The sequence below is a fragment of the Barbus barbus genome (genome assembly GCF_936440315.1).
Source record: "Barbus barbus genome assembly, chromosome: 22".
Taxonomy (NCBI): domain Eukaryota; kingdom Metazoa; phylum Chordata; class Actinopteri; order Cypriniformes; family Cyprinidae; genus Barbus; species Barbus barbus.
Genome location: NC_136750.1, coordinates 12,561,227 through 12,633,315, shown reverse-complemented (window position 1 = coordinate 12,633,315; position 72,089 = coordinate 12,561,227). Strand labels below are relative to the sequence as shown.

Genomic DNA, 72,089 nt, shown 5'->3' with positions numbered 1-72,089 from the left:
CACCCCCGGGGGTCCCCTCTCGCTCCCAACGAATTGCCTCACTACGAACTTCAAGCAACGTACTATTGGGGCTACGTCGAACTAACTGTTTTAACTCGCGTCTAAGTGTATTATCACTCACATTTTCAACAAACTGATCTCGTAATAGGGCACCAGCATTAGACATTTCATGTGGCGCCTGTTCTTTAACTTTCTCCCATAGGCTCAGCAGGGCCAGGGAGAATTCCACAAGGGTCTCCCCTTCCTGCTGCCGCCTAGAGAAGAACAGTTCTTGTAATGCAACATACGATCGCGTACAACCGTACAATTCACGCAATGCTATAATAATTTGATCTGGGTCTCGCCGCTCTACCCCTGAACGATAACGAAGCTCTTCACGCGCCTCACCCTCTAGATGATCGATTAACCTGTTAGCCTTCACCAGAGCGACCTCGCACTGAACGCTCTTTGTTTGCATGTGTCATTGTTTTCTAATAGAATAAATGAAACGGGACAAAGTTAATCTTGACAAACTATATATCATTCTGAGGGTCTAAGCCTCAAGCATCGACGACAGATCGCTGTTTTTCGATGGAAAGCTTATAAGGAATGAGTGGCACAAATTTGCTACATTTGTGTAAGCAGTACACATCCAAACACGCAGAGTAAAAAAGCCGTACGTACCTTTATCATTGTAATAACGAGCCACAAACGCGTCCACTGCTGAAATCCCAGTTTAGTTAGAGAGGTAAGGGTCCACAGAAAAACATCCCAGCGAGCACTTTTAGTCCAGCGAAACAATAACGTTGTAATAAGGATGAATATTCCTTTGTTTACGTTTCATTTCTTCAGAGAGTTATTGTTCGCGTCCGTTATGGAATAAATTACGCTCAAAAACAGCGTCTTGGTGGTAAAAAAACAAAACGATGTTGTAGAATACGGTCTTACAAACATAATGAGACCGTCTACGGAAAAAAAAGTCTCAGAAAAGCGGAATATAGATTATTTGAATTTGGCGCTCCCTCCTGCCGGCAGTGACGCTTCTGTGACGCACGCTGTCATCTGAGCGGGGCATAACTTAGCGATCTGCTTTATCCATAAAAAAATGTTTTTTTTTTCTTCTACATTTTTTATATGCGTGTGTGTGTATTGTGTGGGGAATGTGGCCGTGTCTGCATGATTATAATATGTATGGACGCACATCAGCGTGTTTATTAGCGACTCTATGACGGCTATCATTGTGATTCATTGATCAGCTATTATTGATTATATGGCCCATCTGTTTGATTATAATCTGAATGGAAGCACATCAGCGTGTGTTTACTGACTCTATGACCATGTCTGGCAATATCACTTCACGTCTGGCAGTGATATTTATCATTGTAATAACGAATAACGAAGAATACTTCAGTATACATACTATATACAAAGCATTTTTTTTCTATTTTTTTTCCTTTTTTATTACTCAAATAATTATTTTTGTATTTTTTAGTGCTCAAATAAATCTGTCTATTATTTTATAATTGAAAAACTATGCAGGAACATGTATAATGACTAAAATAGCTTGTATAATTCTGTAATCCATTTGGTGGTTATTTTTCCTCAAACAGGGGGGTGGGGGGGACTATAAATAGTTTCAGAAAAAATATTGCAGGAATCTCATTTTTCATGGTATCTTCTTCAAATTTGAAATATGAACTGATGAGACACATGGCTTTCGATCCATTACTTTTCTGGATTGCTCCAGGACTTATTTCATGTATTTGTATATGAAATAAAAAAACATTCAGTGTGGAAAAATATTTTTCAAGGCACGTCAGTGTCTATAACTTTTTATCTTTTTGAGCATTATCAACTCTGGATGATAGATAGTAAAGCCCAGAGTCTCTTCTTTCCAAAGATACCTAATTTGTTTGTGTAAGCACACTTTGTCACAAACTGTTACCATTTTAATTCAGGTAGGTTATTTTCACCTGCGAGGCCCTAAATGGGGTTGAAGGTTAACAGGTTAAAAAGAAGGCTTGGTCAACTGTAGACATATGGCGTGCCCTCATACAAGAACGTGCCTCCTCTACCCATTCATTAACATCAATGCCAGTCCTGCCATTAAATTTTGGGCACTTACGATCCCTTGGAATAAACACAAATCGCTCGGGTAGGCCGGTATCAGGGAATGAGGGACTAACTGCTGGAGGAGGAGTCGCAGCAATAGGTGGATCAACCCCAGGAGCTAGAAGCACAGCCGGTGGCCCCTGACGCAATTGCTCATTATCGGTCTGCAGCTGGGCCACCAACGCCCGAAGCTCCTGCAATTCATCCTCCATACTACAGTTTTTCTCTTTTTTTTTGTGTTACCTGAAAGGGCCAAAGCGAAGAAAGTGGCTATACCGCCCGAGCACTACTGGCCGCACAGGGTCGCCGTTGTCCTATTCCTACTCCAAAAAAAGAATAAAAAAGAAACACACCCTTCACACAACCAACGACAGCAAAAATAACAGAACAAACAATATACAATTCACATCTCTGTCCTACGCCAGTGCAAGATCCTGCAGACTACGCCACAATGTGGCATGAGAAAAACCCAGTTAATGGCCACGAAGGCCTAACTATTTAGAATAGAATAACTGCAGTTTTAAGAAAACCGACTACGCCACTCTGACACCACGCAGAGAATTATTAATACACTTTATCTTAAGGCACGCACGTCAGTTGCACCAGTAAGGAACAGAGACATGAAGATCATACAACAATAGTTCTTTATTACTAAAAATCACACAGGTACGAACTGAGCGTACAAGGCAAAACTCGCCACAGCATCTAACCATAAAATACACGTTATGATATCAGAGGAGAAATACAGTCATTCAAAAAGTCAGTCACCACAAAATGAACATACACTAACACATTACATTGAAAGGCTTATCAGCTGAGGGCTAACGAACAAGGAGCCCAACCACACACTTCAGAGTAAACTTATCACTCACACACAAAATCCGTGCGTCTCCCGGCACACAGCACCCAGTGTTCAACCCACCACCAGCACGCGAAGGAAACACGGGAGGATTCCTGGCTGAAGCCCCCAGCATCTAGCAGAAAGTTTACAATTGCTCACACACACCAAATCAAGAAAAATCACAATTAGAATGAATCAAGGCTAAAGCAAGTCAGTATAAACAAATAATAATAATAATAATAATAAACAAAAGGAAACTTGACTGAAAACTATTACTCCCACGAACACATAACCTCCAAACAAAGAAAAACAAAAACTACTAACAGAGTCATTCAACGCACATATAACAAACCACACTTACAAATCAGACTAAATCAAACAAACACAATAAAATAGGCTGTAGGACAACGGCGATTCCTCGCATTAACTACTAACAAAAGGCAGAGGGGAAAGACCTCGAACACCCGACGATAAAATTGAGTCACTCGGAACAAACCGTTTTAGATCGCTTGGTCTCGTTTTGATCCTACAGCAACACATTAACTGGTTTGCGTATACCTGAAACGAGCCGACGATAGAATCAAACACTCCATATCACTTTTAGATCACTTGGTCTCGTTTTGATCCTGCAGCATTGCATAAGCTCATTTACATATGCCTGAAATACACGAACGAAATCGCCATTTCAGGAGCACACGAAAACCAGTGTACAGCCGCAGTCAAATCACCCGCACGTTGGAAGCAAGTGGGAACCCCCGGATCAATCGGAGATGACGTATGTCACGACAGGAATGGGAATACACTATTTATAGTCAGATCGGAAGTGATGCGACAGAAGGAAATTTGTCGGCGGCAAGCTGTAATGAATTTAATAATTAATCTTAATAACCATGGGAGGAGAGCATCCGGTCACACACAGTAGGGTATGTAAATGTTTGAACAGGGTCATTTTTATAAATTCAACTATTTTCTCTTTTGAACTAATATATATATATATATATATATATATATATATATATATATATCTTATTCAGGTCAGTACTAAAAAAAATGCATGCTTTTTGTATGATCCCGCTTATTTTGGAAAAAATAATCAACATCTTGCAGATTCTGAAAGGTGTATAAAGTTTTGACCTCAACTGCATCTTCCTAACCCATTTATAAACATGCAGTTATTTCAGCCAAGTTCTCATGAAAATAATAATAAAAAAACAATCAATAAATAGTATATCTGTCATTTCCCTATATTTGTGGAACGTATAACAAAGGTAATGTAAAAAAATAAAATTAAATAAAAAAAATAACAAAGGTCATGTGCAGCGTACGCCCAATAGCGGCAGCGGAGGGGCGGGGCATCTATCCCAGCATCCTTTGATCCAGACTGAGGACATTTGGCGGTTTTTTTCCCGGCTAGCAGCGGTTTCTATGGTGAGTAACGTATGTCTCTAATTTGATTATCTATCAAGTAAAGTTATTTTAATAAGCACTTCTTTTGAAATGCTATTTTTCCGATAATGAAGGAAACGTTGAAGTTAATGAAGGTAATGTTGTGACCACACTTTGCGAAACCAAAGTCAGCGTTAAGTTATCAACATTATCTCGTGAGAATTCGCGTCTATTTTTCGTGTATAAAATGTATATTTAACGTTACTTGCGTTTGTATAGACACTGAAACTTTTTAACAGCAAGTTAAACTAATTCTGTCGTCTGGACAAAATGTAAATTATTTATGTCTGAACAACTTAACCGTCTTACAAATACATCCATATGAATATGCAATCGTGGCATTAACATGTATTATATTGTATTTTTCATACCAAGTCATGTTTCTAACTGTGTTTAATAAGTGAAGTTTGCTCATTTAACGTTACATTCAATGATAATATTTCTGTTCTCTGAGATTTCTGCTGATAACTCGTTTCGAGTCCAGTTCAACAAGACTAGATATAGTCTGTTTATAAACACTTACAATTAATGCCATTTTCTGCATTAGTTTAATCATTGCATGTAACTTATTTAGTTTGCCGTACGTGGGACACCAAAGGCCTTCTCTCTGATATGCTGTGACTGACAATTGAACACACACCAAAACGCAAAATAATTTCAAAAGTAATTAATTGTAATGCAAATCTTATAAAACTGCGTGTATTTGAAGCATGTTCCTAGCAGGCCGTTAGCATATAAACCCGCGCTGATGATGATGAGCTGCACATTCAGAAATAACTTAAAGAATCTTAACATGCAAAGCAGTCAAATCAATTCTCCAAAAAAAACAAAGAACATGTCTTGCTACGGTTCATTTTAGTAATAGTGTGATTGCACTTGTCTGTCTGTCGTGTTTTTATTTATAGCCTACTGTACATATTTTAAGAAAATATGGCTTTAAAGGTAGGACTGGGATTTGCGGCTCAAAATAAATGTTGGTCTATAATGCATTTCTTATTTTTTATATTCGCTGTAAAATGGGTAAGTTTAGGTTTGGGGGTTGGTTAAGGGGTCTACAAATCTAAATGTTATGTTTTAACACATTAAAACACATTTTGAAAATGTATGTTTTGTTCTTGGAACCGTTACTAGCTAATACCTATGTATGAACAATGAGATTGATCTTAAACAAAAGATGCTGGATCAGAATTTTGTTTCTTTTTTAGTCATTTTTCCTATAATGTAAGCCTTTTACAGTTGTCTTTTTTGTGCCCGTTTTGTCCCCTTTGATTAGCAATGAATGCAATGTTCTAACAAAGTCTATACTATTCCCTTTGCTGTGCTTCCCAGACTCTGCCTTGTACACTGCCCTCATGCAAGCTGTGATGGCATCTCAGAAGGTAGGCTTGACTTGCAAAATTACAGCAGCATATTGCTGACAGGCTAGAAAAATGGTGTTATAACAAGAGCTTTTTACATTAATAGGAGGATATTGATTTATAACTGTTGTGTTAAATCCAAGCATGAAGTATTGAAATAATCAAATTGTGTAGCCTATATTGTGTATTTAAGGATTAGTTCACCCCAGAATTCCTGATAATTTATTCACCCCATGTCAGTTTTCCTTTAAAATAAAAGCTCTTCTGCTGTTTCTGTTAAAATAAAAGCTAAATTTAGATGTTCAATTACTATTTGGAGCATTGGTATCGCTAGATGAGGGCTGTATGAACTAATTTTTGTGGAAACCTGAAATTCGGCTAAAATCGAAAATTTGTTCACTTTTTTTTTTTTTTTTTTTGCCTGTAGCTCAAAATTATATTCACAAACACGCTGTCTTATCCTTAATTAATAGGAGAATATGAGATGCCATCGAAACAAAGGAAAAAAATGTCCACACCCTCTCAAAACCCACTACCAAGTCTCCCTAAGCCTCTGAGTTGTAAGTAACAGATTTCACTTTTGGTGTAATTTCTTGTGTTGTGTTGATGCATTGATGGTTTGTGCGATGTCAATTAGTGAACAGGCCAAAAAAAACAAGTGCAGTGCCAGCTGGTGTGAACATAGCTTTCCAGGCTTTGTGTACAATACAAACAGGGGCCCGTTGTATAAACTGCTTAGACTAGTCTTAAAAACTAGTCATCTAATTTGATTTCTTCAAGACTGGTCATAACTGGACTCAAATGAAGGTGTAGAACCATGTCAAGGACGATCCGAAGAAATGGGCAGCACCTGAGTTAAATATATGAGTGTCACAGCAAAGGGTCTGAATACTTAGGACCATGTGATATTTCAGTTTTTCTTTTTTAATAAATCTCCAAAAATGTCAACAATTCTGTGTTTTTCTGTCAATATGGGGTGCTGTGTGTACATTAATGAGGAAAAAAAATGAACTTAAATGATTTTAGCAAATGGCTGCAATATAACAAAGAGTGATTTAAGGGGGTCTGAATACTTTCCGTACCCACTGTATATATATATATATATATATATATATATATTAATATTTTGTATTATCTCTAGAATAACATAACTGTTTGATTTATCCCTTCACTTATTTACTTAGTACATACAGTGGTGCTGGAAAGTTTGTGAACCCTTCAACTTTTCTAAATTTCTGCATAAACCTACCTAAAACATTATTAATTAAAAAAATTTTTTAATTCAAGATTAGATTCAACTTTATTGCCATTGTGCAGACTACAAGTACATGGCCAATGAAATGCAGTTAGCATTCAACCAGAAGTGCAAATAACAAAGTATATAATATATATAAAAAATTAATTATGTGTATATTAAGCTTTATGACATATAGTACAAGTTATGAGGTAGAAGGGTAGAGACCAGCTCAATGCAAATGACTGTAAATACAACATAAGGTGCAAAGGAAGTATAAACAGAATGTGCATTACACAGTGAGTATAAATAGAAGGCGCATTATACAGTGAGGAATGAAAATAGCATGTTTAATATATGGCCAGTGACCATAACAGTGCAATTTCTTTGTATGCTTGTTTGTTTTAAAGTACACAAAGAAAATCCAACCAAACAAAGGAGACAGAAATACTTTCTCATTATTTATTGAGAAACAAAATTCAGTGTTACATATCTGGCAAAACTATGTGAATCTTTGCTTTCAGTATCTGATGTGACCGCCAATAACTGCAGCTTAACTTTTCTTGTAACTGCTGATCAGTCCTGCACAACAACTTCTAGCCCATTTCTCATAAAGAACCACTTTAACTCTGTGATGTTGGTGGTTTTCCTCCTATGAACTGCTTGCTAAGGTCTTTCCACTGCATTTTAATTGGATTTAGGTCTGGACTCTGAAGTTGCAATTCCAAAACATTAACTTTGTTCTTCTTTAATCAGTAGAGCTACTTGTGTGCTTGGGTCATTGTCTTGCTGCATGATCCATTTTCTCTTGAAACTCAGTTCTTGGAAAAATGTCCTGACATTTTCCTTTATAATTTGAATTGTTCCATCAATGATAGCAAGTTGTCCTTGCCCGGATGCAGCAAAACAGGCCCAAGCCATGATACTACCATCACCATGTTTCACAGGTGGGATAAGATTCTTATGCTGGAATGCAGTGTTTTTTCTTTTCCAAACATAATGCTTCTCATTTAAACCAGATAGTCCTCTTTTGGTGTTATCCGTCCACACAGCATTTCTCCAATATCACTCTGGTTTGTCCACATGATCTTTAGCAAACTGCAGACCAACAATTTTCTTTTTGGAGAGCAGAGGTGGCAACACTTTATTTTAAGGTGTCACGTTACATGTACTTACTATTATAATAACAATAAATTATGCATAATTGCATGCAAGTAACTCTAAACCAACCCTAATCCTAACCTGAACCATATAGTAAGTACATGTAGTTAATTAATATTACTCAGTACTTAAACGTATAATTACACTGTAACAAGGACACCTTAAAATAAAGTGTAACCACAGTGGCTTTCTTCTTGCAACTCTGCCATGCACATCATGGTTGTTCAGTGTTCGCTTGATGGTGTACTCATAAACTGTAACATTAGCCAGTGTGAGAAAGGCCTTTAGTTGTTTGTAAGTTACCCTGGGGTCCTTTGCAACCTCACAGACTATTATACCTCTTGCTTTCGGACTGATCTTTGTTGGTTGACCACTCCTGTGGAGGGTCTTGGTCTTGGTATATTCAGTGGTCTTGAATATACTCCATTTGTACACAATCTGTCTGACTGGATTTGGGAAGTCCAAACTGATTAGAGATGGTTTTATAACCTTTTTCAGCCTAATGAGCAACATCAACTCTTTTTCTGAGGTCCTTAAGGATCTCTTTTGTTCATGCCATGATTCACTTCTACAAACTTGATCAGACTTTGATGGATCCCTGTTCTTTTAGTAAAACAGGGCAGACACTGACGCCTTTTAGTCATCACATTGTTTGAAAACACCTCTGAACAGATGGACTAATTTCACCTTCAAATTAACTACTAATTGTAGACATTCACATACTTTTGCCAGTCACAGATATGTAAAATTAGATAAATTCTTTGAATGAATAAATGAGAAAGCATATATTTTCATTGCATTTCTCTGATTGGATTCTCTTTGTCAACTTTCCGGACTTTTTTGGTTTTACTTGAAAATTGTTAAGCCCAAGATCCCTGACCTCTGCCTTTATGAAAGACAAGATCTACCTATTGAAGAATTGATAGAAAAAGACATCCCAGATTGAGGCCTTTGATTTAGTATGTTACTTAGTGATGTACTGATCATAGCTGATTCAAAATCACAATTTATTTTAAATTTTTTTTTTTACCTAACAAATTGGCTGATTCTGACACAGATTTTTTTTTAAAGAAAATGTATTGGCTATTTAATTATAACAAACAAACAAAATGCCTGTAGCCATTTGAAATTAGAGGCAACCACTGCATTTTAATAATGATCCAAACAAAGATGATACACACGTTGCAAAAGCAGTTGTTTTTCATTTGAATGTGATTGTATAATTTCAGGATTTAAAACAAAAACAGAATGGTCTGACTTTAGGTTTTAAGTATTTTATTTATTTAATTTTTTGCTACATAAAGCATATCTGCATGAAACAAAAACAGCAGGCCTGAATGAGGCTCAAATTCACTCTCTAACAGCAGATAGCACTTATGAACCACCCATGATATAGCATTTCCTTGGTTACTGCTGTAAACAAAGCAGAGAAATGTAATGCCTTTTTGTACTTATTTTACTATTATTTTGGGATCTACTGGGACAGTGATAAAGATCTATCGACAGGTCGATCCACAGGTTGGTGACCACTGTTCTAAAGGGTTTGCAGACTTTCAAGCACCACTGTATATACCTAAGTGTAATTAAAAGCCATTAAAAAGTAATTGAAGTGATTGGTAAATATTGTTATTTATGCTTTTTTTTCAGGCAGCAGAACAACAACTTGGGGCACCTCCTGAAGATGGAGACAGTGATCAAAAATACACGCGCATACATACACACACACACACACACACACATTGTATATAATTAATGTAAATTGTTATACTGTTACTGTTTACCGTTGTTTTGACAAATGTAGATGCTATGGAAGTTTTCATGGCAATAAAGCCAGTTTGAATTCAATTGAATTGATTGAGCTTTCTCTGCCCCCTCTCTCTCTCACCCACCCTTCCTATGCATGACCACATGTAATATTATGTTTTGTTCACAATGCAGATGAATGACGAATTCCTGCTTTGTTTGTTTATCTTTGAATATGTTAAGCGTGAAGACACAGTGCTTATGCCCAATTAGGTTTTGATGACCAAGAACCAGTGTGAAAGATGTGTTGCAGTAACATTATAGTTTGATCCCCTAAAGTTTCCTGTGATGTTACTAAAGTTTCTGAAAATATTCAGTAAATGTGATGGAAATGCCTAAAAAGGACCAAAAAGTAACATTCTAGGTTGGTCCCCCAAAGGTCTTGAAAACATGGACTGTAGTGTAGAGACCTAGAGGTAATGTCCTATAGTACTGGTCCACTAAACGGCCCGAGAACGTCTTGAATGCTCTCTGAAGGTCCACCAAAAAACATCCCCCAACCCTTTAAAGAGCTCCACATTGTGACCTTCTCAGAACGTTCTGGGGACGTTACTAGACAACGTCCTTGACACCAGCGGGGACGTTCTGGGAACATCAGATTTCCAAATAAAATATGGTCCCCTAAACGTTCTGGGAACGTCCTGAATGTTCTGTGAAGGTCCTCCAAATAACGTCCCCCAACCCTTTAAAGAACTCAACATCGTGACCATCTCAGAACGTTCTGGGGACGTTACTAGACAACGTCCTTGACACCAGCGGGGACGTTCTGAGGACGTTCTGGGAACATCAGATTTCCAAATAAAATATGGTCCCCTAAACGTTCTGGGAACGTCCTGAATGTTCTGTGAAGGTCCTCCAAATAACGTCCCCCAACCCTTTAAAGAACTCAACATCGTGACCATCTCAGAACGTTCTGGGGACGTTACTAGACAACGTCCTTGACACCAGCGGGGACGTTCTGAGGACGTTCTGGGAACGTAAAATTTCTAGCGGGGTATATATATATATATATATATATATATATATATATACACTAATCAATAACACACACAATAATGAATACACTTGTGATGGACACTGCAATGTCAGAACAGTGATTACCGCTCCTTCTCAGACAGTCACACACATTCTACAACTCTAATGGCACCATCAAATGGTTTAAAACAAAATGGCGCCGCTGATGGCAGCTATTGTGCGTTGCTCCTCAGTGTTTGTATTGTTTTTGTTTGTTTTTCCTGTTTTTTGTTTTTCAAATAAGATCAGCTTTACCAGGGATGATCTGCTGAACATTCGGCAGAACACACCACAAAATCTTCTACCGGTTTTTGATTTTTCGGACGTTTTGCTGGACATTGTAGTTGGCAGAGCCGTAGCTCTGGTCAAACGCTACAGGAGGCGCAGACGGGGAAAGAGAGCCGGCGCGCTCGTGAAACTTCGTCAGCGCGGATTTAGAACGGCGTTACCTAGCATCCATCTGGCGAATCTCCGCTCTCTACCCAACAAAACGGACGAACTCCTTCTGCTCTCCCGGACAAACAAGGACTTTTCTAACTCTGCTGCTCTGTGTTTCACGGAAACCTGGTTGAATGGCGACATACCGGACAGCGCGATTCATCTGCCTAATTACCAGCTGATCAGAGCAGATCGGGACACAGAATCAACGGGGAAATCGCGCGGTGGCGGGACATGCTTTTACATCAATGAGAGGTGGTGTACAGATGTAACTGTGTTAAAGAAGATGTGCTGTTCAGATCTAGAAACGCTCTTCATTAACTGCAAGCCGTTCTATTCGCCGCGGGAGTTCTGCTCGTGAGTGTTTACATTCCACCGCAAGCGCACGTGAGCACAGCTCTACAGAAACTTGCTGATCTGATCACAGAGAGTGAACAACAACACCCGGACTCTGTTTTAATCATTCTCGGGGACTTTAATAAAGCAAATCTCTCCCGTGAACTGCCAAAATACAGACAGCACATCACATGCCCCACCAGAGACAGTAATATATTGGATCACTGTTACACAACAATAAAGGACGCATATCACTCGGTTCCACGAGCAGCTTTAGGACTCTCTGATCACTGTTTGGTTCATCTTATTCCATCCTACAGGCAGAAACTTAAGTCTACGAAGCCTGTATTAAGATCTGTTAAAAGATGGACTAACGAAACAGAGCGGGATTTACAAGCCTGTTTCGACCTGACTGATTGGACTGTTTTTGAAGCTGCGGCAAATGACCTGGACGAGCTCACAGAGACTGTAACATCTTATATCAGTTTCTGTGAGGACATGTGCATTCCTACCAGGACTCATCTATTCTACAACAATGACAAACCATGGTTCACTGCCAAACTCAGACAGCTCCGTCAGGCCAAAGAAGATGCTCACAGAAAGGGGGATAAAGTATTGTACAAACAGGCCAAATACACACTGGAAAAGGAGATCAGAGTGGCAAAGAGGAATTATTCTGACAAGCTCAGGAACAAATTCTCTTCCAGTGATCCGGCTTCAGTGTGGTTAGGATTGAAGGACATCACCAGCTACAAAACACCACCCCCCAGCACTCTGGAGAATCAACACCTGGCACACGACTTAAACGAGTTCTTTTGTCGTTTTGAACGATCACCCCACACCCACCCAGAACACCCCTCCACACAACCATTCACACCTCCAGCAACCCCTCTCTCCCCCACACCTACAATTCAAATCAGCGAAGATGATGTGTGCCAGGTCTTCAGGAAGAACAAAAGAAAAAAAAGCACCTGGTCCAGATGGTGTGTCACCAGCCTGCCTAAAAATCTGTGCTTATCAGCTGGCCCCCATCTTCACACAGATCTTCAATAGATCACTGGAGCTGTGTGAAGTCCCCTCATGCTTCAAACACTCCACCATCATCCCCGTCCCAAAGAAACACAAAATTACTGGACTTAATGACTACAGACCTGTGGCCCTAATGTCTGTAGCCATGAAATCATTCGAAAGACTGGTTCTGGCTCATCTGAAGGACATCACTGGACCCTTACTGGACCCCCTGCAGTTTGCCTACAGAGCAAACATGTCTGTGGATGATGCAGTCAGCATGGGACTGCATTTCATCCTGCAGCATCTGGACAGACCAGGGACTTGTTTGTGGACTTCAGCTCTGCTTTTAACACCATTATCCCGGAAACCCTTCAAAATAAACTAACTCAGCTCTCCGTCCCCACCTCCGTCTGCCAGTGGATCAACAGCTTCCTGACAGACAGACAGCAGTTAGTAAAGCTTGGCAAATTCACATCCAGCACTCGAACCATCAGCACTGGAGCTCCTCAGGGCTGCGTACTCTCCCCACTGCTCTTCTCCCTCTACACCAATGACTGCATATCTAAAGACCCCTCTGTCAAGCTCCTGAAGTTCGCAGATGACACCACACTGATCGGCCTCATCCAGGACGGTGACGAGTCTGCTTACAGACAGGAGGTTAAGGAGCTGGCTGTCTGGTGCAGTCTCAACAACCTGGAGCTTAACACGCTCAAAACTGTGGAGATGATCGTGGACTTCAGGAGAAACCCCCCTGCTCTCCCCCCACTCACCATCATGAACAGCACTGTGACTGCAGTGGAGTCATTCAGATTCCTGGGCACCACCATCTCTCAGGACCTGAAGTGGGATATTCACATTGACTCCATTGTCAGGAAGGCCCAGCAGAGGTTGTACTTTCTTCGCCAGCTGAGGAAGTTCAACCTGCCACAGGACTTACTGAAACAGTTCTACTCTGCCATCATTGAATCCATCCTCTGCACCTCAATAACTGTCTGGTTCAGCTCAGCTACCAAATCTGACCTCAGAAGACTACGGAGGGTAGTCCGGACTGCTGAGCGAATCATTGGTACAACCCTCCCCACTCTCCAAGAACTGTACTTATCCAGAGTGAGCAAAAAGGCTGGTAAAATCAATCTGGACCCCTCACATCCAGCACACTCCCTCTTTGAACTGTTACCATCTGGTCGACGCTACAGAGCTCTGAGCACCAGAACGACCAGACACAGGAACAGTTTCTTCCCTCAGTCAATACATCTCATGAACACTCAATAAATAAACGTAGAACACACAACTAATACATTATCCATTCACCACACTCACTTATTTTATTTTTATTTTTCTAATTTCTAATTTGCACATACTTGACCTGTACATACATAGTCGCCTATATTATATATTATATATTGTGTATTTTTTATTTTTATTTTTTTATTTATTTATTTTTTTTTTGCTGCTTTGTACATTGGTTATTGGCTATTTCCTGTTATTTTGTTTCATTACCTGTGTCCTGTCCTGTTACTGTCTTTCTGTTGCACTGTGGAGCTTCTGTCACTACAACAAATTCCTTGTATGTGTAAACATACTTGGCCAATAAAGCTCATTCTGATTCTGATTCTGATCAAAATAAGAATAACATAACAAAATAAGAGGGATCATAAACATTCCATGCTATTTTTATTTAGTACCGTACTGAATAAGCAATTTTAGATATTTACATATACTGAATTTAGAAAAATTTCACTGAATTAAACTTTATAAAAATGAAAATGTATCATTTATAAAAATGTTCAAAAGTTTACATACACTTGATTCTTAATACTGTGTCATTACCTGGATGACTCTGTTTTTTTGTTTTGTGATATTTTTTCATGAGTCCCTTGATTGTCCTGGGCTGCAGGTTCTACAGGTTTTGGGAAATGCAGCCCGGAGCAGATCAACTGCCTGCTATTCTTCAGAAAAATCCTCCAAGTCCTGCAAATTCTTTGGTTTTCCAGCATCTTTTGCATATTTGGCCCCTGTCCAACAATGACTTATGATTTTGAGATCCATCTTTTTCACTCTGAGGAAAACTGAAGGATTCATACAAAACTATTATAAAAGGTGAAAACATTCACTTATGCTCCAGAAGGAAACAATACATTAGGAGCTGGTGGTGTAAACTTCTGAACAGGATGATAATGAAGAGTAAATTATATTTGTTCTTTTAGTACTGCCCTTCAGAAGCTACATAAAATACTTATTTTTTTAATACTTTTCAGACAAACCAATAGTTTACCCTGATCATCCAATTCAAATAGCGCACACCCTGCGTCTCTTAATGCACTGTGTTGGTTTCTTGAGCATCAGTAAATTTGTTTACCTTTTGTGATAGTTATGTATGAGTCCCTCAATTGTCCTCAGTGTGAAGAGATGGATCTGAAATCCTACAGTCACTGCTGGAAAGGATTCAAATCTGCAAAAGATGCTGGAAAACGTACTAGGTTACGTATGTAACCCAGGTTCCCTGAAGGGAACGAGAGCTGCGTCCGAAAACGCCATGGGAACTCCTTCAGCGTGAACATGCTCTGAATATCACCTGTCATCAGTCAAAAACGGGCGAGGCGTCACGGGCGGGGTGACGTCACGACCAGGAAGTATATAAGCACGTGCGGCGGAGCCCGCGTCAGCTCCAAGTCATGAAGCAAGCGCTGGCAGGGATGCCGGAAGTGTGGCACGAGACACAGCTCTCGTTCCCTTCAGGGAACCTGGGTTACATACGTAACCTAGTACGTTCCCTTCCAGGAACGTCGAGCTGCGTCCGAAAACGCCATGGGAACACTATACCAACGCCGCCAGACTGACAAGTCCCTGCCTGGTGTCAGGACAAGAGGACGGATGAGCCTGGAGTGGCTCTGATGTCGAGGTTATAGGACCTGGCGAATGTCAGGGGCGTGGACCACCCAGCAGCGTTGCAGATGTCCTGAATCGGGACACCTGCCCATAAGGCCTTGGAGGCCGCCACACCTCGGGTCGAGTGCGCTCTGACTCCCAGCGGCGGGGGACGCACAGAGGCCTCGTACGCCAGATTAATGGCATCCACTATCCACCTACTAAGAGTGGGCTTCGAAGCAGAAAGACCCCTCTTAGGCAGACCAAAGCACACGAGCAATTGGTCCGACTTTCTCCACAGGGCAGCTCTGTGGATGTACGCCCCCAGTGCTCGCACTGGGCACATACAATTGTGCCTTTCCTGGTCTGGTTCCCCGAAGGGAGGAGGACAGAAGGCCTGAAGCACGACAGGCCATGGTGCGACCTTTGGGACCTTCGGTACATACCCCGCACGGGGGTAGAGAAAGACTTTTGCCGAACCGGGCGCAAAGTCAATACACGAAGGGGCCACAGACAGGGCCTGAAGGTCCCCCACTCTCCTCAGAGAAGTGATGGCCAACAAGAACGCAGTCTTAAGGGTGAGGAGTCTGTCCGAGATCTCCTCAATAGGCTCAAAGCGTGCCACGCACAGAGCCTCCAGCACCACAGCCAGGTCCCACGTGGGGACACGTAATCATACCGGCGGCCTCAGCCTCAGTGCACCGCGGAGGAAACGTGTAACTAGGGGGTGTCTACCCACTGTCTGGTGACTACTAGGGGCGTGGTATGACGAAATAGCTGCCATGTAGACCTTAATAGTGGAGTGGGTTAACCCTGCGGAGAAACGGGCCTGCAGGAACTCCAGAACTGCGCGAATCGGGCAGTTGACTGGGTCGAACTGGCGGTCCCCGCACCAAGAAGTGAAGAGTTTCCACTTCAAGGCGTACAGTTTCCTCGTGGAGGGAGCTCTGAATTGAAGGATGCTCTCGACAACCTCGGTTGACAGACCGGAAGCTATGAGTTGCGCCCCCTCAGGGGCCATACCCACAGCTTCCATAACTCCGGGTGAGGGTGCACTATGGTGCCCATGGCCTGTGAGAGGAGATCTCTCCTGATCGGCACCGGCCACGGGGTGCCGTCGAGGAGAGAAATCAGGTCCAAGAACCATACTTGGCCCGGCCAGATCAGTGCTACTAACAGTAGGCTGACCTCGTCCCGGCGCACTCTCGCCAGAACTCCTGGGAGCAGAGCAATCGGGGGGAAGGCGTACAGATGAAGCCTTGGCCAGGTCTGTACCATAGCGTCCAGTCCCAGAGGAGCTAGAGAGAACCAGAGGGGACATTGTGCTGACTCTCGAGTCGCAAAGAGGTCCACCTGTGCCTGGCCGAAAACCTTCCAGATCTGCTTCACCACCCCGGGGTGAAGCATCCATTCCCCGGGCCTCGGCCCCTATCTCAACAGGACGTCTGCTCCCACATTGAGATACCCAGGAATGTGCTCTCAAGGATAGGAGCTTGCCCTGGGACCACACAAGGATCTGGTGTGCCAGCTTGTACAAGGGGCATGACCGCAGACCTCCTTGGCGGTTGATGTAAGAGACCACTGCCGTGCTGTCGGTGCGGACCAGCACATGGTGACCTCTCAGGTCTGGGAGGAAGTGCTTCAGTGCACGGAACACAGCTAGGATCTCTAGCCAGTTGATATGCCACGTCAGGTGGCGACCACTCCACAGACCGCGGGCAGGGTGGCCACTCATGACCGCACCCCAACCGGTGAGGGAAGCGTCCGTCGCAAGCGAAACGCGGCGACAAGGAGCTCCCAGCACCGGGCCCTGAGACAAGAACCAAGGTTTCCTCCACATGTCTAAGGCACGGACACAACGGCGTGACACTTTGACAGCGTGGAACGGGCTTCCCCTCAGCGAGACCCCCTTGGTCTTGAGCCACCACTGTAGGGGCCTCATGTAAAGCAGGCCGAACAAAATCATGTTGGACGCAGCTGCCATGAGCCCAAGCAGCCTCTGAAACTGCTTGACAGTGAATGGCTGGCCTTCTCGTACTCTCTTGACTGCCGTGAGGATCGACTTGATCCGAGCAGGGGATAACTGCGCCTGCATCGTGGTTGAATCCCACACCACGCCTAGATAAGTGGTTCTCTGAGCTGGAGAAAACACACTTTTCCTGGCATTTAGTCTTAACCCCAAGTTTTTCATGTGGGCGAGGACGACATCTCGATGCCGAACTGCCAACCGCTCTGATTGAGCGAGGATCAACCAATCGTCGATATAATTCAGTATGCGGATGCCCTGCAGTCGCAACGGGACCAGAGCTGCATCCACACACTTGGTGAAAGTGCGGGGTGAGAGTGCTAGGCCAAAGGGAAGAACCCGATATTGGTATGCTTTGCCCCCGAAAGCGAACCTCAGGAACTCCCAGTGAGAGGGAAGGATGGAGACATGGAAATAGGCATCTTTGTGACAAACCAGTCCTAGGACCTGATTTGAGACACGACCTGCCTGACCGTGAGCATTTTGAACTTCAGCTTTCTGGCTGAGCGGTTCAACAAACGCAAGTCCAGTATGGGCCTCAGCCCCCCATCCTTCTTTGGAACAATGAAGTACCGGCTGTAGAAGCCGGTGTGAACCTCATGAGGAGGAACCAACTCGATGGCTTCCTTCCTCAGCAAAGTATGGACTTCCTGTTCCAAAACCAGAGCCTGCTCGGGGCGGACCGTAGTCACAACAACCCCGCTGAACGGCAGAGGTGGCCCATCGAACTGGATGGAATAGCCATTCTCTACCATGCTCAGGACCCAAGGAGACACATCCGGCAGCCGTTGCCAGGCTGCTAGATGATCTACTAAGGGAATCAGTCTCTCGAGACTGACCTCTGGTGTCAGAGAAGCGGCCAGACCGCTGCCTCGATGCGGCGCACCGAAGGGAGACGCACGATCTGGTGGCTGAGGTGAGTGTCTCAGGCCCGCTGAAATCACAGGCGGAAAAACCTGAGAAAAATACTCGCTGGGACACACTGCGCCCTAGAACAACGGCAGGGTTGGTAGACAGGTCCCCGGAGGGCACCGAGGGGAGAAGGTCACCGAGTACCGCGGTGTAAGCCGCTCCACCCCAGTAGGGGTCGCCCTCCGTAGTCCTGGGGCTTGCCCATCAGGATTTCTTCGTCGAGGACCTCTTGGCCGACAAGACAGCCCTAAGATCTGCCTTCGGCCGCGAGGTCCCCGGTGCAGAGCGCTGCGGCTCTCGGCTCCGCCGCGGGGGAGCACGAGAGGCAACGCTCTGCTTCTGCGCTGCCCTGTGTGAGGAGCTGGTATGCGGAGGAGGCTGCTCCCGCCCAGCAGCCTCCAGAGTTAGAGAGCGGCGGGGGAGGAACCGCTGGAACGCCTCCGCCTGCTTGAGAGTCTCCTGAAACCTGTCGACGACGGAGCTCACTGCGTCGCCGAACAGGCCAGAAGGCTGAAGCGGGGCGTCCAGAAGGCAGACCCTGTACTTTTCCTTAATATCGGACAGGGTCAGCCATAAGTGCCTCTCCGTTGCTGCCATGGAGCGGCTGATAGCGCGGGCCGACTCCTTGGTGGCACGGAGGGCAAGATCAGCGGTCCTCCTGAGCTCAGAGATATCTTCAGCTCTAAAATCCCCGCCCTCATCTAACTCCTTCAGCAGTTCGGCCTGCAACACTGCCATAGTGTGCAGACACGCACCGGCCTGACCTGCTGCCGCATACCCCCTGCCCACTAAGGATGATGTGGTGCGCAGAGGCTTAGTGGGCAGAGTAGGAGCCTTCAGAGACGATGCCGCGGAAGGAGACAGATAGCTCACGAGCGTCTGTTCGATCCGGGGCACCGCCTTGTACCCGCACACATCCAGTTCCCTCACATTACCGTAGTAATCAGACGCGGGAACGAATGGGCGGGCCGAATAGGATCTAACCCACGATCTCGACACCTCGGTGCGGAGATCGGGGAAGAACGGAAGGCTCCTGCGTAGAGGTGGCGGCCGCGAGCGTAGAAAACGCTCATCCAACAGGCTAAAATGCGGAACAGATGTCTGCTCGGGGGGCCAACTGATGTCAAGCTTGGCCACAGCCCGAGTAACCACCTCTAACAACTCCTCATACCGGGGCGAGGGAGGCGGCGAAACCTCGTCAACACTCGTCACGTCGACCTCCTTGGAGGAAGAGAGACGAAGCGTTGAGTCCTCATCTCGGGGGGAAGGAACCGCTTCCCAGAGAGACGGGACACCAGATCTGGCGGATACGGGAGGAGATAGGGACATGCCCGTCTCACTCTCGCCAGCCAGATCAGCCTGCGAGCCCCAAGAGTGCAGCCGCCGCTCTGCCTCGGCAAAAGCGGGACCAGCACCGTGTGGGGTGCTCACAAAGGCTCCCTTCTCAAAGAGAGCCCTCCGGGTGCGAAGTGTATGCAGCGTGAGCCGCTCGCAATGCAGGCAATCGGCTCCCTCGAGAGCCGATGCCGCATGCTCCGCACCCAGGCAGACCACGCACAGATTGTGTGTGTCCCCACTCGTGATGTAGCGAGGGCAGGGACTAACACACAACCTGAAGCGCGATCTGGGATCGCCCAACGTCTTGGCATTTGCTTTAGGCATCTTTTCTGGACAGACAACACCAAATAAGACTTACAAGATACAAAACGTACTGACAACATACAGAGCGCTTGCTGAATGACAGAAAGCTGATGCGGGCTCCGCCGCACGTGCTTATATATTTCCTGGTCGTGACGTCACCCCGCCCATGACGCCTCGCCCGTTTTTGACTGATGACAGGTTATATTCAGAGTGTGGTCACGCTGAAGGCGTTCCCATGCCGTTTTCGGACGCAGCTCGAAGTTCCTGGAAGGGAACCTGAGAATGTGCAGGACCTTGAGGATTTTTCTGAAGAAAAGCGAGCAGTTGAACTGCTCAGGAGAAACAAAAGGACTCATGAAACACTGTCACAAAACAAACATAAACCACTATTCCTTTTTTCTTTTTAAATCAGCTATAATTCTGACTTGCAGACCAAATATAAACATTTGATAAATGAAATAGCTTCATCAGGCCAGTCCTAAATAATAATAATAAATAAATACAAAAATAATTTTGTTTAATAACATTATGCATATTCTGCAATGTGATGTAAACTTTTGACCACAACCATATGTATGTGTGAAACAGTGAGTGCAGCAGGCTAATTTCAGTGAAATATCAATACCCCTATCATCCTCTGCCATGTCCTTTCTATTTATTTTGTGGAAACTGTCACTGGTGGTTCTGTCACATTTTCACAGTCCTTCAGATGAATGGTTGGGTCAAAACGACAAAAACGGACGTACTCAAGAAGACTTGTCCGGAGTTTTACGTCACCCGCGTTCTCTCGCTATAATGGTAGCTAGCAAACAACAGCAACGTGTAGCGTTAGTTTTATTAATTACATGCCTTGATGTTAAAAAACCCCCGAAAAAGACGACGTGTGTGGAGCAAGTCATGGCTGGGCAAAAGAGGACTTTATGGACTTCCAGTTCTACAGAGCGAACTTGAGGTAATTTTGTTATTCAAGTTTAAACATCCTGCCTCTTAATAAATAAACTTTAAGTAAACTTTACTTTGTACATATATTGTTTTTACAAATAAACGAAGTTGAAGTTTGAAGTTGTCGCGCTAATTGCGTTATCAAGTTCAGTGCTCATATTGGTTCTTGTTTTGACGGTCATCGTAGGAGATGTCACACTGCAGGAAAGTGTCTGAAATCTTCTGACACTGCCAGAATTTAATCGGAGGAAAAAATTGATCGCAACGGCCATTAATCGGCTGTCGGTGAACATGTCAAACCAGCGATCTAGACAACCGATTTTAGCCTAGGATTATAGAAATCTTTTAGGATTTTCTAAATTTGTCTCAGACGAACAAATCGTGGCCAAAATCGCACAGTGTGAGCCGGGCTTCAGGTGAATCAAATGTCAGCTGCAGTGCTTGGAGCCTCTGAAAACCGTTCAGGAAAATGTCTCTGCAGATTTGTCAATGGGAATATGATAACAACTAAAGCACGCTACCTAAACTAACATTAATTAATAACCACTCGGCTGGAACTGCTATTCTAGTTAATCGGTTTAATTAGATCAACCGGAACCGGGAACACTCCCCATAACACACAATGTACTCGTTACATCGTAAGAAGAATGGCATCTGCGCTAATATTTGTCTGTTTCTTTCTTATTCTGTTTCTCAGTCCGTGTCCGGATCAGATGGTGGATCGGGAGATGATGTCTCCCTGATCGTCGGCGGAGGCCGGGACACCTGGATGAACCTCGGGGACATATTGTTACAGGGGTGACGAGACGTGAGACGTGCGGATCCATTTGCAAAGCTTTATTATAGGACATGGTCATACAGGCAGGGTCGGGATACAGCAAGTATGGCAAAGGCAAGAGACAAGAGTAATCCTTGGGCAAGCGTGGGTCGATGATCGGCGTACAATATCCAGACAGGGCAAGGCAGAGAGAATAAACCAGGAACACGAGCAGGAATCAGAACACAGGAAAACGAACTAGGAAACCAGGAAAACGCTTTGTAGTGTAGACAGGCTAGCAGTACTCGGCGGTGAGCAAGAGCAAGTCCCAGGCTTAAATAGTGAGTGATAGTGATGAGAAATGGTAATCAGGTGTGGGCGAGATAGTGAACAGCTGTGCGTGTCGTCAGTGCAATGGATTGTGGGAAATGGAGTCCAGTGTGTTGTGAGTGAAAAAGTCAATGTGGTGAACGGGTGACCTCTAGTGGTGGTCCCCCCCCCCAAGGAGCGGCTTCCAGACGCTCCTATATAGTCCAGGAGGGCGGTGGAGCGGAGGCGGAACAGGGGGAGGGAACGGAGGGCCAGGTCCGTGAGGAAGTGGGAAGACCGGGGACTGAGGCAGAACCGGCGGAGCAGACGGGACCGGAGCCCACCAGGGCGGAGCAGGCGAGACCAGAGCCCTCCAGGGCGGCGCAGGCGAGACCAGAGCCCACCAGGGCGGCGCAGAAGACCACCACGGCGGGGCAGATGACCAGACCGGAGCAGAGGACCGCCACGGCGGAGCAGATGACCACCAGACCTGAGCAGAAGACCACCATGGCAGGGCAGAGGACCACCACAGGGAGGCAGACAGGGCAGGAACCCATGACAGAGACTGGAATCTGGGGAGAACAAGGACAGAGAACACAGAGAGAGCAGAGACAGACAACACAGAGAGTCCTTGTTGCAGGGCAGGACGGGACCAGAGTGCACCTGGGCAAAGCAGGAGACCCCCAGAACCAGACAGCTGACCACCACCGCTGAGCAGACAAAGCCGGAGCCCACCAGTGTGGCGTAGACTGGGTAGAGAATCTCCACGGTAGAATGGACTGGTCAGGAAGCCAGGGCAGGATCAGGGATCTGGGGAGAGCAGAGACAGACACCACAGGAAGAACAGAGACAGACAACACAGAGAGAATCTTCATGGTCTCAGGAGCTGGGACCAGGCAGGTCAAGAGCTCGTAAACTGTCTCCATGGCTGTGGCAGGACAGGAGGAGGATATGCAGACAGCCTCCATTGCCGTGACTGGGCATGATGAGGATTTACAGACGGCCTCCTTGGCCGTGACAGGACAGGGCATCAGTTCACAGACGGCCTCTTTGGCCATAACAGGACAGGGCGTGAGTTCACAGACGGCCTCCATGGTCGTGACAGGGCAGAGCAAGGATTTGCAGACGGCCTCTTTAGCCATGACAGGATAGGACATGAGTTCACAGATGGCCTCTTTGGGGCGCTCTGGAGGAGCGGGCACTTGAGGGCGCTCTGGAGGAACGGGCACTTGAGGGCACTCTGGAGGAGCGGGCACTTGAGGGCGCTCTGGAGGAGCGGGCACTTGGGGATCGGGAACGGCACTCCTGGCCGTGACTGGAGAACAGGATTCTCGGGAATCTGGATCAGCACTCCTGGCCGTGACTGGAGAACAGGATTCTCGGGGATCGGGATCGGCACTCCTGGCCGTGACATGAGAACTGGATTCTCGGGATACGGAATCGGCACTCCTGGCCGTGGCTTGAGAACTGGATTCTCGAGATACGGGTGTAGGTGCCACCACTTCGAGAGGTTCTGCAGCCGAAGCCTCCACCTCTGGTGGCATTGGTACAGATTCGTGGACGGGAGAGGCCTCAGGAACACAGTGTGCAGCCCACACACTCAAAATGGTGACCGCCATAACAGGAAGCACTGAGGTCAGGGGAACAGTCTCGGTAACAGCCTCTGGCAGTTCGGCGGAGGCGTGAAGAGACTCTGGCTGAGGAGCTGAGGCGTGAAGAGACGTGGTGTGACTCTGGCTGGAGCACTGAGACGTGGTGTGACTCTGGCTGGAGCACTGAGACGTGGTGTGACTCTGGCTGGAGCACTGAGACGTGGTGTTGGCTCTTTGACGGAGGCTGGGACTCGACTTGGCTCTTTGACGGAGGCTGGGACTCGACTTGGCTCTTTGACGGAGGCTGGGACTCGACTTGGCTCTTTGACGGAGGCTGGGACTCGACTTGGCTCTTTGACGGAGGCTGGGACTCGACTTGGCTCTTTGACGGAGGCTGTGAACACACAATTGGGTGCGGTGTCTCGTTCCTCCGTGACACCCACAGTAAAAGAAGAGCCCACACACATCAAAGTATAGTCCATGAAATTACTTAATGATGAACGAGGAGCCTTGTGAATTACTTTTGTCTTTAGTGGCCGGTTAAGGCCATCACAAAAAAAATCTATTAACAGACAATCCGGTAGATTTGAGCCACTAGCCAAAGCCAAATATTCAGCGATGTAACGCTCTAGGGATCGTGTGCCCTGCTTAAGGGCCAATAATAAGAAAGCTACATCCATACCTGACCGATGTTTGTCGGGAAAGCTGCTGGATCCTTGTTGCGCCGAGTATTCTGTTACAGGGGTGACGAGACGTGAGACGTGCGGATCCATTTGCAAAGCTTTATTATAGGACATGGTCATACAGGCAGGGTCGGGAGACAGCAAACAGGTATGGCAAAGGCAAGAGACAAGAGTAATCCTTGGGCAAGCATGGGTCGACGATCGGCGTACAATATCCAGACAGGGCAAGGCAGAGAGAATAAACCAGGAACACGAGCAGGAATCAGAACACAGGAAACCGAACTAGGAAACCAGGAAACCGCTTTGTAGTGTAGACAGGCTAACAGTACTCGGCGGTGAGCAAGAGCAAGTCCCAGGCTTAAATAGTGAGTGGTAGTGATGAGAAATGGTAATCAGGTGTGGGCGAGATAGTGAACAGCTGTGCGTGTCGTCAGTGCAATGGATTGTGGGAAATGGAGTCCAGTGTGTTGTGAGTGAAAAAGTCAATGTGGTGAACGGGTGACCTCTAGTGGTGGTTGACCGGGAGGGCATGAACCAGATTCGTGACACATATCCCCAGTGAAGACCTCGACTTAAATGCAATAAAAAGAAAAAGAAAAAGAAAAGAAAATAACTAAAAATATAATAAAATACCTAACTACATAATACTATTCTTGTTAGAAATTGCAACAATATAAAATAGAAATAAACACATTTATACATTTAAATTCTTAATTAAAACAATAAGTAAACAATACATAAACAATTATCTCCTGGCCAGAGGAGAACTGGCCCCCCAAATGAGCCTGGTTTCTCCCAATGTTTTTTTTTTCTCCATTCTGTCACAGAGGGAGTTTTGGTTCCTTAACGCTGTCGCCTCTGGCTTGCTCAGTTGGGGACACTTAATTTCTAGTGATTATCGTCAATTTGATTTAGCAGATACTATTTAAACTAAACTGATCTAGACAATGACATCTCTGAACTCAATAATGAAATGCCTTAACTGAAAATTGAGTGTTTAATCATTATACATTACTGACATTCTATCCTCTAATTTGATACTGTTAAGTGCTTTGACACCATCTGTATTGTTAAAAGCGCTATATAAATAAAGGTGACTTGACTTGACTTGCTTCAAAGCAGCAGAACTCACCTTCATACAGGAGTATGTTCAGGTAAATATTATCTTTATTTTGATATGTACTTAAGTTAACTGTTGATCATGCTGTAATGATCCATGTATCTGCCTGAACATAAAGGCAGCCACATACCTCTAACTGAGCTTACTAGTGTAGTAGATTTTTCTCCCAGGTTGTTAACTGAATGTTAAACTACTACTACTTATTAGAATGATGATGATTATGAATAAGAAATTATTATTATTATCATGTTTGAGCAAGTGGTATTTACTCCTTGCGTTTTCTGTGCATCTTTAAGGTTATGGCGCCCCTGGCCAAAGGCCCTTGACGTAGTACAATCTGACAAAATGGCCTATGCAGGAGTGTTGGTGCCAACAATCTCAATTCGTCTCGATAAAATGGAGCAGATGAAGCATGAGGCAAACATACATCACTGTAACCCACTGATAGATGCCATCATCAATGGTGTGAAGCAGAGGTTTGGATACATTTTTCAAGATGCAAGGTTGCTCATAGCATCTGCAGCACATCCTATGTTCAGATTGATATACATCCCCAGTGGAAAGAAGGCTGATGTTGTGTCAAACCTGAAAGCAGAACTAAACCTGCTTTAAACTCGGTATCCAGATGATCACATGAAGACAGATGGCGAGCACCGAACTGATGATGACGATGAAGTAACTGGATATTTCCCATCACTCAGAACAAAAACAGTTCTGAATAAAGTGGACAGCTACTTTCAATCTACTGAAACCAACCTTGTCAATGCATTCCAAAACCTGCCTATGATGAAGAAGATCTCCCTGAAGTACAACACAGGAGTTCCTGCTAGTGCAGCTTGTGAACAACTCTTTAGTGTAGGAAAAGACATTTTCCGACCAAAGAGAAACCGTCTTTCTGATGCAAATTTTGAAAAGCTGCTATTGTGTCACGTGAATAACCACCTCTTGTTAAAAGAATCAGGGTCGAGCCTGGCCACCTCTTGATATATATATATATATATATATATATAGATATCTTTCACACACACACACACTTATATAAAATTTTATTTAGAGGATATGTTGTTTTTTTTGCCATGTTGGTACCGTTTGGAGTAGTTTTTAATTCTTTTGCTACTGTGGTTTGACCTGTGGTTTGAGCTGCGTTGAGTTACACATACGTACACATTCAGACAGCATTACACACACTCTCGTCACCTTTTGTTCCCTATCAGTCGGTCACTCCGAGTCACGTCGGTGACCGACGAATTGGGATCTCGCTTAGAGAGACCAATCCCCTACGAGAGTATCTAAACAAGCCAATGGATATTGGCATGTGATTATTGCATCCAGCTGCCGCTAATCACAGTGTGAGTATAAGTAGGCAGCGGGTGCAGCGCATATTCAGCTTTTCGCTTCGGAGCCGAGCGTTCGTCGTTCTGCTCCTGACCAACCTACAGTGTCTGCAAGTCAGTGCGCTCTTCGAGGCATTCTTGTGCTGGTGGTATGGCGCGTCAGCGGCGGTGGTTCTTCCTGTGTCGAGTGGATTGCACACATCAGGTTGCACTACCCCCTGATTGTGTTGCAAGCGGCCATCTCCCCTGTGCGCTTCAGCACACTGAAAGAGTGATTTCTCTAAAAGAGCATTCACGGGTGCGTCTTTTTTGAAGACGATGTTGCATCTGACAAACTTGACGTTACGTCTTTGTAAAGACGAGTTGGGTCTTGCTACAGACAACGTGTCACCCGTGCGTTTCTGGATGTGGTCGTTACCTGGCGCCAGGTGATGGTCATGATCGCTACCTCACGTGCCTGGGCAGTAAGCATGCTGAGGTGGCGTTCATGGATGAGATATCTTCTCATGGGAAGATGATCATCTCGGAGTTGCGGGCCAGGCTCTGTTACCTCGACAAAGGGACGGAGCTCTGTTGTCTCTGCCTTGATCTGGTTCTCGTTCTGGCTGCAGACAGATGGGGACCACTTCAGGTGGTGGCATGGTGGTCTGAGTATTACAGTGGTGGCAAACCCTCCAGGGAACCAACCCTCCAGGGACCATCGCTCCTCTTGCGCTCTGAAACCAGTTGAGCTGTCAGTGGAACGTGCTGGGCCCTCTACAAGGGGTGCACCAGCAGTTACCCTGGTGCTCCTCCTGACGACCAGACGTCGACTGCTGCATCGGAGGGTGAGCCGTAGATTTCTGGGCAAGAAGATTCGGCTGTGCTTCTGCTCCGGCAGTAGCAGTGCCTGAGTCGGATCCAGAAATCACGGCTATGCTTTCCCGGGCCACTGAGAGGGTAGGGCTCGAGTGGAGATCCCACCGTGTCCCGAGCCCTCGAGGTTGGACGACTGGTTTCTCGCGGTAGCTTGCGCTGGTTCTCAGCACTCTGCCCCAGTGCCTCTCTTCCCGGAGGTGCATGGGGAGCTTACCAGGTCGTGGACGGCAGCTTTTACTGCCAGAAACCGCCCTGTTAACTCCTCCCCCTCACCACCCTCGGTGGTGGCGCAGCAAGGGGGTATACAGGGGTCCCCCCGGTGGAGCGGTCGGTTGCGATGCAGTTGTGTCCTAATACCGTCTCCACCCGACGGGGCAAACCGTGCCTCCTCTTCCGGGCCTGTAGGTACTCGTCTGGCCTGTCCGGCGGTGCTTATGTGGCCTGTGGAGAAGCTGCCTCCACCTTTCGCTACTGCGTTACTGCAGGTTCCTCAGGCTAAAAGCACTGAGGGACATGCACGGGGGTGGTTACGATCTGGAAGCTCTGAGAGCTTGGTACCGCTTCTGGCCTCGCGCTACGAGCGATGAAGGTGGCGCGGTCTCTGGGTCGTGCGATGTCCACACTGGTGGTCCAGGACGTTCACCCCTGCCTGTGTCTGGTCGACATGGGGACGCCGACAAAGTATCAGTTCATCAAGGGCCCTGTGTCCCAGACTGGCCTCTTCGGCAACGCAGTCAAGAACATGGCCCAGCAGTTCTCGGCTGCTCACGAGCAGGCTGAGGCGATCCGACACGTCCTGCCCCGGCGGTTCGAGAGCGTCATCAAAGGCCCTACTCACGCACCCTCTACCAAACCTCGGAACCAGGTAAGCGTGCTCCGCACACTCAGGCCCCTTTGGGCCGCCACGGGCCGTGTTCCTGTGTTCCACCTCGCTGCCCCACCGCGGGTACGTTGGTGGTCCCGCTGGTCCGCTTGTACGGTGTCTGGGTGCCTGCGCTACCCAACCCGTCTTGCTGGCTCCAGTGGACCATCTGACTCGGCTATGCGGTTCAGTTCCCTTCCAAGTTCAGGGGCATCCACCTCACAGCAGTGAAGGCAGCTGATGCTCATATCTCGTGTGGAGAGATCGCTGTCCTACTGGCGAAGGACACGATGGAGCCAGTCCCTCCAGCCGATATGAAGACAGGGCTTGCAACCCTTACTTCATTGTGCCCAAGAAAGCGGTGGGTTACGACCAATCTTGGATCTGCGCGTCTTGTACCGAGCCCTTCACAGGCTTTCGTTCAAGATGCTCACGCAGAAACGCATCTTCGGGTGCGTCCATCCCCGAGATTGGTTTGCAGCGATCGACCTGAAGGACGCATACTTCCATGTGTCGATCCTTCCGCACCACAGGCCATTCCTGCGGTTTGCGTTCGAAGGACGGGCATATCAGCACAAGGTCCTGCCCTTCGGGCTGTCCCTGTCGCCCCGTGTCTTCACGAGAGTTGCGGAGGCAGCCCTAGTTCCCATGAGAGAACAGGGCGTTCGTATTCTCAACTACCTCGACCACTGGCTCATACTGGCTCGGTCTCAGGACCAGTTGTGCGAACACAGGGATTTGGTGCTCTCACACCACAGCCAGTTGGGCCTTCGGGCTGGGCGACCCCTAACACGTTCGCTAGGTTCTATAGCCTTCGTGTGGAACCGGTTTCCTACTGTGTTCTCACCTCCAATGGGTAGAAGCACTGAGAGGCCCCGGTTTCGGGTCGGCTTGCTAAAACTGCTCCAGAGAGTCCGTACTGTAGACCCTGTCGAGTTCCTCCATCCCCTCGGCAGTAAGACGTGTCGGAGCGTCTGACGCCAGGCCCTCACTCGTTGAATCCATGAGAACCGGTAGAGGGCTGGGTTCCATATGAAAGACCTAGTTGGATCCCATATGTGTATAGTCCACGGTATAGCCTGAGAGCCCGTGTTTCCCCGGCAGGTCTTCTGCCAATCTCCATGAGGTACAATTTCCTCTAATTTTCCATATGCGCCTAAGGTTGATCATATGCGTAATTGCTCCGAACCTCCTGCGGGAAGGGCGAGCTTCCGTAACGTCCGGTTCCAACTAGGTACGTTTTTCCCAGTGTTATCCAGTCTTACTGAGTGGGTAGTGCCATGGTAACAGTAGTTGGTCTTCTGTGGTAGCCCTGACCTGCGCCAAAAAATAGGGGCTCAGGAGGCTTCCACAGGACACTGGAAGGGGCAGTATCCGTGGCCCTTTGGTAGGGGATTCCAATTCGTCGGTCACCGACGTGACTCGGAGTGACCGACTGATAGGGAGCGTCTCGGTTACGTATGTAACCCTTGTTCCCTGAAGAAGGGAATGGAGACGTCACGTCCCGTCGCCACGGCTGCTGTACCACCGCTGAGCGGCCGGGTCACCGGCTCGGCTCCTCAGCAAAAACCTGAATATGCGCTGCACCTGCTGCCTACTTATATTCACACTGTGATTAGAGGCAGCTGGATGCAATAATCGCATGCCAATATCCATTGGCTTGTTTAGATACTCTCGTAGGGGATTGGTCTCTCTAAGCAAGATCCCAATTCGTCGGTCACCGACGTGATGTCTCAGTTCCCTTCTTCAGGGAACGAGGGTTACATACATAACCGAGACGTTATTTGTTATTATGTTTGTTTTTGTTGCCAAATTGGTTTACAACAGTTGTTAAATAAATAATTGAACAATTATGCCTGCCTATCTGTATGAATGACAATTTTTTGATCACTGAGATAGCATTGACTTGAAGTTGGTTCAATATAAAAAAATGAATTAAAAAAATAGCTTAGATGTAGTAAACTACTTTTACCATGCTGCTGTAGCTTAGCTTGCTACATTTCCCAGAGCTGTAGCTTTAGTGTAACTGCTAGCTTAGCTCACTACATTTTCCAAGTAGCTTGCCCAACACTGACTGTATATATATACATATATATAATTAATGACTAAATAAATAAATGTTATGAAAAATGTTATAGAATATTATGCAATTGAACTGACTACAGCATTTACTAGAGTCGATAAGATTTGTGGGAGTAGAATTTACATTTTCTCATCCCAGACATTTTAGAGCAAAAAAAAAAGAAAAAAAAAGAAAAACAATCAAATTCGAGCACCTTCATCTTCAGACCACTAAATATCTCTTCTTCCATAATGAAACATGAGGGCAAAGAGCAAAATAGAGTTATGGATTTAATATGCCCCAAAGGACATTTGAAGATATGACAAAAGGCAGACACAATAAAAGGCAGCACTGTTTTGCCTCAGAGGATCTTGTCCCACATACATACTGGAATGGCAAAGAGGAATGTGTCAATGCAGGTACTGCTGCTCATTGTACATGGCATCTTAGTGCCAGCTTCAGCACAAGTCTGCAGTCTGCTTGGTCAGCCTGCCTTCCCTTCACTTTCTGCAGAAAGAGATATCAACATTGGGGCGATTTTCTCAATCCACAGAAATGCTCTGCTAAAAATGCATAATTATACTTCCAAACCAGATCCAACAACATGCGCCAGGTCAGTATGATGATACTGATGAAAAAAAAAAAAAAAAGTTGTTAAATATAACTCTCTGATGATTATTTGCAGAATGTAATACAGTTGATGCTTTTATTCACCACAGCTTAAACTTGCGTGAGTTTAAATTTGCTCAGACGCTGATTTTTGCCATTGAGGAGATTAATAACAGCACAAAATTGTTGCCTGGTATTTCTTTGGGCTATAAGATATATGATTCATGCCGCTCTTTCACTCAAACAATCCTCTCAGGCATGGCTTTGATGAACGGTTATGAAGACACTTTGAGTGATACATCTTGCTTTAGACCACCAGCTGTTCATGCCATTGTTGGAGATTCAGCATCCTCATCCACCATTGGCTTGGCATCTGTAGTTGGTCCATTCAGCTTACCTGTTGTAAGAACTTACTTATCTGCTGTTGGTTAGTGTAATCAGAATATATTTGGAACTTATATTAAAAAAATATATGCGTCAGATCAAATGTTTAAAATTTAAAGCAACTGTTGTAAATACAAAGCAATGTACTGAACTGTGTATAACTGTGAAAAGTAGCATACTTATAAAGTGGTATAAGAACTGAAAAGTATTTTTTGATAAACTATGTGGTTAACTATTATATACTGCTTCTTTATATTGCAGATCAGTCATTTTGCCACATGTGCATGCCTGAGTGACAGAAAAAGATATCCATCCTTCTTCAGAACAATATCCAGTGATTATTACCAAAGCAGAGCACTGGCTCAGCTTGTCAAGCACTTTGGCTGGACCTGGGTTGGGACCGTCAGGAGTCGCAATGACTATGGTAATAATGGAATTGCAGCATTTGAGGAGGCTGCAAAAGAAGAGGGGGTCTGTATTGAATACTCGGAGGCCATATTAAACAATGATCCACAAGAGCAGATTCTGAAGACACTGGAGGTGATCAAAAAGGGCACCGCCAGGGTTGTGCTTGCTTTTATTGCATTAGGAGATTTTCTCCCCTTCCTGAAAGTAATTTTGCAACACAATATCACAGATATACAGTGGGTTGGCAGTGAATCCTGGATCACTTCTCGAACTCTTGCAGAAACAAAGGAATACAGTTTCCTTTCTGGAGCTGTGGGTTTTGCTGTAGCAAATGCCAAAATTATGGGCCTGCGAGAGTTCCTAGTGAATGTGCACCCTGATCAAGAACGAAAAAATGAACTTTTAAAAGAATTTTGGGAGATCGTTTTTCAGTGCTCTTTCAGGTACAGTGGCAGTAATGGCTGTACTGGTTCAGAGAGACTTGCAGAGCTGCAAAACGAATATACTGATGTATCAGAGCTACGGATTGTAAATAAGGTGTACACTGCAGTGTATGCCGTCGCATATACACTACATAATTTATTAAAAGACTTCAGATCCTCCACCAACAGCAGTAAAATAGGATGGCCTATACCACAAAGGGTAAATGAGGAGCACATAGTTTTATACTGAAACTACTTAATATAGGAATAATGTACCTGATGTTTCTTCTTAGGTGTTGAAGTATATGAGGGATGTGAGATTCACTGTTAAAACAGGTGAAGAAATCTTTTTTGATGAAAGTGGTGATCCAGTAGCACGATATGACCTTGTTAACTGGCAGCTTGCTGAGGATGGAAGTCTGCAGTTTGAGCATGTGGGCCTGTATGACAGCTCACTGCCTTCAGAACGTCTTAAAGTCAATCAGGAAAACATACTATGGGCAGAGAAAAGTAGACAGGTACATTAATATTATATAATTAATTATTAATATCAAATAACTTCTTGAATCATGCAATGCACCGTGACTGAAGAACAGTTATTTGAATATGTGTAAAAGCAATGATAAAAGTTATTAAGATGGGGTTATTAAGTTATTTTACCAATTCAAACCATCATCACTGTGAGGTTTTATAAGACAACTTATTTTCTTATAGTTGCCTGTGTCCTTGTGCAGTGAGACCTGCCCCCCCGGCACTAGGAAGGCTGTGCAAAAAGGTCGACCTGTCTGCTGTTATGACTGCATTCCATGTGCAGACGGAGAAATCAGTAATGGCACAGGTAAAATAGTAAATGCGGGATAACTCTCATGAAATTATGTTATAGTTAAGTGTAATACTGTCCTCTTTGTCAAGTGAATTTACAAAGCACCTTGCATTCACTAATGTTTCTTTTTTATATATTGTAATAATTTCTACACAGATTCAAGTGACTGTTTTCCTTGTGATTTGGAGTACTGGTCGAATGAAAGGAAAGACAGATGTGTATTAAAAGTGGTTGAATTCCTGTCCTATACAGAAATCATGGGGATGGTGTTCTGTATTTTCTCCTTCATTGGGGTGTTATTAACAGCAATGGTATATTTTCTGTTTTATCTTCATAAAGAAACATCTATTGTAAGAGCCAACAACTCAGAGCTGAGCTTCCTGTTGCTCTTCTCGCTCTCACTATGTTTTCTCTGTTCACTCACTTTCATTGGTCGGCCCACTGAGTGGTCTTGTATGTTGCGTCACACAACGTTTGGGATCACTTTTGTCCTCTGTATCTCCTGTGTTCTTGGGAAAACAATAGTTGTGTTAATGGCCTTCAAGGCTACACTTCCAGGAAGTAATGTCATGAAATGGTTTGGGCCTGTACAACAACGACTCAGTGTTGTTTCCTTAACATTAATACAGGTGATTATCTGTGTGCTTTGGTTAACAATATCCCCGCCCTTTCCATATATGAATTTAAGCTATTATAGAGAAAAGATCATCCTTGAATGTAACTTAGGTTCAGCTCTTGGTTTCTGGGCTGTTCTGGGATATACTGGCCTGCTATCAAGCATGTGTTTTGTTTTAGCTTTTCTTGCTCGGAAGCTCCCTGATAACTTCAATGAAGCCAAATTCATCACATTCAGTATGCTTATATTCTGTGCTGTCTGGCTCACATTTATCCCAGCTTATGTCAGTTCTCCTGGAAAATTTACTGTAGCTGTGCAGATATTTGCTATATTAGCATCAAGTTTTGGTTTACTATTTTGCATATTTGCTCCAAAATGTTACATCATTTTGCTAAAACCAGAAAAAAACACAAAGAAACAAATGATGAGGAAATAGTCATCTACAGCTCTTTAAGCTTAGTGCAGCAAAGAAAAAAAAAGCCTTTTGCTTTCTGAGAACTGGACTTGAGGAAAACAACATATGATATCTGAAAGTAAATAAACAGAATACCCTTAAACAGAATACTCTTAAGCAAAATCACAGGCTTTGTGCTTTTGCATACTAAGAATGGCTTTCATAAAAACTGGAAAGGGTTCAACATTGCTGTATAAACTCACAGAAATAATATATTTCTGATGTCAGAACTGATAGGTTCCCATGTTATCATGAATACTGAATGGCAGTGCTACTGTCAAGTCTTTCTGACTCTTCTGGGTCAGGACTCTCAATGTCCATCTCCATGAAAGCCATATTCTTGACCTGCATTGTTTAATTCCTAATCAAAACTAAATGGGGGGTATTTACTTAACAAGAAATGGAAATTTGTTGATGCCAATAGCCTCATGGGCAGCGCCGACATACAGTATAGCACTGGTGTTCTTTGGGGATCCAGAGTTCGATCCCCTCCCCCTCTTTCTCCCACTCTTCCTGTCTGAGTACTGTCCTATCATAATAAAGGCAAAAATGCCAAAATTAAATCTTAAAAAAAAAGAAGAAGGAAATTTATGGACACAGGTTTAACCCTTTAATGTGCATGTTCTATTTTATTAAATGCAATCAAGTTATTCAAGTCAAGTCTAGCTTTATTGTCATTCCGCATACATGTGTAGACATACAGTGGAGCGAAATGTCATGTCTCGCAGGACCATGGTGCTACATACATAAATATAAATATAAAAATACAACACTAGACGCAAGAACAATTTTTAAGCCTATACATAACTAACTTACTGAAAGCAGTAATCTAACTATACATATACAGTTCTATAAATAGTTGAATATACATAACTTAAGACAGATTATACAAGTACTTTACATAATAACTGTGCATAATATTGTGCAAAATAGATATTTAAGGTTAAGAAGCAAATAGTGCAATATGATTTGTGGTGCATTCACAAGTAAACATTTGTTAAGTCCTTATTAAATTCTTGTAAGATGGAGCGTTCATAAGAAAGTGTCTGGTCCATTTAGAGAGAAAAGAGTGTGTTTCTACAGGTGGTTTGTCAAGCCCAATCACCTGTCGCTCAGAATTGCACAATGTTTTTGAGGTTTTCAGCTGTTTACAATTCACAAGTTTGCACTTACATATATTTAGCACGAGTAAGGTAATGCGTATTTGGCGAGTATGGTAATGCGTAGTTGGCGTGCTGTCCTGGGGAAGGGCTCCGAGCTCGGGAATGGCCCGAACCCAGAGTACTCCCCCATAGTGTGGTGAGAACTCTAGTGATACTTTTGAGTGGAGAAGGAGCGGTGGAGGGATGCTGATTAACCATCAAATGAATAGATTTATGTGAGCTGTATTTATATCTGTGCATTGATTGACTTGAGTGCGTACCACTGTATTTAATTAGGCTAAGTATCTGACGTGCTCCTCCCGAACTTTGTTAATAAAGCATCATGTAGTGCATGTGGTTTGGAGTGGTGGGGTGGGGGGTGAGAGGATCTTGGTTTCAGGAGGTAGGGTTGTGGCTGAGGTTTCAGAGGGTGAGTTAATTGGAATAGAGGGCTCTCACAGCCTGGGGGGAAAAGCAGTTGAGCTGTCTCGCAGAGCGGGCTCTGATGCACCATCTTCTTGATGGCAAGAGCTGGAAGAGATAAAGGGAGGAATGGGTGGGGTCCTTCACGATACTGGTGACTGCAGGTCCCTTACCACACAGTGATGCAGCTGGTCAGCACACTCTCAGTGGCGCAGGAAGTGGATCCGCTGTTGCGCCCTCTTGGAGAGTGATGTAGTGTTTATGGTCCAGGTGAGGTCATCTGTTATGTGCACTCCAATTTTGTGCTGCTAACTCTCTCCACAGTCGAGCTGTCGATGGTCAATGGGGGGTGGTCAACAGAGTTCCTCCTGAAGTCCATCACAACCTCCTTTTTCTTACTCGCATTGAGGGACAGGTTGTTTGCACCACACCATTCAACCAGTTGTGCCACTTCCTCTCTGTAGGGTGTTTCATCATTGTTGCTGATGAGACATACCAATGTTGTGTAATCAGCAATTTGATGATATGGTTTGGAACGGAACTTGGCAGTGCAGTCGTGGGTCAACAGTGTGAAGAGCAGTGGGCTGTGCACACAGCCCTATGGGGCACCTGTGCTCAGTGTGGTAGTGCTGGAGGTGTTGCGGCCGACACGGACTGAGGTCTTTCAGTTAGAAAGTCAAGTATCCAATTACAGAAGGAGGTGTTTAGGCCCAGCAGGTTTAGTTTGTTGATGAGTTGTTGTGGGATTATTGTGTTGAATGCTGAGCTGAAGTCAATTAACAGCAATCATAGGACTCTTTATTTACTAGGTGGGTAAGAGCGAGGTGGAGGGTGGAGGAAACTGCATCGTCTGTAGAGCTGTTTGTACAGTATGCAAACTGGATAGGATAGAGTGTGTTGGGGAGGCTGGTTTTGATGTTGTGCTTAACTAACCTCTCAAAGCACTTCATCATGATTGGAGTCAGTACTATGGGACGGTAGTCGTTTAGACAGGACACAGGTGATTTCAGTATGATTGCTGTGGATTTGAGACATGTGGGGATGACTGCCTGGCTCAGCAAGGTGTTAAAGATATCTTTTAGAACAACTGTCAGCTGTGCAGCACAGTCTCTCAGTACAGGGCCATGTATGTTGACAGTACCCGCAGCCTTGTGTGGGTTAATCCTAGATAGGGTCTTCCTTACGTCAGCTGGAAAATGACAGAGCGCCTGGTCGTTGGGAGGTGTGGCCAGTTTTTGTGCAGGTGTGTCATTCTGGATTTCAAACAGTGAATACAATTCTAAAGTAATTAAAACAGTGTTGTTTCCATATTTTTTTTTTTCTATACTTTTCCAGACCTGAAAAAATACTCAAATCAAATCTCATACTTTTCCATACTTGTGGGAACCCTGCTCTTGCTTAGCTGGCTAGCGAATGCATAAAAGTAACCAGCTGGACAAAAACCGATGTAAATAGATGGTAACAATCATGACATTAAATGTTTGAGTCAGACTTGCAAGAATTTTTATCACATTGTTTTAACTGCTTGAGGACCAACTAAATATCCGTTCATGCCATGCTATTACTGTAATTTTGAGATGACAACATGTCAAGTTTTACTTGGAGCTGAATTATGTGTTTTTATGGCAATACTATCAACATTAATGTGTTCATTTGCATGTAGAACTCATAATTACATGTAAATACTTGTAAGCTGGGAATGTTCTGAGAACTACGATTTGGACCACATGGCGTGACTGCTATACCACCTGACTGCCACCAGCTTGAAGTGGAACAATGCAGACTGATCAGCACAGCTGTGTCTAAAGCCTTCTACAGACTGCACAATTTTAGCAATCCTATAACATAATTTGCAAATCACACTACGACATGGGTCTACTAAATTGTCCACATTTGTAAGTCACTTTGGATAAAAGTGTCTGCTAAATGACAAAATGTAAATGTAATGTAAACTTGGGTACGACATGCATGTAAACTACATGATGATAAGACCTAGTGACTTGTAGTTACCGCTGAAGAATAAAATGTCATCAGCATGCTGTCACAGCACGGCCAGGCTCTCCCCCCAGTCATTTACCACGATCCGATTCACCTGTCTACTGATCATCCGCACCTGCACCTCGTCACCTCCGTCATCAGGAAACATATAAGAACAATCACCTCTGTCACTCCAACCGTCCGATCTCGTTAATACAACATGGACTCCTCGAACACCATCCAGTCTGATGTCAGTTTGATATCTGTTAGTCCTTCCCTGTGAACGAACAAAGACTCTATCAACCTCAAGTTCAAGTTCCTGGCGAACTCACAACACCTGCACTCACCTCTTATAATCAGCACCATTGGCACTCAGCTCGACTCCTGTGAATAAACCGCACTGTTTTATCACCTACCTTTGTGTCCGGCTGATATTACATAACAGAAGATCGGACCTACACTGCAACAGGATGAGTGCACCCGATCCCTTCCAGGAGTTGGTCGATATATTCAAGCAGCTCTTATCTCAGCCCTCCAGACCTCCGCCATCTCCGCCACCTTCATCTCCACCTGTCAACACCGCCGTCAGTTCTCCTTCTCCAGCGGTGTTTGCCAGTCCCATGGTCCGACCAGCGCCCTACTCAGGTGACCCAGAGGATTGCAATGGCTTTCTACTGAAATGTACTCTCACGATTGACTTACATCCACAGATGTTCCCCACGGACCAGTCAAAAATAGCCTTCATAGTCACCTCTCTCACGGGTCCAGCGCTAAGGTGGGCGGAGACAATTTTGAGTCAAGCAGGCCCTGCTACCCAGTCTTTCGCTCAGTTTCTGGCACACTTCCGCGAGGTCTTCAGTTCCTCTCCCGGAGACTCCTCGGTGGGTGAACAACTATAGCAGTTGAGGCAGGGCACGATGATCATCCAGCAATACTCACTGCAATTCCGCACCCTCGCGGCCGCGAGCGGCTGGAACGAACCATCCCTACTAACTGCTTTCCGCCAAGGGCTGAATCCTAGGCTGCGGCTCCATCTAGCGGCGTATGATGACACCTACGGGCTAGAGAAATTCATCCGGCTAGCGAACAGATGTTCCAACCGTATGCAGGCTTGCTTATCGGATCTAGCGACTCCATCAGTTCTTGTTACTCCTTCCCGCCAACAGCCTGACACCAGAGACCCTCCAGAACCTATGCAAACTGATACCTATCGACTCACTCCCTCTGAGAGACGCAGGCGAATTGCACAAGGTTTATGCCTGTACTGTGGTGGTGAGGGTCATCTGCTTCCTACCTGTCCTCTTCGACCTCCCCGGCTGGTGGTGAGTGGTATCCAACCACACTTTCCTAGAATGAAACCTCTTACGACCTGTGATCAACTAACGACTGGTGCTACTACCCTCTCAGTTACCATCCTCCTCGACTCCGGCTCGGCGGGAAACTTCATCTCTGGAAGCCTTCGTCGACAACTCCAACTCCCGTCCATCGCAACCAAAACCACCTACGAAATTCAGACCATAACCGGTAAACCTCTTTCTCGACGTTACGTTAAACACTGTGTTGGACCACTTCGTCTCTGTATAGGACAGCTCCATCAGGAATCTATCCATCTGTTGGTTCTGGAGGGCTCCACCGTGGATGTAATCCTGGGCCTACCCTGGCTAGTGCAGCATGAGCCTGTAATTTCATGGAAGTCAGGAGACGTCCTAAAGTGGGGTAACAGCTGCTTCCCACGGTGCTTCCCTTATCTGCCACGACCATCTCAAGGAATGCCCGTTCCCTTACCTCTCCAAGCCACCTCTATAGAAGGCCCAGTTGAGAAGCAATCCATAGATTTCCCTGCCGATTACGCCCACTTCAGTGACGTCTTCTGCCCTAAGAAAGCTTCCCAACTTCCTCCGCATCGGCCATGGGACTGTGCAATCGACCTCATACCGGGTGAGTCAGTACCGCGGGGTAAGATTTACCCCTTGTCCCTTCCTGAACAGAAGACCATGGAGGAGTACATTGAGGAGGCTTTGAAACAGGGATATATCGTACCATCTACCTCCCCTGCTGCTTCCAGCTTCTTTTTTTGTGGCCAAAAAGGATGGAGGCTTACGGCCATGTATCGACTATCGGAAAATCAATGAAATCACTTTGAGATTCAGATATCCCCTTCCTCTTGTTCCGGCAGCCCTGGAACAACTACGAGGTGCCACCATATTCACTAAATTGGACCTCAGCAGCGCCTACAATCTGATCCGTATCCGGGAAGGGGATGAATGGAAGACCGCCTTTGTGACGCCCACTGGCCATTATGAATATAGGGTTATGCCCTATGGGCTAGTCAACGCTCCTTCAGTCTTCCAAGGATTTATGCATGAGGTGCTCCGGGAGTTCCTTCATCGATTCGTCATCGTTTATATTGATGATATACTGATTTACTCCCGGAGCCTGGCAGAACATCGCCAACACGTTGCGGAGGTCCTCCAACAACTCAGGAAGTATCAGTTATATCTCAAGGCAGAAAAATGTACCTTCCATCAATCCTCAGTTCACTTCCTCGGTTATATCATCGATAGTGGTGGCATTCGTATGGACAAGAGGAAGGTGGAAGCCATAACCTCCTGGCCAGCCCCGACCACCATTAACCCTTTGGGGTCGGCTGTATCGCCGGCGATACGAACTCGGTTTTTTTACGATAAGTGCAAAAGACACTAAAAATGCTCTGTTGATTTTGGTCACACAAATAAGTGTTATACATCAATCGAAACGGTTAAGTGTCTACTTTTTTTTCAGTACACTCACGATTACAACAAAACTTTGTGGTTTTGGGGAAAAAAGAAAACAAACAGGATGCGCTCTCTGTCTTCTCCTTCTCCGCGATATGTTTATAGTAACGCGTCACTAAAATGAAGTGTAACTCAGCAAATACTCAACACAGAAGCATGAGAGTTATATCTATAGAAAGCCTAAAGTGTCTGCTTTCAACTGAAGTAAGTGTTGTCGAACAATGTCGAACAAATGTTCTGTGATAAAGTAATCCGTATGAAACCTACACGATGTTCAGTCTGTCCAGTCTAACTCATTATTTCTAATGTGATCCCGCCCCCTCGTGTTCACATGTAAATAACCACGTGACGCGCGCGCGCTTGTAGACGCCCAACAACAAACACAGTCACTCCGTTCATCTCTGCTGCTGTTAGTTTCTGGAAGAAGACGCGCTGAGTAAAGGCTGGATTTACCTCAGAATGAGAGGAGAGTTCATCCAGAATACATCGATCGATCTGATAAGTAAGTAAATGCTTCTTTTTTGCATTAGTTAGCGTGTTATTGTGACAAACCTGAACGCGTTTAGTTGGGTTTTCCCCAAACGACAACATGATGAATGCTACGCATCTAAGAATGTTTAATGTTCACAAATATATTTAATATCGTCCTAAACAATAACAATTAGTTATTAAAAAAGACTATGGGAAATAATAAGTTACACTACTCTAAAATCTGTAATTTATCAGAAATAAAAATGCAGAAAGGCTGTGATAACACTTGTGACAGTTCCTGACCAGCATAATGCAGAGGGACATGTGGCATGTCTCACAGAAGAATGGGGTGCATTTGAATTTGTGGCGTCAATAAGACAACATTTTGTTTTTGAGAGTATGTTGATTGAAAAATAATAAATACATAAAGACCATCTCATTTATTCTTGTGCAAAAATAAATACATAAAACATATATAAACATAAATAAACCCCACTAGAAACAGAATCTGGAGCAGATGAGCAGTGGGAGGGTTCCTCGTCGTCGGACGCGAGTAGCATTAGTAGCGCTAAAACCTCTACGTCCATGCACTTATTTTTCATGCAGTCATAACATTATGCACGCGAGTGTGATTGTGCTTGCATTTGTAAAGGTGCATTTGTGTGCGTGCATGAAAAAGAAAAGATGAAGCAACAGATTGCAATGATAAAGAGAGAGAGAGTGACGAATAGAATGGATAGAATAGTATGTACAGAAATGAAAGTCAAATGCCGTGGCTTGTGACGTCACCACATGCGACAAACCTTGGGGTCATAGTGCACAGAACGTGATTACATCATAGTAGTCGTAGGAAAAGGTAACTAGCAACCTCAGATCTGTATAACGTGTGCAAAGATGTGCAATGCCGTTGTTGAAAAACCGCATTTTATGCAATTTGTGCAGACTCATTAGAGGGTGAAAACAACGCAAGAGGAGCATGTTGTTGGCTCGATTTGAATGTGTTATGTCTCTGATTTTGTATGCAAAAAGAATTATTACGATACCATTTTGGTTTCGGTTTCTATTGGCTTTTAAACAGAGACACGCAAACCGGAGCACGGGCGCTCCCGTCGGTTTTAAAGGGTTAATGGTGGTCGGGGAGGTTGGCCAGGGAGGCTGGCCAGGAGGTTATGGCTTCCACCTTCCTCTTATCCATACGAATGCCACCACTATCGATGATATAACCGAGGAAGTGAACTGAGGATTGATGGAAGGTAAATTTTTCTGCCTTGAGATATAACTGATACTTCCTGAGTTGTTGGAGGACCTCCGCAACGTGTTGGCGATGTTCTGCCAGGCTCCGGGAGTGAATCAGTATATCATCAATATAAACGATGACGAATCGATGAAGGAACTCCCGGAGCACCTCATGCATAAATCCTTGGAAGACTGAAGGAGCGTTGACTAGCCCATAGGGCATAACCCTATATTCATAATGGCCAGTGGGAGTCACAAAGGCGGTCTTCCATTCATCCCCTTCCCGGATACGGATCAGATTGTAGGCGCTGCGGAGGTCCAATTTAGTGAATATGGTGGCACCTCGTAGTTGTTCCAGGGCTGCCGGAACAAGAGGAAGGGGATATCTGAATCTCAAAGTGATTTCATTGATTTTCCGATAGTCGATACATGGCCGTAAGCCTCCATCCTTTTTGGCCACAAAAAAAGAAGCTGGAAGCAGCAGGGGAGGTAGATGGTACGATATATCCCTGTTTCAAAGCCTCCTCAATGTACTCCTCCATGGCCTTCTGTTCAGGAAGGGACAAGGGGTAAATCTTACCCCGCGGTACTGACTCACCCGGTATGAGGTCGATTGCACAGTCCCATGGCCGATGCGGAGGAAGTTGGGAAGCTTTCTTAGGGCAGAAGACGTCACTGAAGTGGGCGTAATCGGCAGGGAAATCTATGGATTGCTTCTCAACTGGGCTTTCTATAGAGGTGGCTTGGAGAGGTAAGGGAACGGGCATTCCCTTCTTGGTACTTACGGACCATAAAAACCTCCAATATCTGCGTGAAGCTAAACGTCTCAATCCCCGGCAGGCCAGATGGGCTTTATTCTTTACCCGCTTCCAGTTTAAGATCGTCCCGGTCCCCGAAATATAAAAGCTGATGCCCTTTCAAGCTTGTATGCCTCAGAATAAAGCCAAGAGGAACCAGAAGGGATCCTACCAGCCGAAATGATTATCAGTCCCATCCAATGGTCCTCTCCACCAGTAGCCTCCGATAATCCTCCAGCTAATCCGCCGGGCTGTCCCCCTGATCGTCAATGTGTCACCCGGGCTCAACGCACACCACTCATCCACTCCACGCATACATCTTTCGGTACTGGCCACCCAGGGGCCAATGCTACTCTCTCGCTACTACGAGACCGCTTCTGGTGGCCAAACATGGCAAAGGATGTTAGAAGGTTTGTTCAAGGCTGCCCGGACTGTGCCATATCTAAAAGTTCCCGTCATCTTCCCGCTGGTAAACTCTATCCACTACCCATACCTAACCGTCCTTGGTCACACCTAGGAGTGGATTTTATCACGGACCTACCTCGCTCTGATGGAAATACCTGCATCCTGGTAATTGTTGATCGTTTCTCCAAATTCTGTCGTCTACTACCACTTACTAAACTTCCTACTGCTCTTCAGACAGCGGAACTCCTTTTCAATCATGTTTTTCGATATTATGGCATCCCTGAGGACATCGTATCGGACAGAGGTCCTCAATTCATCTCTCATGTCTGGAAGGCCTTCTTTAGACTCCTAGGTGTGACCGTAAGTCTATCCTCTGGCTACCATCCACAGTCCAATGGGCAGACTGAACGGAAATCCAGGAGATAGGGCGCTTCCTGAGAACCTTCTGCCATGGCCTCCAGAACTCTTGGAACTCGTACTAGGCTGGGCCGAGTACGCCCAAAATTCCTTGCGTCAAGGCTCTACTGGACTTACGCCCTTCCAGTGCGTACTCGGTTTCCAGCCACCACTATTCCCATGGTCAGGAGAACCCTCCGACGTCCCCGCAGTCGATCACTGGTTCCGAGAGAGCGAGGGAGTCTGGGACGCAGCACACCATCAGCTGCAGCGGGCAGTGCGCAGACAGAAGATAACGGCTGATGTTCGGCGCTCTACCGCTCCCACTTACCATCCAGGGCAAAGGGTATGGTTATCTACCCGGGACATCAGACTGCGCCTGCCTAGCCGGAAGTTAAGTCCCAGATTCATTGGTCCCTTCACCATACTGGAACAAGTAAACCCGGTCACGTTTAAACTCAAACTGCCCTCTCAATACAAGATTCATCCCACTTTTCATGTCTCTCTTATAAAACCATTTTCTCCTTCTGTTTCCCCAGAGCCTGGCCAGGTCGAGGATCCCCCTCTCCCTCTCATTATGGACGAAGGAGCCATATATAAGGTTCGGGAGATCTTGAATTCCCGGCGTCGTGGTGGTCATCTGGAATACCTCGTCGACTGGGAGGGATATGGTCCCGAGGAGCGCTCATGGGTCTCCAGGGATGACGTTCTAGATCCAACACTCCTAGTGGAATTCCATGCCAACCATCCAGAACGTCCTGCTCCGCGCGGCCAAGGCAGACCACCACGTCGCCGGGGTCGGCCCTCAGGAGTGGGCCGTGGAGAGGGGGGTAATGTCACAGCACAGCCAGGCTCTCCCCCCAGTCATTTACCACGATCCGATTCACCTGTCTACTGATCATCCACACCTGCACCTCGTCACCTCCGTCATCAGGAAACATATAAGAACACTCACCTCTGTCACTCCAACCGTCCGATCTCGTTAATACAATGTGGACTCCTCGAACACCATCCGGTCTGTTAAGTATAACCTCTGAAATTTGATATCTGTTAGTACTTACCTTCTGTTCTCCTCCTGTTGTCCTCTGGTCCCAGATCGTCCTGCACAGAGATGAATACTTCCTGTACAGACCGCTGTCCCAGCTCTCCTTCCCTGTGAACGAACAAAGACTCTATCAACCTCAAGTTCAAGTTCCTGGCGAACTCACAAGACCTGCACTCACCTCTTATAATCAGCACCATTGGCACTCAGCACGACTCCTGTGAATAAACTGCACTGTTTTATCACCTACCTTTGTGTCCGGCTGATATTACATAACACATGCGCTAATGGTAAACAAAAATACCATGACAAATCACAGTTTGGCAGTTGTAATTTTTATGTGTGCTGAAAAAAAGAGTAAGCTGTGAAAGAGGAAAAGAAAAGAGTTTGAAGGAGGGAACCCTTTAACCCTTTCGCACGTGAGCTTAAAATTTTCCAGCTGAGCCCCCAGGGTGAGTTTTTTTCAGGCGACCATTATTTTAGAATGTTTAGTATTATTGTTTCCATGACGACGCGTCATGTGACACACCGCAGTCACAATAGCGCTGTATGACACATGGATTGCTTTTATTTAGTTTTTCCTTTTTTAGTAAGTCTCCGGTAAACTGGGAGAAGAGCGGAGTAAACTTTAAAGTTATCTACACAATCTGTATATGATATCAGTAAAACTTGTAAGGATCATTATTGTTGCTTCCATGGACATCAGCGCTTTAAATGTATGGTTTTGCTAGTACTTAACTGTATTTACATGTCTGAAACCTAAAATAAGCATTATATGGTTGAAAACACTGAATATTTGTGATAATATGACAAGCGCTCAGCGTGTCCAATCTGGCTCCGTGCCAGCCAACGCGTGAAAGCAGATTTGAATTCAGCAGTTGATGACGTGACGAACTGAAAGTTCTAATCACACCGGTGTGATCGTACACTCCAGGGACCAGCCAAGACTGATCACACCGGTGTGATCGTACGTGCGAAAGTTTTAGTGCTGTTGCATTGATCAACACACCATTTCATGTTGAACCAAATACAGTCAGGTCCATAAATATTGGGACATTGACACAACTCTAACATTTTTGGCTCTATACACCACGACAATGGATTTCAAATGAAACAAACAAGATGTGCTTTAACTGCAGACTGTCAGCTTTAATTTGAGGGTATTTACATGCAAATCAGGTGAACGGTGTAGGAATTACAACAGTTTGCATATGTGCCTCCCACATGTTAAGGCGAGACACTACAGGTGAATAGGGTAAAATTTTTAACTAGCAGATATCACCATGAAACTTTCCCAGTTGATTACCTACATTAAGATGAGAAAAGAATGTATTACAAAGTTTCTGTAATTTTATGTTTAAATATGCAAATTATGCATTATCTAATTAAATATGCACTAATTTGCATATATTTTAAAAAACGAAATCTCAGAATTGGATAAAGCCAGGTTCAAAATTATTTTTTCATTGTGTTCACATATTAGATGGGAAAACAATTACAGAGGGATTTATGGATATCTACTTTTGTTATCCTGTAAATCAGAATATACTGTCAATAGCCTTAAAAAATGTATTTTCGCCATGTTTTTTGGAATAAAATGTTATATAAATCAGGCTAGGAATAATATATTTACAAATCCCTCTGTAATTGTCTTCATAATATAACTAGGTACAAGACTGGAAAGTTTGGTGTATATAGGTGCTACTGAAGTGGAGATTTCGGACTTGGAGTATGAGAGAAAAGTCATTTTGAGAAAACGGGCTTTAAAGATTTATATTGTAAAAATCCACACATTTTTATATGAAAACATTGCTAACAAGCAAAACAACTGGCCAAGTAAATGTTTATAACAATGTAGACCATGAACAATGACAACTGAATAAAACAACATTGCCAAATAAGACCTTCAACTAACCACAGAGAACCACAAATACAGACACAAACTTATCATTAGAACTGCAACTCTAGTCATCTATGTCCATCGGAACACAAAGTTCACCCATGAGGGTTGAAAGCCTAGCTCTCCATGCCTGCACCATATGTAGGCCCCTCACCCCTCTCTTGCTGATGCCTTTTCAGCTTTGAGTCTTAAAAGTTGAAATGGCCATACTTGCAGCTGCCTCAACTCTACTCTTACCTACAAACACTGTTTTTGGACAGCGGGCCCAAATGACGGAGTTGAGGCACTCATTCGCATTTTGAGTGCCACCATGCTGCATGCGCTGCAGCAGGCTGTCACTTGACATGCGGTGGTATACAGGTATCAGCTTCTGGCCCACCTCCCGAGACAAAAAGTTTCCTGCATGGAGCCTGTGGCTCTCTGGAGTTTCTCCATTTTCCTCCGCTCTCCTATACCAACACCAGGACAGGTAGCACCTGGTGTGCAAGGGGACTTCGTCACAGGACATGCTATGGAGGAGACCAGCCCAGATCTCATTTTCTCTATGGAACCCTGGTTATTTAAAATTGCCCCCCTGCAATAATTTTGTAATGTTTTACATTTTTTGGCCGTTAATTTTCCCAGACCCTTCCCCCCCAATTTGCGTTCAACACTTAATTTTCGTAGTGCTGTGCCCATACGCTTATGGGCATGGTTGATGCATTCTAATTTTACTACCTCATGCCCAGGGTATGGGTTGAGGGATACCACCTCCCTGAATGCAGCACTGTCCCCATCTGACAGCATCTGAATGTATCTCAGCTGGTGGCGACTCACAGACCTGTCCCACATCCTCTTCGCTGCCTCCTGCTCCATAGCCTTGCTTGAGCCCCTAAAATTTTGTGCACAGTCATGCGTTTCTCTCCAGCTGTCAATTTCCTCATCTGTAATCTTTCCCTCATGCCTGGCAGCTTCTTAAAGGGCACAAGCATGGCAATAGGAGGATAGAACCTCAAAGTCGATCACCAGTCCCGTAAAAATATCGATGCACACCCCGATCCCATAGTGTGATGTGAACCCTCTTTTCTGCCAAGTGCCATCAAAAGACAGACTGATATCTATCACCGCATCTGCATCCTCTCTCAGCAACTCTGCCACATCTGCATCAATATCTGCATAGGCCTGCCTGACCTGCTCCCTGGTCCTGTGAAGTGACTCAAGACCTCTCTCAATTTCTGCCGCTAAAATGAAATGTGTATTGTATCAATAACTGTTCATTTGTTTTGTTTTTATAGATACAGCACACAGAAATCTGTACTGTAAAAGTAAAACTGACCACCGCAACACAACATAATGAATGAGATGGCACTTTATTCTATTCTTATAAATCTTATAAATAAATAAATAATTTCATCCATAAAAAACAAATATTGTTACAGTAATGTTATGTTACAAGGTGGTAACAGCCACACGTATTGGGCTATTTCTGACATTAGAAATTCTAAACCTCCCATCGACAGCTTACGTTCAGATGCGCTTCCCGAGGGCATTTCACTGGGTAATCCATCACTGATTTTCCTTTTCCCCCTTGCAAGTGACAACTGCTGTACTCTTTTCGATGATTGACGCAAAGTCATTTTCATTAATTCACTCAAAAGATCCCGCGGAAAGCTTAACCAAACAAGGAAGCGTCAAAGCATACCATGTCATGTGACGATTCTGAACGAATCACGTTGTCAGAAATTGTCTTCAGCCAATGAGATTGCGCATTTAGAGTTAAATCCCCTCTTTTACTTTCACGATTGGTTGCTGATAAAAAGGAAATGACCATATTTGGATCCGACAGCATTGTACAGAAGAGAGAGAGCTTTCCAGCAGTATACGTGATGACTGGGTACAGGCAGAGATCGCGGAGCAGCATGTTGATTTAGAACGCCAACTTTTGTTGAATTTATGAGAAATCTACAGACGCAAACAGACAAAGTGCAGTAAAATAAAGACCTAAATGTGTATTTCGGACTTTTTTTCACCACAAGTCTGAAAGAAGACATGTTATTGAAGACAAATATACAAAAATCTCAAAATTGACCAATAAAAAAAAAAACGATGTTTTTGCCTGCCGTGTCTCGCCTTAAGGGACCAAAAGTAATGGGACAGAATAATGATCATAAATCAAACTTTCACTTTTTAATACTTGGTTGCAAATCCTTTGCAGTCAATTACAGCCTGAAGTCTGGAACGCATAGACATCACCAGACACTGGGTTTCATCCCTGGTGATGCTCTGCCAGGCCTCTACTGCAACCGTCATTTTCCCTTCAGTTTTGTCTTCAGCAAGTGCATGCTCAATCGGATTCAGGTCAGGTGATTGACTTGGCCATTGCATAACAGTCCCCTTCTTTCCCTTCAAAAACTCTTTGGTTGTTTTTGCAGTATGCTTTGGGTCATTGTCCATCTGCACTGTGAAGCGCCGTCCAGTGAGTTCTGAAGCATTTGCCTGAATATGAGCAGATAATATTGCCCGAAACACTTCAGAATTCATCCTGCTGCTTTTGTCAGCAGTCACATCAACAATAAATACAAGATAACCAGTTCCACTGGCAGCCATACATGCCCACGCCATGACACTACCACCACCATGCTTCACTGATGAGGTGGTATGCTTAGGATCATGAGCAGTTCCTTTCCTTCTCCATACTCTTCTCTTCCCATCACTCTGGTATAAGTTGATCTTGGTCTCATTTGTCCATAGGATGTTGTTCCAGAACTGTGAAGGCTTTTTTAGATGTTGTTTGGCAAACTTTTATCTGGCCTTCCTGTTTTTGAGGCTCATCAATGGTTTACATCTTGTGGTGAACCCTCTGTATTCACTCTGGTGAAGTCATCTCTTGATTGTTGACTTTGACACACATACACCTACCTCCTGGAGAGTGTTCTTGATCTGACCAACTGTTGTGAAGGGTGTTTTCTTCACCAGGGAAAGAATTCTTCGGTCATCCACCACAGTTGTTTTCCGTGGTCTTCCGGGTCTTTTGGTGTTGCTGAGCTCACCGGAGCGTTCCTTATTTTTAAGAATGTTCCAAACAGTTGTTTTGGCCACGCCTAATGTTTTTGCTATCTCTCTGATGGGTTTGTTTTGCTTTTTCAGCCTAATGATGGCTTGCTTCACTAATAGTGACAGCTCTTTGGATCTCATCTTGACAGTTGACAGCAACAGATTCCAAATGCAAATAGCACACTTGAAATGAACTCTGGACCTTTTATCTGCTCATTGTAATTGGGATAATGAGGGAATAACACACACCTGGCCATGGAACAGCTGAGAAGCCAATTGTCCCATTACTTTTGGTCCCTTAACAAGTGGGAGGCACATATGCAAACTGTTGTAATTCCTACACCGTTCACCTGATTTGGATGTAAATACCCTCAAATTAAAGCTGACAGTCTGCAGTTAAAGCACATCTTGTTTGTTTCATTTGAAATCCATTGTGGTGTATAGAGCCAAAAATGTTAGAATTGTGTCGATGTCCCAATATTTATGGTCCTGACTGTATTTGTCTTGGTGTGAGGAGCCTTTACACTTAAAACTTTGTGAGTTGTTTTAAGGACAAATAACTTTAGATTCAGTCACGAATGCAATTAAATAAGTCAACAAACCAGACACAATCAGATGTCGTGGGTGCAGCCAGCTGGAAAATATTTGGCAGCACAGGGACAGCAATGGGCTGTGCCAGACATGATCCAGAAAGTCCAGTGAAAATAATCCTGAACAGAACTGGCAAGGTAATCCAAACAGAAGCAGGAACTAGAACACAGGAACAGTACAGCTGAGGACAAATTGCAGAAGAGGAACTCATGAGCAACAGTTGGACCTGATCAGCTCATCAGCGACAATACGTTGCTCAGCGAAAATATTCAAACTGAACCAAAAAACATACTCTGGTATTCTCACGGTGTAATATGTAATACGGTCTCACTATGTAATTATGTAAACATAATGAACTGAAATAAATACACTTGTTTCTATTACTCAAAAAATATCTTTAGTCGAGTCACCTTGAATTTAATTTCTGCAATGATCCTATGTTAATTTTCCATGCATTCTGCTTGGTTTTGTGTGCCATAGACAGGGCTGCTGCTACGGTGTCTGGAACCCCTGGATAGCATATACACTCGTGTCCCCGCTTTCTAGGGAGTGGGGTGTCCCCCTCGGTAGAAACTGCGGTCACATTCTCTTGGTAGAAATTGTGTTTTCCCCTTGGGGGCCCCCCTCCATGGTCGGGCCCTTAGAATCATCCTAACCTTCCCCCTCTCTCACCATAGCCTTGGCTACTGTAGTTGGTCCATTCAGCTTACCTCTTATTATTTGATGACTATTAACATGTGGAAAAAGTTCAACATGACTGCTCTAAAGGTTAGTTACTCACCCTGATGTTGTTCCAAACCCGGAAGACCTCTGTTCATCTTTGGAACACAAATTAAGGTATTTTTGATGGAATCTGAGAGTTCTCAGACCCTCCATAGACAGCAAGGGTCCTTACATGTTCAAGGTCCAGAAACGTAGCAAGGAGATCAGTAAAATAATCCATGTGAAATCAGGGGTTCAACCGTAATTTTATGAAGCTACGAGAATACTTTTTGTGCGCATATCAACTTTGACATATCAATAATAAACCCACAACAATAGGTGATGCCAAATACGCATAAAACGAGTGTGTCATGAAGTAATGTAATGTGTGTAAAGATAGCTAGCGCAAAACAAAAGAAAAAGAATAGCTTACAGCGGCATGAGTTGTGACTGCCATGGTAGCCTGATGGGAACAAATTTTCTCTGTAATTGATTTTAAAACGTAAGACGGTACCCAGATTTGAAGACTACAATAAGATTTCACTTCTACTATTAATAAAATTTTGGTAGGCTACTATGAGATGGATATACTAAATGTTATATAATTCAGATGGGCTCCCTGTTATTTTTATGGTATATCAAAAAGTGTCTATTTTTAAATGTGATTGTTGGTACATTTTACCAGTATTTACCATACTTTCAAAACAAATATTAAAACTGGAAAAATTTGCAATATGAAAATAATTACAAAATTTATAAAAGAAATTCTCAGTAAAACACAAGATTTGGTTTTCAAAAAGCCTTTTCCCAAAAGGTACATCTGGAAAAAGGTGGTCGTCTTATATTCAGGTGCGTCTTATATTCGGGTCAATACGATACGTCCACTCAACCCGATCAAAGGCTTTCTCTGCATCTAGCGAGAGAATAGCCTGTTGATTGTTAGTCGGATTGGGCATGTCTATAATATTCAAAAGATGTGGGACATTATCCATAGCACAGCGTCCCTTAAGAAATCCTGTCTGATCATAAGAGATTAGAGAACCAGGAACTTGATCTAAACAATGTTTCAGATTTCAGATTAATGAAATCGTCATATACCTATAGCAATTGAGAGGGTTCTTCCCTTTTTCAGAATCAGGGAAATAAGGGCAGTGTTCTGATCTCTGTGAAAACAACCTGTATCTATTGCAAAATTTAAGCAATCAAGAAGGAGTGGTCGAAGCATATCCCATACCACCAAATACAACTCTGGGGTAGACCATCCAGGCCAGGGTCCTTACCCTTATTCATCGACTCTAGAGCTTCTTTTAACTCACTTAGTTCATTTAGAGAGTCAAGAAAATTACGTTGCTCGTCACTTAGGTGAGGGAGATTTCATTTTGATATAAATTAAATTCTCTGTTGATCCTCCATACCCACCTCGGAACTGTAAAAGTACTCATAAAAATGTTTAAATATAGCATTCACCTCATCCGTGGCAGTATGAAAGATGCCCATACTACCCTTAATGGCTGTTATTGACGACATTGCGTCTGTCACGGTTTGGTTCCCTTTCGAAAGCTACAATCAATGCTGCGCTGCTCAGCGCATTGGGAAACGTCTTTAGTCGTGACCAGCTGTGAATATTGTGTGTAACACGTCGATAGAATTGACCCGGAGGTAATATAGCCTCGGTCGATGACGTCATCGGCGCGCACCCGCAACACGAGGCTATAAACAGAGGTGGAAAGAGTACTGAAAATTTTTACTCAAGTACATGTACAAGTAGTTGCTAAAATAATACTCAATTACAAGTAAAAGTACTGGTGTTAAAAATGTACTGAAGTAAAAGTACAAAGTACCCCTCTCAAAAACTACTCAAGTACTAATTACTTTTTAGCCGGTGATATTTATTGAATAAACATCAAATCCATTCAATCAAATCAGAAATATGAATGGATCAAACACAGGCAATTTGTGTTTTATACGAATAAACACACACTACAGGAATTTTGTCTGTTTAAAAAATGTTAAATGATTTTTAAACATGTATAAACAGTATAAACTTTTCACTGCAAACCAACAACTGGGCAAAGGCCTTAAACTCTCGGACATTTCACTTTCTGAACCTTTTGTTCAGTTTCAGCAGAAGCTGATTTTCAAAGTTCACAGAGTCTATCCGGCTTCGTTTGGATGTGAAAAGTAGACCAGCACAGCTAAAAAGCCGTTCACATGCAGCAGAGGCAGGCAGAGCGGTGTTTAACTTCAGAGACAGCTTCTTGATGGCTGGGAAGGAGTGAAGCAGATCCATGTTGTCCGAGGCACATGCAAGGTAACCATCAAGCTCAAAGGGACTTTGCAACATTTTGGAGAGTGGTCGGGAGAAGAAATCGTCATCATCAGATGACTCTCTTTGAAGTTCACCCTCATTCTCTGAAGTTTCAAGATGTTGTTTCAAGTATGTCACGGCTGTAATTTGAAAACAATTACTTCAATTTATGGGAGCATTTTTGTAAACCCACACTTAAATTAGCTAAATCACAACAAATTATACTTTAATAACCTTTTAGGCCTGCCATGACAGAGATGTTATAAAAGTATACATGCTTATACAGGCGTGCAGTTATAGACACAAATGAGATCATATAAATTTGAAATTACCAGCTTCTATAACATCTGCTCTGTCAGTCCAGGAGGTCTTGAACTTGGGTAAGAGGACTGCAGCAGCAGCCAATTCTGGATCCTCCATCATCTGTCCAAAACGCTTATGCAGGCCATTTTGCAGGGCGCTGATGAGTGGTGTGCAGGTCTTGCTTGATGCCTCTAGCCTTTTGAGTTTGGATAGAAGCTGGTGGATTACTGGCAGCAGCCATCCCATGTAAACACTGGACTCTGACTGGAGGATGTTTGAAGCTTTCATCAGTGGCTTCATGGTGATGCTATACTCCCGGAGGAATGCAACTTCTGCAGGACTCAACCTGGGGGCTGTTCCATAAAAGACGCTAAGAAAAGCGGGGATTAAAGTCCAAAACCTGACTTGAAATAACCTAACAAATCAATCGGGACTAAAGCGGTTCCATAAACGACAATTCAAGTTCACGCAATCTGACTAATGCTATCCAGGTTCAGTGAGTCAGGATAATGTGACGTACACGCTTATTCTGAAGCAGCCCTTAATGTCGATCATGGATCAAATCGATCCACCATAGCAAACAGCGAATATTTGTGCTGTTTAACGCATTTGAAACATTGTGTTTTCCTCAGTGCATAACTGATACGTCACAGGTATATTTTTACATCTGTAAATGTCAGAAAGCCATGCAAATATATCAATTTACCTGTCAGGAGTGGGCGAGGCTTATGCGAGAGAACGAGCGCTGCGGCGCGCATGCGCGCTACACACACAGAGCAGAATAGAATACTAGCGCAAGAATTCTGAATAAAATATACATTCTGCTAAAATATTTGTTGTTGGACACTTACTTATATGTAGTAAAATTCTATGTGTCACATTTAGTGTATTTTTATGATAGCAGCAACTGTTAATCACTAGCTCAAATGAGTTAAATGTGTGTTCCTCTTATCAGTTAAAATGTACTCTGATTTCTATTATAAATTTACATTTTTAATTCAGTGATTTTAACTTTTGATTGTGTTTTTATGCTTTAATGCTTTAAAGAGACATTTTAGATTGTAATGTTTTAATGTTCTAATAACCATAAAAGGTACAGCTGTCATAAATTCTGAGAGAAAGGCTGCATGGCTAGAAACTTCTGATCAACTTCTGATTTAACTATGTTAAAATGTCATTCGCCTACATTTTGGGCACAATACATTAAATACAGTTGGTTGTAGCCTATTTTTTATTTATTTGATTATTTAAGGTGTATTTTCTGTATACTTTTATTTTTGGACAGATAACAAATTAAACTACTTGTATGTGAGAGAGTCAGTGGTAATATCGATGCGTTCCTATTGGTCAGTGTTAGAGGAGCTCAGTTTAGCTTGACAGTTAGCCTGCTCCGGACCAGGTTAGTTTTCCAGCATAAGTTGCCGGGGTAACTGAGTTTGAACTTTTTTAAATTTGATTTATGAAACCGAATCTACCAAAAATAAGCCTGACTAACCGAAATAAGCCTGGCTTATACTCTAATCTTGGTTTATGGAACAGCCCCCTGGAAGATAAAACATGTTTATGCCAAACAACTAAGCCACATCATGACTATAGGGAAAGACTGCATACATGGTAACTAATATTACTCACATTTTCACCTTGAGTTTGTCACATACACCCCTAATGGCATCTTCACCTTTCTCATCAATGATGCGTATAATTCTTTCAGTGGCAAGACAGGTGGAATTCCACCGTGTTGCATTGGGGCGAATGATCTGTAGCCCACATTTGTCCTCTACCACTTCACTAGCCAAATGAGATCGCCCAGTTTTGTTCCATATGGCCTGGCATTTTGCAAATGTTGCTCGGAAAAGCCTCTTGTAGGTGTCATTCATGGCCTCTGCAAGGGAAGCATCAGTTGTTGCCACAAGATTTAGCAAGTGACATGCACATCGTTGATGAGGGGGTAGTTGATATTCCATACCAGAGTCTTCATCAAGGATTGTACTTGCATCATGATACTCAATATGGTCACTTACGTCAAGAGCATCCATGTCTTCTTCATCGTCATCTACCTCTGCATCTTTCTGCATTCCAAAAACATGGAAAGCTTTGAGGAAGTTGGATCCACTATCGGTTGTGGTCCTTACAACTTTGTCTCTAATCTTGTATTGACAATGGACATCATCAAGAGCACCAGCAATCACGTCAAATAAGACCCCTTTAATCTTTTGCATGCTAGTGCTGCAGATCTTCTTTCTAAGGTCTCCTCATCAATCCAGTGGCAAGTCACACCAAGGTAACTTTTCTGATGAGCTGACCAACAATTTGTGGTGGTAGCAACAAATTTGGCTTTACCCAATTCTGCAATCAAAGTCTTCTTCATGTCATCAGCAGCATCGCAGATTCTTGTACGGACGGTGGATCTGGAGATGACTTTGGCTTGAGGTTGCAGTGTGGTAATTAATTATTTGAAAGCTGGCTGTTCTACCACTGTAAATGGCTGTACACTTTCACATATAAAATTGATGATTAGCTTGTCAACAGTTGTTTGAGGGACACGTTTGCTTGCAGCTGCCAACATCACATCTGGTAACTTGGCTTGCTTACTTGATGAGAGCTTGTTTGGTGTGGCTGTGGTCTTACGTTGACTATGTGCTGCTGCTGTCACAATGTCATCATACTGATCAATCTTTGATGGATGTTTCCTATATAAAAGATAACAGAGGAAGTATACAAAGGAAATTATATATTATTTCTTCATATCATTTTTATGGGAATCAAGTTATAAAAATGGTCTATTATTATTATTATTATTAATGAATTATGATGCAACATAAATGAGCTTGTTGGGTTATTTTATTTATAAACAGATTTTTATTTATTTTTTACTTTAAAAAAATCTGACTTGACAAGAAAGCTTTCCAAAAGTACCCTACTAATATTTAAAAAGTTCATTAATTTCAAAAAATATTACCCTACTAATATTTCAGCATTTAGCACTGACACATGCGCCATCTAGACAGGCTGTCAATCAGTGCAGTTACACTGTTACGCCAGTAGGTCGCGGCAAGAGACTGTTTTTATGAAAGAGTCATTATTAGACCGTTTATTATAAGCTTAAAACACGGATTCAATATGAATAAAACAATGTGTTGACAATGACATACAATTTAACTTTGAGCGCCACTTTACAATGCCAAATCTTTTTTTACGGTCCATGTGCTCGTCACCTGGGTAACGCTGAAGCTCATGTTTCAAGTGATGTTTTTAGTCAAATTTATTATCGTGAGGTCTACCCAACATTTAAAACGAAAACAACTATCACATAAATATAGTTATAAGTCTTCTTACCATAATGTGTTTTTTGAGATTAGAGGCTGAAGTCTTGTAAGCCGAAATCACTGCAGATGGCAAACAAAGTTTGCATTGCATTTGCAGGCTGTCTCCTTTCCTTCCTCTGTATGTGAACAACTCCTCCAGGTGCGGCCATGGGCACTTGTCATCCGGTATTTCTTTGGAATTTTCAATGAATTCAAGGTCTCGAATCTCCATGTCCATAACGCCAAAGATATAAGTTCTTTGATAACACTAAAATACACCTTCACACGACGTGCGAGGACGAATAGCTCTCCAGAAACCGGGCTTTTTTCCCGGTCCAAATACAAGGGTTTTTATTGGCCCGTCCACGATCAGTTATTTCTATTGGATACCCAAATGCTGGTCAAAGATTTGAATATTAATTTAATTCAAATTGTACAAGTACTTAGTAACGAATGTGATTTTTAAAGTAGCGAAGTACATTACTTAACTTAATTTGTACTTAAGTACAAGGAAAATTACAGACTTAAAAATATACTCATAAAAGTACAAGTACACGAAAAAACTACTTAATTACAGTAACGTGAGTAGTTGTAATTCGTTACTTCCACCTCTGGCTATAAATAGATGAGCCACAGGTGCATCATCAGGTCTTTTGTCTTCAGACCATTCTGTGCATGTGTGCGTTGAAGAAACATTCTGGCAGGTTTGCAAATCTTTTTCTCTCACGTTACAACAAAGAGAAATGAGCCAACAAATCAGTAAGCGTTGTATTCCTCCATGCTCCCGTCCCATGTCTGAGCTGGATACACACGATAATTGTTTTGTTTGTTTGGGGGAAGAGCACGCGGTTCTGGCTATATAGAAAGGTGGGTGCGAGCATTGTGATCAGCTCACAGTTAAGGTGCTTCGATCCCGTCTGAACTATTTCCAGTCCGCACCCGCATTACCATCGTGGGGCTCTCGTATGGATCTGCATGACGAGCAAGAGACGGGTCCGTCCCTTTCGCTTGCTGCGTCACCAGATCCTAACATCCCTTCTCGTGATCTCGAAGTGCGCTCCGGTGCTTCTTCGGTTCAGGAGGGGGATGATATATCTCTTGGTTCTTCAGATCACGAGCAGCCAGCCTCTGAGCATTCCTCTCGCGAAAAGAAATCTGTCGAGGAATTGCTAGAGGTGGTTACTCGCGCGTTGGCCAGATTACAGATTGACTGGCCACGTGAACAAGAGACCCCCAAACGTAGTAAGCTAGAGGATAGGTTTCTGTCTGGTGGCAGGGGGGAGAGACCACAACATCAGTCTCTCCCCTTTTTCGAGGACCTCCATGATGAGCTGTCTAAGTCATGGAGTAAACCATATACTTCTCGCGTCTTTGTGCCTTCGACGTCGACTTTTTCGACTATCGTGGGTGCGAAGTTGCGGGGGTATACGGAGATGCCTCGGGTTGAAGAGACGCTCGCGAGCTATCTCTCGCCCGAAGCCGCATCTTCGATAAAGAAACCTACCCTCCCCACTAAACCTTGTCGTATAACATCATCACTAGTGGGTAAAGCTTTCCAAGCTGCAGGTCAGGCTGGTGCTGCGCTGCACACTATGGCACTGTTACAGGCATACCAGGCTGACCTGTTGAAAGATTTGAGTATGGGCAGTACCATCGACGAGGAAGCGTTCTCTGAGCTTCGTCGAGCCACAGATCTGTCTCTCCGTGCGACCAAGCAAACGGCCCGTGCCATCGGCCGTTCAATGAGTGCTTTAGTCATCACGGAGAGGCACCTGTGGCTGAATCTGACAGGTATTAAAGAGAAAGATTGTTTGTTTCTGTTAGACTCCCCTGTTTCTCCCTCTGGTTTGTTTGGCGACTCCGTGAACACCGTAGTGGCCAGATTTAAAGATGTGAAGAAACACGAAGAAGCATTCGTTCAGTTCCTTCCTTGCCGCACTCAAGGGGAGGGGCCGTCTGCCACCCAGCCCCGCGCCGGTCCTTCAAAAGCTAGGGAGGTTAAAAAGCAGAGTGTGGCGGAGCGTACTCCCCTCGTAGAGACTGGGGACAGGCTCGCCGCGCTCAGCAACCTCCCAAGCCAGACCTCAGGACTATTATTAACAAGAACCGAAAATCCTGATGGTCTGGCGCCCAATCTGGTGGGGGTAGTCCCCCGCGGGATGGGGCGCGTTCAAGATCTCTTCGCCCCTTCCCGCTACCCTCACAAAACCACTCCATCCCCGCCACCTCTCGTGCTTCGGGGGGCAGCGGTTTCCAGCTAAATGTTAGATGTTCGGTTGTTTCCGGCTGTCATTCCGGACGCGGAACATCTAACATCCCCTCAAAAGGAAGTATTCAAATTAATACCACTCTCAGAGAGTCTGGCAGCGTGAAAACTTCTGCCAGGCATTTCTGCGTGGGTATTAAGCACAGTGCAGATTGGATACAGAATCCAATTTATTCGTCGTCCTCCGCGTTTCATGATGCACGTACTGTCACAAGAGCTGCAAACTCTTCTGAGCAAAGAGGGCATAGAACATGTTCCTCTTCCAGAGAGAGAGTTGGGCTATTACAACAGATACTTCCTGGTTCCCAAAAAGGATGGGGGGGTGCGTCCAATCTTGGATCTTCGAGGCTTAAACCGTGCAGTCAAAGCGCTCAAGTTCAAGATGTTAACCGTCAAGACGGTCGTGACGCCAATTCAACATCACGATTGGTTCGTCACGATCGATCTGGAGGACGCATATTTTCACATAGAAATATTGCCACAACACAGGAAATTCCTGAGGTTCGCTTTCGGCGTACCAATTTTGGGTTCTTCCATTCGGCCTAGCCTTGTCACCCCGCACATACACAAAATGCATGGATGCAGCACTGGCTCCATTACGACTCCAGGGCATTCGCATTTTGAATTACATCGACGATTGGTTAATATTAGCACAATCGCGAGAGATGGCGCTCCAACACAGAGACATCGTGTTAGCTCATCTAGTTTCTCTAGGGTTGAGACTCAACACCAAGAAATGTGTTCTTTCTCCTGCCCAGAGAACGACTTATCTCGGGATCGTTTGGGATTCGATCACGATGCGGGCACAACTGTCTCCCGCTCGTATAGAGACCATTCGGAAGACCATGAGCAAAGTCAGGCTAGGCCAAGCTCGTCAGTACCAAAAGATGTTAGGTTACATGGCTTCAGCATCCACGGTGATTCCTCTGGGGCTGTTGCACATGAGACCGTTTCAGTTGTGGCTGAAAGCAAGAGGATTTCATCCAAGAGCCAATCCTCAAAGGCAAATAAAAGTGACGCGCCGTGGGCTTCGTACACTATCTCTATGGCTCATACCCCGGTTCCTCGCCTTGGGTCCCACTCTAGGGGCGCCGTGTCGTCGCAAACTGCTAACGACGGACACCTCCCTGATGGGCTGGGGAGCGGTCTTAGATGGCCGTCCAGCTCAAGGGGAATGGGAGGGCCATCAGCTCGATTGGCACATCAATTGCCTCGAGCTGATGGCTGTATTTCTGGCTCTGAAATATTTTCTCCATCAATTGAGGGGCTGTCATGTCCTAGTGCGGGTGGACAACACAGCAGCAGTCTCCACCAGGGAGGTCTGCGTTCACGCAATCTGAACAGAATAGCGAGGCAGATTTTTCTTTTGAATGTGGGAGCAGATTTACTGTCCAGGCAGACACTACCGACGGGGGAATGGAAACTCCACCCGGAAGTAGTGAAACAAATTTGGACCAAATTTTACAAAGCGGAGGTGGACCTCTTCGCCTCACAACAGACAGCGCAATGTCCCCTCTACTTCTCTCTGAGTCACCCAGCTCCACTGGGTCTGGATGCGATGGCGCACACATGGCCCAGGATGCGCCTGTATGCCTTTCCTCCAGTTTCTCTGCTCCTGGGAGTTCTAGCCAGAGTTCGCCAACAAGGGTCTTGCCTCTTGCTGATAGCGCCACGTTGGCCGAACAGAGTGTGGTTCTCGGAGATAATATCTCTCCTCGACGGCTCGCCGTGGGCGATTCCGGAGAGGAGGGACCTTCTGTCTCAGACGGAGGGCACGATATTCCATCCCAGGTCCGACCTGTGGAATCTTCAAGTTTGGCCCCTGATGGGAAACAACTGAGGTACACTGGGCTTTCGCCTGCCGTTATTGAGACCATTCTGAGTGCTAGAGCTTCCTCCACTAGACAAAGTCAATAAATGGGGGTGTTTTTGAAAGGTGGTGTGTTTTACACAATGTAGATCCAGTCAACTGCCAGGTTGCTTCAGTTCTGGACTTCATGCAGGAGAAATTATCAACAGGCACATGCCCTGCTATTCTTAAGGTTTATGTGGCCGCTCTTTCGGCTTGCCACGCCTTGGTAGACGGGGCGCCACTCGGGAGACATCCTCTGCTCTCTCGCTTCCTTCGGGGGGCCAGGCGACTGAGGCCTCCAGTAAAAACCAAGATCCCTTCATGGGACTTAGCTACAGTTCTCGAGGGTCTGGTTGAAACCCCCTTTGAACTTATAGAATCAGCGTCTGATAAACTTCTGACTCTAAAAATGTTTTTTCTCATGGCAATAACTTCCTTGAAGAGAATTGGGGATATGCAGGCTCTGTCTATCTCTCCATCCTGCTTAGACTTTGCCCCAGGAATGGTGAAAGTGATTTTGCATCCACATCCTGATTACCTGCCTAAGGTTCCATTTTCGGCTGTATATCCGGTCATTCTAGAGGCCTTCTGCCCTCCACCGTTCACAACGCCGGAGCAGGAGAAATCTCATAGACTGTGTCCAGTCCGTGCTCTTCAGGCTTACATCCACTGCACTAGCCAGTGGCGTAAGTCAGAGCAACTGTTCGTCTGTTATGGTGGTAGTAACAGAGGAGCAGCTGCCACCAAGCAGACCATGTCTCATTGGGTCAGGGATGCTATTGCTCTTGCTTATGAGGCGCGCGGTCAAGCTTCGCCTATAGGTCTTAGGGCTCACTCCACCAGGGGGGTCGCCTCCTCTAGTGCTTTGGCAAGGGGTGCCCCCTTACAACAGGTTTGTGATGCGGCAGGTTGGTCCTCTCCGCACACATTCATAAGATTTTATAGTTTGGATGTTCATGCCACTCCGGGCTCTCATGTCCTTGAGTCAACGCCACAAGCTAATGTCTGAGGCCTTCTTGCGTTCTTGTGGGCACACCTGCACAACCGTGGGGTCCAGACATTTCCAAGCACGGCGGCGTGGGTATTCTCGTTCCCAATGCGCTGAGCAGCGCAGCATCGATTGTAGCTTTCGAAAGGGAACGTTTCCGGTTACTTGACTGTAACCTTGTTCCCTGAGAAAGCGGAACGAGATGCTGCGCTGCTTTGCCGTGCTGAAGATGTCCCAGGACTGCTCTTCAGACAAAATATCCTGATGATGCACCTGTGGCTCATCTATTTATAGCCTCGTGTTGCGGGTGCGCGCCGATGACGTCATCGACCGAGGCTATATTACCTCCGGGTCAATTCTATCGACGTGTTACACACAAAATTCACAGCTGGTCACGACTAAAGACGTTTCCCAATGCGCTGAGCAGCGCAGCATCTCGTTCCGCTTTCTCAGGGAACAAGGTTACAGTCAAGTAACCGGAAACGTTTCTGTTTAGTTTCCCTTTTGCCCTTATTTGGTTTTTCCTGTTCTAGTTTCCTGTCATTAGTTTATCATCGTTCATTCTCATCACCTGTGTTTAATTAATTATCTTGTTTCCTTGTTTGGTCGATCCCTTTATAAGTCCTCAGTTCTCCCTCAGTCTTTTGTCTGATCTTAATGTTAACCCTCTGGGTCTGAGGTAATTTTGGGGCCCTTGAGATGTGTTGACATGCCCTGATATTTGTGCTTATTTCAGCTACTTATAATATACTATTGACCAACATGTATTTTTTTTTGTATTCAGCACAAACTGTGCTACAATAATGTGACCAAGGTGGATGTACATGTTTGCATTTGTTAGAAAAAAAATATTATGCGTGGTTAGTAAGTTTTGGGGAAAATAATGTAGCTGAAATAAGGCCATAAAAGCCACACTAAATCATCCTGAATAAGACTTTTGTGTAATCAGTCTTCTAGGCTAGAATATTTACTTCACAATTATATGAAAATCATTCAGCTTACTCATTCACAGAAAACAATATATTGATTTAAATTGTTAAAGACATGTTTTGTGATCGAATATTAAGTGATTCTCACCTGAGAGACAAAGGGCCCTCCCCTAAAGCTGCTAATGGCCCATCAGTGTGACTGAGACTGAGGCAGGTAAGACAGAGAGTGTGAGGAGACTGAAAAAATTGTTTTTTTAAATTATTTGTATTTTATTTACAACACAGTATAATCAAAACATACATAATGAAGGTCAAAGACACATTATTGTGCACACTGATCTAACCACAGAGATGTGAACAGACTTTGAGTCATTTCTGCAACAGATTCTGTTCAACAAGTGAAACAAGTACCTGACATTTACTTATTTCCATGGATTCAAGAAGAAAAAAAACATAGTTAGTAGTCAAGGATCTTGTTTTACCATAGAATATCAGTGTAGTTGACCATCTGATGTTGGTACAGCACTCTCAGAGGAAAACATCTTGAAGAAAGTCATCAGGATTCATCTGTGGTTCAGGTACCCGATTCAATAAAATACAAACAACCAAAAAAAAAAACATTTGCGAGCATAGACTCTGCATGCTTTGTACTATCGTACACAAAAAAAGAAATTTTATATCTGAGAAACTAATTATTATTGTTTAGTACGTTATTAAAATCTATTTTTGAACAGAGTAGGCTATTAATAATAAACATGATGTAAACATACTTAGACTCGTAGCATTCATCATGTTACAATATACTCTCATATTACTTTTATTGTTTTATATAGAGCATGAAAACATCATCGTGCTGTAAGAAATTTAAATACAATGAATTGTCCATCATATTCAAACACTGTAGTCTGGAATTACAGTTTGGGAGAAAAACAACTATGATTTTGCAGTTATATAGTCTAGTATGTATGATTTTATAGAAGCTGTTATGATTCTGCAGTCATAGACTCATGTATGCTGTGAACTACAAAAGGATGTACTTTGTACCATTAAAAAAGGATATTTTATATCTGAGAAACTAGTTGTTATTGTTTAGCACGATATTAAATATATTTGTGAACATTAAACATTCTTAGATGCATAGCATTCATCATGTTGTCGTTTGGGAAAAACCCAACTAAACGCGTTCAGCCCACATAGCAAAATTGGTTTGGCCCAGTGATGGGCCACACAATCCACTTTCACTTGGCCCAAATACAGCAATGAATTACGGTACATGACTGGACCAGGTCTGGTTGCCAGAACTCGGGCCACATATGGCCCATGGCATAGCCATATCTCAGCCAAATGTATGACTATAGCTGGCCCTATTCTGGTCCTTTTAAGGACCAAACAATTGATTCTACATGTCAGCCACAGCCACAACTTTGATCTAGCCACTTTATACACACCCTTGGCCCAAATGAAAAATGCCAGAAAAACAACAGTATTCTTAACAAATATTTATTGTTTCACATTTAAACGAAACACTTAGCAAAAAAACTTGTGCACAGAGGCACTGTGCACAACTCTTCAACATCTGATTCAGTTCAGGAGCAAGAGGCACTGTGTACACTTCAACATCTGATTCAGTTCATGAACAAGAGGCACTGTGCACACAACTCTTCAACATCTGATTCAGTTCAGGAACAAGAGGCACTGTGCACACAACTCTTCAACATCTGATTCAGTTCAGGAACAAGAGGCACTGTGCACACAACTCTTTAACATCTGATTCAGTTCAGGAACAAGAGGCATGGTGCACCAAGTCGCAAGTCGGTTAACCTGTTGTACTCTCCTGACACTCTTTTCTCTTCATTCTTTCTCTTCTGCCACCATCCCTATCCGGGGCCAGATATAGCCATCTCTTAATGGTGGAATCTATTTCCTTTTCTGTGGCCGCAGACGTCAGGTGGTTACGCCTCACAGCCTCTGAAACATACATGGTCTGAAATTAGTTTCTGTATCAAAAGAAAATATGGCTATTGGATTTTAAACGGATAGTTCACTTTAAAATGAAAATTCTGTCATCATATACTCACCCTTCAGTAAAACAAAATCAAATAAAAATAAATCATATACTCACCCTCAAGTTGTTTCAACCCTGTATGCTGGCATTCCTCAAAATATTTTCCATTGTGTTCAGCAGAAGAAAGAAATTCATACAGGGTTGAAATAACTTGAGGGTGACTATATGATGACAGAATTTTCATTTTAAAGTGAACTATCCTTTTAAAGGACAATTACATTAAAACTGAACACAGAACCTATTGACAGACATTATGTAACATCTACACAGAGACTGTAAATTGATGCAGATCAGTAGTGCGTCTGGCACCATCCTCCTACCAGGTTCCAATATGACTCCAGGAGAAATCCAGTCTAAGCAGTTGCTTTTTACGGAGTCATGTGCAATTCAATAAGGACAGATATATGACTACACTTGTATTTTATTGTTTTTATCTCGGCCTTAGTGCAATGCTATGATTGGTTCAACACAATTTTCTCAGCAGAAAATAATAAGGACATTATGAATCATGTGAACCAGTCATATCATGTACGTCTACACTTTCAATTTAAACTGGTCTACGTATGTATAGATCAGTTTTAGTGGAATTGTCGGTTACACTATGTTTTACGGTGTCCTTTTTACACAGTTGTAATTGTTATTTAAAAACAGAGTAAAATTATGTATCATGTACTTACTATAGTGTTAGTATTAAGGTTTGGTTTAAAGTTACTGCATGTAACTATTCGTAATTCACTTTTATTATTACATTAAGTACATGTAACATGTAGCAAGGACATAACAGAATAACAGAATTGTTTTTCTTCTCTCCCCCATCTACCTCCTCTACATATACCTTCTTCATGTCCCTTCCTCTCATCTTTTTCTTTCCTCATCCCCCAATTTCTCCACCCTCTCCTCTTCCTCTGACTGCTTTTTTTCTCAAACCCCCTTTCCATCCCTCACATTTCCATCATCTTGTTCTCCTCTGCTTATTTGTAACCTGGATTTAAATACATTTTAATTATTCTTAAAACTTAAACCACTCTTATGACATTAAGTAAAACTTACCAATCACAACATCCCGTAAACGTAAGCGCTGGAAACCAATTTTTCCATTTATTCCTCTCATATTGATTTTTTTGGCCAAATCGTTTGTAACCAGTCCATGCATAATCCTCCAAATGCACTCATGAATATCCACCCCACCTTTGAGAGCCAGTGCGTGTACCTGAAATCATAATGTTTTTTTTTTTTGTTAAAGCAATGGTTTAATACATCATGAAATGCTACGAATACTATAGGTGACACTGGTAACATAGAGTTATCTCTCTCTCTTTCTCACACACACACACACAAAAAAAATACATTACAAATTACATCAGTCTGTTAGAAAAGATGACCATTTTGATGTAATTTTGTCTGTATTTGTTCATCCAAGCACAAAAAGAAGCAGAAGAGAACTCAATTCAGTATTTTCGTGCATCTGAGATGTGGCTGTCTGTGTGTGAGTGCTTTTGAATGTGTGCACACATTCACGTCTTTACTGTTCCCACATTTAACAGGGGAAGTGCCACCACAAATAGAGTGCAAGTCTGTGGAAAACACTGAAGCTAGTCAATTTAGTATTGATTTGTCAACATACCAACTGTTTCTGGAGGTCAGGATTACTTCGCAGTTGTTCCTCCATGTCCTGAAGAGAACTGACGTCTTTAAGTGGCAACACATTTTGAGCCAGGTCTGTCTGTGACTCATCAGTCGATTTCATACTTTGCAGGGTCTTGAAGATGATTCGCTTTGGTCCATCATCATTTCCTGTTTTGTTAATATATTACGCAGGAGAGCTAAGAAAAAAAACAAGTTCAGTCACTTAAATTAGGTAAAATAGACTATATGCTGGTATTATTATTATTTCTTACTAAAACTATTCCAATTGTGATACACACAAAGTATGTTCACAATTGTGTTTTTTTTCCTTTTCTGAATATGTATATGTATACAGTTATTGCGTTAGTTTTTTTATGCAGTGTTGAAATGCAAATGAACAAATGTATATTTACATTTGTATGAAAAAAAGGACTCTTATTTTGACATTCTGGCTGGAGAGTCGCGAACGGAACTGCGCATGCTTCCTCATATCTGCAGAGGAGCTGTATAAGAGCAGACGCGACTCTCTTGTCTCTTTCTTTGAATCCTGTTTTACAGGTAAAAATATGGATATACAAAAGAGAAACCCTTGAAATATACCACAGCAATTGCACTATTACCACGCTTGGTAAACGTATGGAGAATGTAAAATGTTAAATGTGTTTATATGATAACGTTTCGTTCGTCTTGATGTATGCTGTCTATAACGTGAAGAAAATAAGTTAAGTTATGCTCCAGTGGTCATTATAATCGAACTAGTATTGTATTAATAGTTGTTTGATCATAAAAAGTTTGTTTGCTCGTGTTATTGAGTGAATAGGTAGAGTTAAGTGTATCTTTGAAGCTCACTCTGTGATCACATTTGCCGCGCTTGCCAGTCACGTGACCAGGCACTGAGGGAAGCATAGAAAGTTACTGAATCTTTCTGTATTCATTAATATCCATTCCTGTGGAGGTAAAAGAGTGAATTGTGTTTCACAACTGTTTTAAAAAGCGAGTGCCTTTTGGAAAACAGTCTTTCCCAGTATATATGAAGTACATTCATATTAAATATCATTGTGTTAATGAATATTTCTATTACTGTTTATAAAATATAATACTTATATAAGTTAAATGTTAACTAAAGATGGTAAAGTGAAGAAATGAGACTTCTGATTCTGAAAGTGATTTATTTTGATGTTGGTGACAAAAGTGATGTGATGAGACAGACAAAAGAATGTGAATTAATGCTTTAAAAGCAACTGTTGTGCTAAAATTGACTTATTGTGTATAAAATAAATATATCTGCAGAGGAGCTGTATAAGAGCAGACGCGACTCTCTTGTCTCTTTCTTTGAATCCTGTTTTACAGATATCACAGTAATCTGTCAGCTGGGTCTCCTGAACCGGGGCCTGCAACAGATTCTTGGGGGCTCGTCCGGGATCCACTCCAGGTGACGCTAGGAGGCGGATCCAGAGATTCCAGGACCGTGGGACAAGGTGGCACTGGAGCTAGAGGCCGGTGGCTGCTGCACCAACGGTGACGACGAGGCGCACGCAGAGGGCTGAAAACACGGCTGTCTTCATCCTGAGGTTAAGACAGTTTCGGGAAGGACAACAGAGAACGACGCCATGGCAGATCGTACAAGGAAACGTGTGGTGTGGGACATCAGAAAAGACCTGATCACACTGCCTGCTGATGAACTGTTTCGCATCAACAAGGTCATCGGGCCGGTACCAGGTAAAGACTCATTTGAACTTGACCTGGAAGACAGTGAGGGTTGTTTCGAGTACATCGATGCCTTCATGTCAAGTGAATCTTTGCTCGAGATTGAGGACCAAGGTATGAGTGAACTGTTGTCATTGCAAGAGACTGTGAAATCAGCAAAACAGATTTGCACTGCTGTATGTACATCTGATGTTGATACAGACACTCATCTTACACATGTGTTACATCCATCCACCACTGATAACACTTATCTGACATCACGTTGCACCTGACTCTGGGAGTGTTAAGGGGGCTGTACCTGAAACAGACAAAGACATGCGTAGAATGATTGCAGAGTACGAAGAAATTGGCAGAAAAATTCGCCAGTACATGACACCTACTCAGAACACTAACTTAACTCACACTGTAGCACAGGGAGGTGCCACTGCAGCACACATGTACCAGACTGAGCAGCCCAAAAGTGTAGCTCATGACTTTACGGTCCCTATGGGGGGGGGGTTAAATATATCCAGCCCCGTGAGTTTAAGATACATGGAGGCCAGATTGGAGATAACTCATCAGACATCACGTTCAACAATGTCTGCAGGCAAATAGACAGTGGCCTAAAAGAGAACTTCAGCGATGCCGACGTTGTTAGAGGGGTGCTGCGAATTATCAAGCCAGGTATCTTTAAAGATATGCTGATGAACAAAGACGACATGACTGTAGCGGAGCTAAAGGGGTTCTTGCAATCACACTTGGGGGATCGAAATAGCACAGAACTGTTCCAGGAACTGATATGCACCAAGCAGAGTGAACACGAAACCCCTCAGCAGTTCCTGTACCGAGTCATGGGGTTAAAAAAAAAAAATACTCTATGCAGCTAAGCAGGCTGACTCAGACAGGAAGTATAGTGCAGCTACAGTGCAGGACGTGTTCTTACACACTGTTTACCAGGGTCTAAGCCACCGATGTAAAGATATTCGTAGCGAGCTGAAACCCTTGTTAGCCGATAGTGATGTAACTGATGATGCTATCCTCAGGCACGTTATGAAAATCACAAGTGACGAGAATGAGAGGCTGCGCCGACTGGGCCCACCAACCAGAGCTAAACCATCCATGGCTAATAGTGCCCAAGTTAGCGATGAAGTTGGCAGAGATGTGAAAGCTGCAAAAGGGGTTGCTGCGCAAAAGGGGCAGGACGATCAGATTAAGCTTCTTACTGCCAGAATTGATACTCTAACCAGCATGGTAGACGCTATACAACACTCCATGACAGTACGAACTGAGGGTGGCTGCCAATGCTCCTCCAGCCAACCATCCTCCCGCCGGGTGAGCCGCTGGCGTTGCTGTCCACGGTGTGCGGACAAAGGGCGACAGGACTGTACACACTGCTTCATCTGTAGTGAGGAGGGACACCAGGTAGTGGGGTGCCTACGATGACCTCAGCGACAGGGAAACGGGAGCCGGCCACTGCAAAGGGGCAACCAGTGACCGCACAGCAAACGCCCCAACCAGACGTTTCTTCCCCGAAGCCTAAAAAGGGAGAAGTGCTAGGACAAGAAAACAAGCACCAGAGACTAACAAACAAATCTATAAATGAAGTGAGGTCCAGGAGTCAAGGAGCAGGTGTCCTGGACCCCTGTAAGACCAAAAACGACAACATAATCAAACTAATCGGAAGCAAGGCACTAACCAAGTGCAACTTGAATGGCTTGACAGTGAGGGCATTACTCGACACAGGTGCCCAAGTCAGCATGGTGGACCGTGAGTGGAAAGAGAAATATCTGCCAAGTGTTGAGGTGAGACCGCTTCGGGAACTTCTTGGGTGTCAAGATGATCTGAAAGTCTACGCTGTAAATGGAGACCTTATCCCATTTGACGGCTGGGCTGTCATCACCGTCAACCTGCTAGGGAATGAGGACCCAAGTCTATCCATTAATGTCCCATTCCTGGTGAGTAAGATGCCAATTGAGAGACCACTCCTGGGTTTCAACTTAGTAGAAGAACTGATTCAGGGGCAGTCTGAGCAGTTGATGCCAACACTTACCTCACTACTGGCCGGAGCCATTGATATCCCTCACGAAAAGGCGCAAACTTTAGTCAATGTGATCCAAGCTGCTGAAGAAGATAACGGAGACGGACACTTAAAGGTTGGCCCAAGAGGAGTAGTTATCCGGGCGGGACAGGTGACTTGGGTGAAGTGCAGAATCCCTTTGAAGATGGCACAGTCTGACATGGTTGCTTTGTTTGAGCCTCATGAAAATAATGATCACTTAAGATTCTTGGACATTGGAGAGGGGCTCTTAGAAATAAAACCCCAAATTGACCCTTGTGTTTCCATACCCATTGGAAATACCACAGTGGGTGATGTGACCCTGCCACGTGGTACAGTGATTGGAACATTACAGCGGATTGAGAGGATATTAGTGGAGCCTGGAAAAACAAGTGAGCCAAGGCAGACAATGATCCAAGCTGCGACCACTCTAGAGGATGAAGTAAGAACATCATTGTGGCATCCACCCGTCAACCTGGACCACCTTGAAGAGGGCCAACGTAAGGTTGTTCAAAGAATGTTGTATGAGGAGTCAAGTGCCTTCAGCAGAAATGACAATGACATTGGTTGCATACCCAGCTTGCAGATGCCAATCACACTTAGGGACGACATCCCGGTTCAGAGGGCGTACTCATCAGTGCCAAAACCCTTGTTTAACGAGGTGAAGAGCTACAGACAGGATCTCCTAGCGAAAGGATGGATCGTCAAATCAAAGTCACCATACGCCGCTCCAGTAGTCTGTGTCCGCAAGAAGGATGGCAAACTGAGGCTCTGTGTTGATTACCGTCTCCTGAACAGGAAAACCATCCCTGACCGTCACCCATTGCCTAGGATACAGGATCTGATCGACACCCTTGGGGGATACTCCTGGTTCAGCATTCTCGACCAAGGCAAAGCGTACCACCAGGGGTACATCGCAGAGGGATCCAGACACATGACAGCATTCATCACACCTTGGGGGCTGTATGAGTGGGTCCGGATTCCCTTTGGTTTGTCCAATGCGCCTGCTGCCTTCCAACGCAGTATGGAAGAAATGCTTGATTCTCTCAGGGATGAGTGCTGCATCCCGTATCTAGATGATGGCTTATGTTATGCACAGTCCTTTGAGGAGCATGTGGAGAGTATTCGTAGAGTGTTGAGGGCCCTCCAGTATCACGGTGTAAAGCTGAAACCTGAAAAGTGTGAAATGTTCCGGAGTGAAGTCAGGTACGTCGGACGGCTAGTGTCAGCAGAAGGAGTGCGGATAGATCCTAAGGATCTGGAGGCTGTCCGATCTTTAACCACCAGGACTCCTGAGACAGTGGGTGATGTGAGGAGATTACTTGGGTTCCTCAGCTACTACCGTGCCTTCATTCAAGACTTTTCCAGGACAGCCAAACCCTTGTATGAATTACTGCAGGC

The 72,089-nt window shown here is 44.2% G+C and overlaps 2 protein-coding genes across 3 annotated transcripts in view; one reads left to right on the top strand and one right to left on the bottom strand.

Moving 5' to 3' along the window:
- Positions 1-31,091: 31,091 nt before the first annotated feature.
- On the top strand, positions 31,092-34,397 carry LOC306888525 (extracellular calcium-sensing receptor-like; the record flags this gene model as incomplete). The annotated part of the gene is made up of 6 exons (XM_079446880.1): positions 31,092-31,312; positions 31,419-31,710; positions 31,954-32,742; positions 32,816-33,040; positions 33,237-33,360; positions 33,502-34,397. The coding sequence occupies 6 exons, from the start codon at positions 31,092-31,094 to the stop codon at positions 34,395-34,397; spliced, it is 2,547 nt and encodes an 848-aa protein (XP_079303006.1).
- Positions 34,398-64,746: 30,349 nt separating this feature from the next.
- Positions 64,747-72,089, bottom strand: part of LOC306888538 (uncharacterized protein) — an 18,115-nt gene continuing 10,772 nt past the window's right edge. For both annotated transcript variants that reach the window (XM_079446900.1, XM_079446901.1), the window contains exons 7-9: positions 66,945-67,143; positions 66,371-66,530; positions 64,747-65,223 (exon numbers count right to left, since the gene is read on the bottom strand). In XM_079446900.1, the coding sequence (XP_079303026.1) occupies positions 67,064-67,143 (80 nt within the window). In that variant the 3' untranslated portion in view covers positions 64,747-65,223; positions 66,371-66,530; positions 66,945-67,063. The remainder of the gene's footprint in view (positions 65,224-66,370; positions 66,531-66,944; positions 67,144-72,089) is intronic.